The sequence below is a fragment of the Antennarius striatus genome, chromosome 11 (genome assembly GCF_040054535.1).
Source record: "Antennarius striatus isolate MH-2024 chromosome 11, ASM4005453v1, whole genome shotgun sequence".
Classification (NCBI taxonomy): Eukaryota; Metazoa; Chordata; class Actinopteri; order Lophiiformes; family Antennariidae; genus Antennarius; species Antennarius striatus.
The window spans coordinates 6,241,203-6,307,734 of NC_090786.1; the positions used below are offsets into that span (position 1 = coordinate 6,241,203).

The following is a 66,532-nucleotide window of genomic DNA, read 5'->3' on the forward strand; positions in this document are numbered from 1 at the left end:
TAGCATTGCAAGACCCCACAAATCACATTTTCCATTCATGAAAATACTGTTTGCATTGACCTTGCTTGTACTTCATATTGCATCTCAACACAAGGGAATAGATCTGACTGCACAATAATACTGCAGAAATTTTTGAGTTTTTTTAACATTATCCAAAAGCATTATTTTATTTTAATTCAGTGGTTGGGTATAATGATTTATTTGGTTGTCACTAAGGCTGTAAAATGGCATTTTTTACAAATTAATAAAGGAAGTAATAGTACTGATTATTATGGTAATAGTAGAGTATACTACGTACTCCAATATAGTAATGTGCATCAAAGGACAAAGATGGCCTAATAACCTCTATCAGAAATGAATGTAAGCAGTTTAAAAATGTAAAAATAGGTTGTAGTTTAGGTCACAATGAGATAGAGATTAAGATGAGAGTTAGCGCAAAAACTGATGAATTGCCGGCTGCAACTGTTGTTCCTTGTACCACTCAGCTGCATTATCTAAATTGATTTTGTCTCAGCAACCATTCACACCTCTGAAAGGAATCCAACCAGCCATTGATAGCAGACATCCATATGTAATGGCCGGAAAAGGGGGAAAGGAAAAAAATTGGTACTTTCCCTGTTTTTTCATTGGCAGGTAGATCGTCCTTCACGGTCTAATGAGTTCTGAAGGAGTTGAGCATAAAATGGAAGCAGACATTCACAAGCCAGCAGGTTGACTCATAAATAACAAACCTGAGAGCAGAGAAAGGGGCAAAGATAGGCTACCTTTAAAAGTTGTGTAGTACATACAGTGCATACAAAGGCAAAGGTTCAAAGAGAGGGGTAGAAAAATAAACGGAAAGAGGAAGATAGGTTTAAAATGTGGGCCACATTTCTGTAAATAGGGAAACAGGGAAATCTAAACAAAGACAGATTATTTGGGTACAGAATATTTCCCGTTGACAGCACAGATAATCAGAAATATTAACATGTTGCCATGGAGAGAAAGACTTTTTTTTTGGCCACATGGGGGCAGAACTCCATAAACAGCTGACAGATGTGACAGACTGTGACATACGTATCTCTGAAACCCAAACTAAAAGTAATTATATGGATTAAGTTGTGCAAACTTGAAACCATACAAAAAATTCTGCTGACTTAAATATGTGAAGTTTGTATCACACCTTGTTCATTTTGAGTCAATGATGATCACATTTTTGACTTTATTTTGATTTGATGATACATATTAAGCAGGGCTTGAAATTAACTTTTTTTCTTGGTAGCACTGGTGCTCCCAAATGTAGAAGTTAGTAGCACCAGCAAAGACTTTAGGAGCACCTACCCAAAAGCAAGGCAGTGACGGAGCGATAGAGACCCAATTTCGAGCCCTGTTAAGTAAGCACAACTAAAGACACAACATAAGTTAACTAATGACATATATATTCATTATTTTGAGTGAATTTGGTATAAATGTCCCTCACACACTCCAATGTCGAAGATGCATCAGACTGGATCACACCGGATGACGATTGAAGGTTTACCTAGTCACAGGTAATGAATGACCTCTTACAGCGATGTAAACACATGGAAACAGAAACTGGATCAGTAAAAGCTCTGTAAGATTAAAACATTGTTTGAAAAAAGATAAATAACTGATTTTTTTAAACTACAAAAAGCTAAATTGAATTTGGGAAGTTTTGAATTAAAATGGAATTTGCTGTATACATACAGAGCAAACGAGATTGGAATAAGAAAGCAGTAGTTCATCTACATGGCTGCACAGAAGATCATATGCATGGAGACAGACGGAGAGATGGACGAACATAGAAATAGCTTGGCATATTCTGAATAGTTTGCATACCACCAGCAGGAATGACAGTCAGTGAGGCCAAGATAGCAGCAGTCAGTAGAACAGACTGAGAAAACATGATACTGCGTACATACAGTACATTCAACCAAAAACAATATCATATAGGCATTCTTTCAACGTGCCAATCACAAACTGCAGAACTTAATATGATTTCATTGTAGAAGAAATAACCTCAGTTTTTGGACAATATCCTGCAGCACAACACAAAAAGCATTTATTTTAACTCATATTCGTGTTTCTGCCTCTGTTTCTTTGTTGCCTACCCTTCAACCATCAGCACACATCTTATCCTGCACCTTAGCTTGTTGAAGAGGAACGATGCAAACCAGTAAGAGACCGCACTGTCATCAGGAGTCTGCAGGCTAATTAAAGCAGCTGCAGCTCATTAAACAGCGAGTAAACATCCAATGAAACTGCAAATGTCACTTTAGTCTGTTAGATGCTGTTGTCTGTCCACCACTTGCAGGCTACAGCACAGGTTTGTTTGCTTAATGTCTAACACTTTAATACCAGCAGGCTGGCAGCTGCTGTCACATCCCCCCAGCCAGGAGAGAAGAGAAGATGCATTGCGGCTTGATATCAATGTTTGAGATTCTATAATGAAGATAGTGCAGATTTAGAAAGCAAACTGCGGCTTTGCTTAGACGTCAGCGTCACTCGTTATGATTTAAGCGAAAGCATATTTAAATAGATTTTGTACAGTTACAACAATGATGGGTAATGAAGAAGAAGAAGAAAAAAACATCCACTGATGAAGTTGAAAAATTGAAAAATGTGTCTTAACTTGGGCATCCTGAGAGCAGCAGTTCTGTTATCCTGCTGCGTATTTTCTTTAATTTCCATGTTTTACACATGGACTCCAGATTTTCTGCTGTTACAAACAAGAGGCAATCAGCTGTGACAGGAATTGATGTAGATGTTTTCACCTTGCAAACACTCAATTAAATGCTGAACAATGACAAGACTACATAAAGCATCGTGTACATATCTCACTATCAACAGTCCATGTCTTTATTTAACTTATCAGTGTATTGAAAGGCCAATACACGTGCAGAACAGACAGTAGAGAATGTCAGATTTCCTAATTATTCATTCATTATCTATTAAATAAACACATATGTTTCCAAGTTACAACACAACTCTAATAGCAGGGCATGACAAACGGCCAATGAATGTAAAGAAAATGCCGCTGTCCATTTGAGTCTACAATATCACCTCATATTAAAAACGAAAGAGGGTGTTGTTGTACAGCAAGTAAACATCCAGTTTGACGTCTGTGTACTTGAATTTATGAGACACCAGCCCACATAATCATCCGTCTGTAATGGATTGAAAGAAAGCAGTTAATGACCTCTCCAGCTCCTGTCAGAACAAAAAGAGAGAATCAGCATTCAAATATGTCCTTTGTCCTCTTCCCACATCAGCACAAAATGGCCTGTATGAAGTAAAATAAGAGCTGAATTCAGTTAAAAAAAAAAAAAAAAAGGTTGGATAAGAAAAAGAATATAACTCTGGCTCTGTGCTGTAGCAGGTTTTTTTTCATCAAAAGCAAGCCATGCATCATTTGTGACCTTGGATCCAGAGTGGGAATAAATGTTAATGCTGGTATTTAAGGATTGTGTGAGGCACATCAACATATTTTTGTGTTTTTTTGTCATAGAAAAGAATGAGCAGAAGAATAGAAGATAGGATAGAGTTGGTTTGGACAAAAACATCTGAATTGTTGTGTATGAGCAACATCTCAGCAACAGATCACGGACAAATAGTTTTAGTTATGTAATTTCCACAATTTCTCTCACAGCAGAATAATTTATTGGTTGGTTTATTGTTTTTTATTGGTTTTTGTTGAATTGTAAAGTGTGAGGCTGTGTATAGTAAACCACAGACAAGCATTAGCCCCAGCAGACACTGTGATAACATCCTATCTCCTAGTTTTCAAAAAAGAATATTGCTATATAATAAACATTAATTTTCATCGTGACAAGTATTTTTAATAGAGGTTTGCACCGATTAAAAATATAATCACGTTTATTACAATTTGATGCTGTATTTTGTGATTAATCATGATTAATCACAAAATATTTGTGTTACATCCCTGATGAGTCTACAAAATGAAGGGAGAAATACATTAAGTTTAATCACAGGCTTTAAAGAACAGAGGCAGAGAGATTGATATGCAAAGATAAATACTGTAGTCCATTCATACATTAATCTTAATGATTAGACGGAAGGCGAATACGCCTTGCAGGTCTGCCACACAAACAGAGAATGAAAGGTAGATGAAAATAATAAATAAAGCCAAACAAGAAACACTGATTGCACACTTTCTTTCCGCAGAGGAAGACAGTAAAAGTCAATCTGGGGATTTACCACACGGCATAAACGCTGCCAACTGGTCCGCTGGCCCTACACTACTTGAAATTAGGGCTTTGACTGCAAACTGGCTTCACCTGCATTGTGTACTCCATAGCAGGAGGGAAAAAGAAAAAGCTTAACCTGCAGAGTCAAAGGAGAACACAACCAAAACACTCACAGCACCAGAGCCAATAACAACTAGTACTACTATTTCTGTGGTGTAGGGGTTAAGAAACACTGAATGAACTGGTGAAGAAACTCAAATTTTTATTTCTATGGAACAGCATCTAAGCTTAGTTTTGATGGTTTCTTATTCTAACTTTTATATTCTGCTGAAGCCTTCATGGTTAAATTGTTACATTGAACCTGCTTCATCATTTAGGGTTTTGGTTCACATATGTGGATACATCCTCTTGTTGACCATGAGCTTTCGAAGATAAAATTTACGATTCAACACACGGTGATCATTTGCACTGGACTTATAGAAGGACATACAATTCTGGATTTGACCTTCCTGTTCTGTAATTTTTTGTTTTTGTTGTTGTTGTTGTTTTGACAATAAACTCAATAGCTTCATCAATAAATAATTCAACACTGGAAAAATGTAAACTTTCTGCAACAATGGTAGGAGGAGAAGGTACAGTGGTGGAAGCCAGGCAGACTAACAGGTGAGTCCGCGTGTGGCTAGCTGATCGTGAGTGGAGGAAAAAGAGAGAGATTGACTGTATGTGGGTCATGTAACTAGGAAGCCTGACAGGAGGCATCAGGGGTGATGGAAGGGTGAATTTTGAAAGATCGAAAGAGCGGTGAAGTGACATCCAGGTGTTTCCATGGTGGTAAGAGAAAGGTCACAGGAGGGAGTTGGGAGGTTGATAAAACCATGGTTGACTTGAGGGGTGAAAGCAGTAAGAAGGAAGGAGAGGGGAGGGATAGGTGACATGGATACATGGGGGACTGATAAGAGTGGGGGTGGGGGGGATGACAGAATGAGGATACAGGGTTTGTGGCTGCAAGAGGAAAAGAGAGGGAGTAGCAGGTGGGAGGATTGCAGGAGGTCAGAAGAAAAGGTCAAATAAAAAGGTTGGAGGATATGGGTGCTGTCAGCAAGACACATGGAGAGATGGAGGGGAAAAGAAAAGGAGCAGAAGAAGGATGCTCCAGATCCAGCTGCGACATCGTTTGCCTCCTGTGATCTCTGTTTGTCCCCCAGCTCTCAGGTGTGTATGTTGGAATGTGTGTGATGGAAAGCCTATATGTCAGAACTTGTGTGTGGTTTGAAGCAGTGAGGAGGCATCAGTCAAGGAGGAGGGCCTCACATGATGCGTACCCTATCGTAACACTTGTGGTTTTCAGGCAGAGAAGGGCTGGGAGGCCTCTCCCAGAGTGATGGGCCGCCACAGCAACCTTTTCTCCAGTCCGCTTGTCAGTCACAGTTATCTCTTCCATCTGACAGGAAGAGGAGAAACCACGGAAATAAATAGTGACCTTGTTTTTGTCTTTGTTGTTTTCTTGCTTTTTCTTACATCCGGAGCTCAGTCAAAGCAAATCTAGATGTCTGCTGTCTCAGGTGGAGAAAGTTGCAACCAGGACTGTCGTGAAGTTGTGTTTTAGTTGCGCATGAGCCAGACGCCGCAGTGATGACTCCATCAGTTCAACATCTCTACCTGTCAATGTGAATTCAGGTTTATAGATTGTCTTCATTTCCTAATAATGTATTTTGGTGCTGGTGCTTTATCAGCTATCATGATACATCAGTGTCATGATAGCTGATAAAAGTTGTGTTACTACACCCAAGGTAAGTTTTGTCACAGCAACTGCTGATATTATTTCTGGTGAAAAGATTTTTTTGTCAAATATTAAATCACATTTAGTTTCTCTTTTACTATCCTGCCAGTGTATCTCTTTTAACTTTTTTGGAGTGAATCATTGAATTCATTTTTTAATTCATTTTTCCACTCCAGTTAAATATAATTACCAAAGTTTAAAGATACTGATTCATGTGAATGCAAGGCATAGTTACTCTTGTGCTTTATCAATTGTTTACTAATGAACATACTGAGCAGTCATTATATATTAATTACATACATTCAGCATCCTGGGGTGCATTTTGCTGGCAGTTTATAATACCTTTGAGAATCCAGTGTGTCTTGTCTGGCAGTCTTGATATTTATATCTCTTTATTTTCCTCTTGTTATTTCCTTACGGACCAGATCTCCTCGACCTCTCTACCTCTTTATGGAGCATTTAGTTGTAAGTGTAAAAATGGTCAGCATGCATGGGGATTTATTTATTTATGCATGTTGTGTATTCTATGTGTCTTTTAAATATTTACTGTACATGCACATGAGAGATCATGTGTTGTGTATATTTATCAAAATACGTGTCGCTATAGTGCATGTTTGCTGCTGTTATGATCCTTTTATATTTGTGTGTGTGTGTGTGTGTGTGTGTGTGTGTGTGTGTGTGTGTGTGTGTGTGTGTGTGTGTGTGTGTGTGTAACCTGATAAATCCACAGCTGTGGCAGTGAGCTGACTGCTGCATACAAACGATGTCAAAGGGCACGACATACCCAGCAGTGTTGATTAAAGCTGACAATACAAAGATAAGCTGGATTAATTGCACCACTTACCGCAGGTTGACAGCCGAACAAATACTGCTGGTTCATTATGAAACATCGCCAAGAGAGAATTCTCCAACACTTATCCATGTTTGACTCAGTTAGGATTGAGTCACTCTCCATTTCATTAATGTGTGAAGCTGATAGAGATGCCAAGGACCACGCCATCCTTAAAAGCAGGACCTCAGTGACACCATTATGCTTGTAACACAATTTTAAGAAGATTGTTTGTGAAGTGCAACTTTCTCCCTGCCACATTAAGTACGGTCAAATGATGCCTTAACCAAAAGATGCCGCTCAGTTCTGCAACAAGCTTATTCTGCACAACCATTAACATGAGCCACAGAAGCACTTCACCCGTTTCTCTAGCCAGTTTGAAGAAATGTGCATGAATAAGACTCCATCCTCTGGTGGAACCTCTCTAAACTATCCTGGCTTTGCTGACTTGGTGAGGCCAATAAGTCAGAACAACTGACCAAATGTAAAATAAATAATGAGATGCTTGTTCACTCCTGATATCCTGAAGATGCCAAGCAAAAGTCCACTGAAGTGGTTTTAACAACCAACAGCCTACAGTAAGATCTTCACACAGTTCACTTACAGCTGAGAAATGTTTCCTGTCCTCATCTTTCATGTTATCTTGCATACATGGCAAGTTTTAATTGACACAGCGACAACTTATTTTACAAATGGTTGAAAATAAAGTCTGAAATATTTTTCTTGGTCTTTCTGACCACACTGTTTATTTCAGGTAAAACATGATCAAATGTCTTGCTCTACTGCTCACACAACAGCTCAGCAGGTGAAAACAAAACATCTAAATATGATTAACAGCCCCACCATATTTTAATAACCCCACAAAAGCAATACTCAGTAGACTGGAAGCCTCACCTGCCATGACCCTCAACTCGACTACACGCCACCTCTGATCATAAACTACTAATAACCCACTGGATTGAGCTCAGCTTTCTCGCATTGCAGTCAGATTGCAACATCAGAATCTCTTCATGCTGCCAAATTAATCCCTGCGTCTCCAAGGTTAAGCAGTGGGACTTGTATAGAACCTCCATTGTCTCCTGACAATAATCCAATTTTAATTAATTAATATTTTTCCCTCAGATGTTTCTCTCCTCTGACCAATACTGAACAATGTTCTGTGATCACGAGGAGCTGCTCCTTTGCATTGAGAACAAAACAAAGCAACAGAAAAGAGTACAGGCGCAGGTGGCGAACTGAAAGCTGTGCTGATATCCTGCAGAGCGTTGGGCCCCGGTACTCCAGATGCATTTGGATGCTGCAATCAGCTTCTGCTGTCAGCTCCAATGGCCCCTCAAAGACATGCCAACACGGTAACTAAAACCGCAAAACCTAGGAGGAGCAGAGGCTCCCACAGCATGATGACAATATGTGAAAATATGACTCATGTTGTAATAAACTGGCCGTTCCCTTTAATAACATGGAACAGAACTCATAAAAAAAGCTTTAAAGTGCAACAGGTAGAACAAGCCCTCAGGCAAACACTTAATGAAAAAGCCCTTTTCTAACAAATTGTGGTTCTTTTTCTTCTTTTATCTGCATCAGATTCAAACTCACTGCCCAAGTACGGCGTGCAGGTAACCTGAAGCAACTCTTCTCAGCATGGTGTAGATTTTTAATAAAACAGTGATATAGCGCCACAGGCACACGCCCACTCATAGGACTCAAACTAGCAGCACTAGCAGTACGCCCTAACCCCTTCAACTCCTGTGTTCTTTGTCATCATGTGTTGGAATATAGATAAACCCTCCTCACAGCGCTGCAGGTATCACAGGCCCAAAGGTGCACACCTACTCTGAGGACTTGAACCTATAGCCAGATGCAGAGGCTGAACCTTAACCTGCGGAGCCGCTGCGCTCTTCCATACCCAAATGTTGGCTTTTTTTTAATAAAGCAGCCTTATAACACCACAGGTACCAGAGGCCCACAGGTAAACAGCTAATGAAATCCCTCTGTCCCTCTTGGACTAAATCATCCAAATAGCAAGCAGCACCTCAGGCACAAAGGCAGACGGATGGCAAAGAACCAGGAGGAGACGGGGAGCAGGGGGAGAGAGGGAGAGCGCTGTGGAAAGAAAAGAGAAGCAAGAGTGATCGAGGGAAACAGTGGAGAAGGTGAATGAGGTTCGAGAAAAAAGCAAGATAGGGTTTTAAAGGTAAAGAAACCACAGTATTAGTATTCATCTGTCTATATATCTGTCTGTCTGTCTGCCCTACTCCCTGCCTTTAGTGATGTTCATCTATCTATATATCTGTTTGTCTGTTTGTCTGTCTGTATCTTACTGCCAGCCTTTAGATAACTAGCTAGCCAGCATCTCAAGTGCAATACATGACAACAAAAGTAAACTCACCTTTTCAACCTTTTAGGTGGTTTTTATTTTAAAGCATGACAATATTGTAAAGGTGAAGTAAGCAGCTGATCAATAAATATCTGGGCAGCCATAACAATCTTTACATATACTGGTACAGCTGTTCATATTTTTTTTATGACAACACAATTCTCACCGATTGTAAGTCAAGCACTGGATCACATAAAGCAGATACACAGTAGTAACAGGGTGGGATAGAAGACTAAAAACAAATGAGCTAAAAAAGTTGAAACCACAAAATTCTGTTTCAGGAGCAATTTGGTGAAACAGAAATTCAGTATCAAATATGACAACTCTTGAACTTTTTTTCTCTACTTTATTTCTATCATCATTTTATTATTTTATTTTTTTATATATTATTTATTATTTTCAACTCCTTCACATATTCCATCAAATAAGTTGTATGAGTTAGACCATTATAGAAAAATTCCTGCAAAACTGTGAACTGCTTCATTAACAATCACATCAAAAATCACAGAATTCATCCAGTTCTAAAGCTGCTTCAGGTTCAGGTCTTTACTCTCAACTGTTCCACATAACGGGCTGCCAGAAAAAAACATCATCACTTTCATATTAGTCTTACTTTAGTTACTGTGCAAAGCCAGCATCGATTAGAGAGTGTCAAACATTCAACAATATGTCACCAAAATCAATCTGTTCAAGTTTGAACTTCCTTTCATCAAGAGTAAAGAGTTGGAAGCAGAGTCGTCACCTGAAGAGCCTCCCACCTGATTCCTACTTGTGATTAATGTTGATATATCCTAGTCCAGACTGAACTGGATTTAGCTCAAACCAACTCTGGTAAAGTTACGACCATCTCTCTTTATTTCCCTACAGTTCCTTAAAGTGTCTCTGGAGCCGCCAAAATGATGTGTATGCCCATGTTTTTATCACCAATTTGACGGGACTTTAATTCTTTCTTTTGAAATGTAATCTTACCTTAAAGCGCATAGTGCTGCTGTTATATCCAGTAAATTCTGAAATCTGATTTCAGTTGAAAACAAGAAAAGATGGCAGATAAATTGTTTGGCTACCTCAACATCATTGTAGTTCAAATGTGATTACCTTGATTGACAAAACTTTTGTTCTTGATGGCTCCCTGAAAGCCTATATCCTGTTTGACACTGTCACAAGTGATGGACTGTATATGAGGCTTTTAAATGTTCCCTTGTTTTCCTTTGCCTTTGCATTGCACACACTGATATGGAGCCTGAGCCGCTCATCCGGGGCCATGTCATTGTGACTGTTGCTGAAGCTTTTCAAGGCAATTTGAGAGTTGACATGGGTGATTGATTTTTCACACTTCAGCAGAGCTCTTGGTAAACTGTTCATGTCATAGCGCCCTCTTATAACCTATGAGATGTCACTGCTTGCAGAGGGGAGAATAAACGGGGAGAAAAAGCTGGACGATCCGACTGCAAAATGTCCTTCTTTTGTCGATGCTAAGGATCAGACACATGTTTCAGGCTAGGTGCTAGCTTTTCATAAAATAATTCTGGAACAAATATTAAGTCATGAAGACCACTGCTGCCCACATAACTCCAGTCTAACTGAAAAAAAGTTTCTTTAAGCCTATATAATATCCAAGGGTGCATAATTATATCATTAAATCCTGGTAGCTGGTAGCCAAAAAGACAAGTGGGGTCAGCCCCCTCAAATCATGCACACAGAGAAGCGAGAAGCGAGTGCTGCTTCTAAGTGAGAATAAGGAGATGTCATATGATTTGACATGAGACAAGACTGCAGAGCTGAGGTGGGCCTGGCATGAGCTTCAGCGCTAACCTTTCCACTAAGTTTAAGAACCGCTTATGCAATTTAGGAATTCATAAAGAAATGCTGAGCTATGGCACAGATAGCACTTACCTTGGCATTTAATAACGTCAGCTGTGGCAAACGGAGCATGCTATACACAGTGAACTATACTTTTAAAATAACTGCTGTTAATGCATAATGATTGCATTCTCCAAAAAAAAAAAAAGGTGTCAATGAAAATAATTGCACTAAAATATATTTTTAATAATTGTCATAATTCCTTGTTTAGAAATAAGTCACTTTTCCTTCTGAGTGAAATCCATCAACGGCCTCGATCCTCCTCCTCAGACTGAACCCTGAACTTGCTTACCCTCTGGTGCATTTTCCATTTGAGTTTGCAGTCAGCCACTTCTGGGTGAGTGGATACCTTTCAGCTTGCTCTGTATGTACTGTGTAATGTCTGTACTCCTTTATTCTCCGTAACTTTCTCTCATGAGACAGTGAGGTAAGCTGTCATCAGCATGCTGGTAGAGTTTGACCACAGGATACCTCATGAACATGAGAACGTGATCACACTTGGGGAAATGTTGGTCTTGGGACAGAACACTCCTTCTGCTTGGTGTTGGCTGATCCAGTCATTGCTGGAGGAAGATTATCCAACTCTAGGTCTACAGACAAGCTGCTTCTATTAACTTCACATCTGTGTGCCTCCCCAACATGGGCCAACTTTCAACAAGACCTGGTTGAGATGTCATCCAAAACAGCCCTGGGTCAAAGCTGTCTTACAGCCCAAAAGAATGAGCTGTAAAATTGGGAAGCGGGCATTACTGAGATGGAAAAGGCAGCTAACCAGAAACACCGTCTTTCAGCACTATAATTTTTTTTTAAATAACGAAATCACCACATAGGTAATACCACAATGGTTTAAAAGGAGCTCTTCAACTTGGGAGCAACCAGAGAATAATAATTAATTTTATTACTCTGCACATTTTACTCAGCCTGAATAAAAGGTCAGCCAAATCCAAATGTAATTCTCCCATACTTTTAGAGTTGTCGCCGTATTTATGAAGATCCTCCAAATTTGTCATCTGAAGGAGCAGGTTTTAGTTAAATCTGATCAATCAGTTCCACACATGATCTCAATTTCTGTATAATTGCTATTAAAACGCTGTTAAACACCTTTGGATTAACTTTAAGCAGAAGATAATGCAAAGTTAGTTTTTGTTCTGACTGTGGCTGCAGCTTTGCTAATTTTAGCCACAGCTACTGCAGGGGATTATACATAAAGTCATTTCAGATTTTGCACAGAGTGCAGTTTTCATTGATTTAGCCACATTTGCATTCAAATGTTCTTTCTATTTGCTGCCGTTCCAAAATTTGGCGCCGGATGAATTTAGTGGTGCTCACCGGCAGAGACATTATTCAGTCATTATTCTTAAAAAAATAAGGTTTGGCTCCCGAGAATATGGACAACACAATCTCAGAATGAGATTGCTTCAGTTCAGTACATTTCACTCACACAGTACTGCTTCCTCAAACTTAACGTATGTGATTACAGTACATTGCCACAGGTCGATACTGTGTTTGCGTGATACTGTGAATTCTCCATTTTCTTGACATTTTAGGCTCAGTATCTCATATAAAAGGTAAAAACATTTCCAAACCACTTTGGTTTAGCATCACCCGATTTAAAGCTCAGGAACTAAATGAGAAGTGTAACCTTTTTTTTTAAACGACATCTTGAGCAATTTGTGAGGGGGATGGTCCCTCTGCCGTTATGTAGGTGCCATTTATTGGTCTACAAACCATTTTGTTTACTGATCCATAATAAAAGAACCCTTTTAGCAGAGAATGGAAAAATCAGACAGGGCCTTGGAGTGTGCTCACACACCAGGGTCCTTTGCTGCAAACCATGAAAGAAGGTTTCACTTGATGTCATTTTATCTCTACTATTTATTCCTGTCTGCTTTGTTCATCAGAGGTGCCATCTCCTCAGAGCTTTTCAGCTTTGGACCAGACCTGTGCAAACTTAATCCATTTGACTTTTATTAAAGTGCAAACTGATAACATCTGCAAGTATAAACCCAAAAAGTGGGAAACAAATTCAAGTGGTCATGGGAGGATGGAGACACAGAAAACTGTGTTAAAGACAACGTACAGTGAAGAACTGAGAATTGTTTTTCTTTGTTTTCTCTGAATTAATTCAATATGAAAAGTATATAAAAACAGATTGGGACATTTTTATGAATCATTCATAAGAGGGAGTTTCTTTTATCATTTCAATTGTCTGTTAATACAATATTTTGTCTGTTCTTGTTTGTCTTCTGTTTTGTGCTTAAAGAATATATTTTAATTTAATATACTTTCATATAAACTCTGACATAAAGAAACTTTGGCATGTATACTGTCATCCAAAATGGGCCTTACTGACTTTTAGAAGTTTTAAAGAGCTGCAATCACTTTCATCTAATCTCACATCTTTCTCGGGACACTGAAGCATCTTAGGAGGTCACTTTATCACAGTTTTATATCATATGATTGTGAGGATGGCCTTGAATAACGGATGATATCTGGTGTTGGTTCCTAATAGCCACCTCAAAATTCCTGGTCATCAGTTTATTGGTGTGTTGACTCACTTAGGTCTCGTTTAACAACACTTTTCTGGCTGAGGACTAGTCAGAGAGTAAATGACAATAAATACAGCCAATCCCATGAAGTGGTGATGAAGTGTTGAAGTGATGACTCCCTCCCAATGCTGGAGCTGTTGAGGCTGGTTCCTTTCAAGTTGTTCAGGTTTTAATGAATACATTAATGTTGTAATGAGTTGTGTAGAAGAATTAAGCCTGGTATTAACTTGTTGTGTGAACATGTTATATTGTGGAATTTAAACGAGGATAAAAAAAAATAAGAAGTGAAGCTCCAGGTGATTTGTCAGACTAATGCAACAAGTTCTCTCACACATTATGAAATAGGGAATGTCACAAAACAGTTAAAGGGTAAACCTTTTCTTTGTGTCACCACATTCACCACACTACACAGTAATAACATTTTAATTGGATTTTAATTATATTTAGATTAGATTTTAATTAAGAGAAATGTGCCAACAGTTTGCAATGCCTATAAATTAGAAGCTGTAGATGTTCAACAGGAGATATCCTTGCAACTGGTTTCATCATCCAAACTTTTTTTTTGTGTCTGATGGAGGATCCAGGTAAGCCGGAGGGTGAGAGTTTGGTTTCAAAAGTCTCTTGTCTGCAGTTTAAAATAATTTAATTACGGTACATACAGCACTCATTCTTCACCTGCAACTAAGCCTGTGATTATGAAAGTTTGTTGTTTAAGCTCGAGCTGTGTGAAGGATAGAATGCAGGCAAAATATGCTTAAAAGCATATTTTTCTTAATCTTTTCTCAAAACCTAGATGTGCTTTTTTATTTAAATGTTTATTTTGGGATTATATGCAAGTGAAAAGCATGGATCCTTAGTCGGCTGCAACACAGAGCCAACTCATAATCAGGTAATTGCCATGATGTATGGTATAACAGCTGTAATTTTCTTTCATTTGATAGATTCCTGTGGACAATATGACAAGCTTAATTCCTCTGTTTTTAGGTAGGGCAATGATTAGCATGTGTGAGGAGAAAGAAAATGAAATGTTAAACTGACCAGAAGAAAATGAAGCACAGGGTTCAACTTTCAGGGCAGGATTTTGACAGGAAACCAGTAACTAAACATGTCATCACTCTAAAGAATCAGTCCATTCCAATTTCTGGAATAGGCTCGCTTGTTTTATTTACATTCTGTGTCCAATTCCATAACACATGCAGCTTGTGACCTTACTTTGTTAAATTTGATGAACAGATTGAAAACAAATGTTTAAACCAACGGGGGGGGGGGGACGACGACGAAACCTTTGCATCCATAGAGACAAGAAAATGCTTTGCTGATTGTTTCAATTGGGTGACTATTATGTACATTGGAGGGCAAAAACTAACATCTCTGGCTAAAGTGAAATGTTTATTTAACAGGTGCAAAAGCTGCGCATACAGATTTAGACAAAGATTGCTCCTTGATTTCTCAGAGGAAACAAGCCATGGTCTTTCTAGTGAAAGTGGTTTGGGTTATCGGCCACTGAACTCCGACCTCTGGCCTATGTGATGACATGATGAAGGGACTTGGAACAGAGAAACTACATGAACAGGTGGGACAGAAAGACATTATATCACCAAAACGTAGAAAGATTAAACATTAAGAAACCTTCAACAGAGCGGGATGATTTTCTCAACGAACAGTGGAGAGTAAAAGGAGAATAAACGTCCAGCTTAAATCAAACTGTTGGACAGAAAGAGGACTCCAAGTGAATAATGATGTTATTTGTCTTCGGAATGTGGAAAGGAGCAACTGTTTGCCGACACATTAACCAGAACAACTGATGCAAAGGAAAACTTCTCAGGCTGTGGGTTTGTTGGAGTTTGTCTGCTGCACAGTGGCCAAATAAATCAATCAATACAATTAGAGAAAGAAGGCTAAACTCTGGAATACCAACTAACACCCACAGTGCAGTTTTAGATTTGTTCTTTTAACTAAAATGATCAATGTGAGGTTCTACATTCTTAAAATGTGTTTTGTCCTACTTTGGGTTTCTCTTTTTTACCTGTTTGAGGACTGAACTGAAACCTCACAGAAGAAATGACACATTAAGCACTCAGACATGTTGTCTATACATATTTAAACCAAAGTTACATGACAGCACAACAGAAAACTCACTTGAGCATTTACAGGAAGATGTTACATACAGGTATTGCAATGAAGACAAATAAAACATATTTCTAATTTTACAGCAAAAGTTCAATCAAACTTGTATATAACGCAGTTTTGTTTCATGATGTTTTATTTATTGTGAATAAATTAAATAACTCATGTGAAATTAATGATGGATTTAAATGTCACCCTTAATGGAGGGGTTCTACTATCGCGTTTGATTGAACATTTGATTGAACTGGTAAACGTAATGATTAAATCTGATTCAAATTTAAGAGCAACCAAAAACTACAACAGATGATACTATACTATGGTTCACTTCTTTTTGTGGTTGCAGCTGTACTTTTCTATATCGCTTGGAATTGAAAACTTGTGGAACCTTGGAACTGCATGACACACGCCAGAGAATGAGTGATGCATTCAACACGACTGCATCCAAAAGCACCAGACGAGCTGCAAAACCTTTTTTTTTTCTGCTGATGAAAGAAACGTAGAGGTTGTTTTGTCTGAAGCATGGCTCCTGCTTTCTGCTCAGAACAGTGCGGCATGATTTATCTCATAACACTAAAAGTATGGATAGGGATGGGTTTGTTCTCTTCTCGCAATAAAACACACCAGAGCTTTGCAAAGAGGTGAAACCTTGATTTCCAGGAAAAATCCCATGGCCATCCCAGGAAAGTACGCCTGGAGCGCCAGAATGCAGAAGCCTGAGAAAGCTGCCCTGCAGCACTGCTCTCCAAATGGCAGCTAGTAATGGTGCCACCTGCTTCAAGCTGCATATTCCACACCCGCGTACAAAGCCTTCTGCTTCATTGCTTCAGCTGAAGCCCCCATCCGCATGAAGGCACCAGCTTATAATGGAAAAAACTGACCACCAACGATGAGCTATCAGGCCTCACACACTGCAGATACAGATTACACTACTCTTCCTCAACTTCTGCATATTCAATTGCTGCTGGGTTGCTTAAGATCTGCTTTTTGATCACATGCCAAGGTGGAGTTTAAGGAATTACCCATGTGACCCGGCCAGGTGGAGTCCGGCTTCCTGAAAGCAGGTAAACATCTTCATCTGCTTTTTTCTTTTTAAGTCTCACTGTCATTTTTATTCAGTCGTCTTTGTCATCATTTCAGTGCTGTAACACTTGTTTTAACACTCCTTTGCACACAATCTAGAGAATGAAGTTTTCAGATCCTATTCTTCTGTCCTTTTTCTGCTTTTTGTGTCCTCTCTTTCAAATAAATGCATTTACATCATCGCTGAAGCAAATAAACGCTAAACTAGCATAGCAAAATAAAAAATATACTATCACAGCAGCACCATCTCCAGTCTCCTTTTCAAAATTTCATCTTTCATCACTATAGTCCATACATATTTCATCCTCTCCTCCTCCTCCCCCTCAAACCATTCATTGTCTTTGTCTCAGCAGGATGAATATTGGCAAATCGAGTGAGGCGGGATTAATTGCAATTTGATGTTTATTACTGCCAGAGCTGCTTAACTCAAGCCAGCACTGTAGGTGATCAGATGAGAGGGGAGAGGAAAGGGAGGTGAAGGTAAAAATGTGTGTGAGAAGACAGGAGGAGGGAAGTATGGATGTATGAAGGGAAACGCTGTACAGGATGAATAAAAAAAAAAAAAAAGACTGCACCCTGCTGTCAGCCAGGCCATCCAGACTGCACATGGTCCTGACATTTACCCCCTTGTCTCAGCACAATTTCAGCCCCCCTGCTGAACAACCCCCCACCTTCACATCACACAAATCCACAGATTCCCTCAACAGCAGGAGGAGAATTACACACCAAGGGCGAAACCTCCAAACCTTAAACAGTCAGATCCAGATGATCCATTTCAGGGCACACGCTACTTTTATTTGGTTGTTTATTGACACAGTAAGCAAAATGAATTTAAAATATCCAAAGAACACATTTTTATAGTATATGGTAATAATATTATCAGAATCTCTACATATGAAGATTCCTGGAGTTGATCATTTTCAGTAACCTTGCTGTACGTCACATATAGACCTGTGATTGGGGGAAAAACCTGCAGGTTGTAATGCCATTTAGCGTTATCAGGAGCAAACTGTTCACACCACAGAGCACTGCTGAGTAATGACTGCTACACAGAGAGTGACCTCCACCATTGAATTCCCCTTAAGATTAATGTGGATGTAAAGTGCAGTCGGAGCAATAAGGAAAACAGAGGAACTGTCAGAAATAGAAAATAAAATCGGCTTATTGAATTGTTTTGCAGCTGACCCACCCAGATGCAAATAAGATGTTGAATTTTTTTTAAAAAGTAAGTAGAGTCAAATATGTACAGGAGAGAAATAATCACTTCTGACAGCTTTCCCCATTTAGTCTGTGTTTAGTTTGATTTAAATGAATGTATAAATATGATTAATTAAACACTCCCACCAAATTGCATAAAAATAGTCATATAAGCGGTTTCTGTGCAATCCTGCTAACAGACAAAAAAACCAATCCTCCTGAAGAGGGTTGAAATTCAAAGATAAGATCTGTGGGACTTCTATTTCAGGAAACAACATACATATTATTATGTATTATTTCATTACATGACCTCATATTTCTGGGCATCACAGTGGCACTTTTGCCTCACAGCAAAACAGGTCCAGGATTGATTCCTTTCTGTGCAGAGTTTTTATGTTCTCCTCATGTCTGTGCATGTTCTCCCCTGGTTCTCCGGCTCCATCCCACCTCCAAAACCATTCAACATTGGTGAATTAATCAGTTCAAATTGTCCGTAGGTGTGAGCATGAGTATTTGTCTGTCTTTCATGTGACCCCGCAATGAGCTGGCATTCCGTCCGGTATGTATCCTGTCTTTTAGTCGTAACCAGCTGGGATAGGTTTCAGCAGACCCCTGACCCAAAATTTTGGATAAGCGGCTTAAGACAAGATAATTGCAAATGTCTCATAAACAAAAAATGGATGGATGGATGGGTCCATTCTTCTGCTTATTGTCATGTAGCAGCCTCTGCTGCTGTAGAAGTGACGATGGGGAGCGAAGAAGAAGATAAGATTAAACAATAGTTGCGTCATTTTAAGAGTCAAACCGCCTCAGTCGTGGTGATAAGTCGGGTTGCATGGAAGTAATATCAATGTCTCTAAAATCCCAAAGTACTCCATTAACAGTTTCCTCTACTATTAAGTTAATGGTGTCTTCAAATATTAATGACAAGATGGCTCATTTCAAGAGTCTTAACATTGAATTTAGAAATAATCCTTAACAAGTGGGCCTAATGTATTTTGCTTTGTAACACAAGTTTCTCTGTCTGTCACAGAGGGAAATACTGGGACTGGATGAGCATGGTTATTAACCCTGACAGGCCATCCCTTCTTTCATCTGCTTTTACACAGCTGCAAAGCTTGTTGGGCATCCATAAACTATAATGTTTCCAAACTGTTGGTAAATATGATGTTGCTATTCTTTAAGCATTATGAGGCATAAAAAGATATTTTGTGATGAGTTCACGTATCTAAAGTGTTATTGAAGTTTTTTTATGAAAAACTAATGAGCTCTGTGTTGAGCCTGTTTTGATGTATGTCTCCATTTATCATTAACAGAAGAGAAAGAAATCAAATATCAGAGAAGAGAGATGAAATTAGATCTACTCATGGAATTCGATGGGGGAGGTGGTAGACATAGAAAAACAAAGATGGAAGCTAGGTAAGATGGTAAAGACGATGGAGAGAGAGAAAGACAAAAAATAAAGGTATAGTAGAAGCAGTGAGGCACGACATGCCCAGGTCTGTGGTTTGTTAAATAGCTTTTTGATGGAATTGGTAAAGCAGTGAAGCCTGTGGTGCTGTTAGCTGGCACACCATCTGAAGGGAGAGAGGGAGAGATTTTGATTTGATTTTGATTTTTAACATCACGTTTATTCATAAAAGTGAAATTACAAAATAATCACGTTGACACAAAATCCGAAAGAGATTCACGTAAAGACGATTTTCAATAATAATGTGCGTGAAAGTGAGAAAAGGTCAAATTAAGAAATCAAAAGGAATAAGAGTGAAGGGAAAAATTAAAATGGTGATTTATTTATTTTACTGTGGAGTCATTCTGCCCTCCAGAGGTGATGAATGTTATAACAAGTGGATGCGTGTGTGTGTGTGTGTGCGTGCGTGCGTGCGTGCGTGCGTGTGTGTGTGTGTGTGTGTGTGTGTGTGTGTGTGTGTGTGTGTGTGTGTTGACTTCCATCAGAACCAGGATGCCTTCTGACATAACAGGGAACAGAAATGCCTGTTTCCATTAAGGGGATTGGTGAGACCCTTCATTTAATGGGTGAAGGGTCTGAGCACCCTGTAGACAGAACACACAACAATCTTTCAGTGTGAATGGTATCGAGAGAATTGGTGACTCACCTAGATGGCCCAAGATTGAACCTGGGGGTCGTACTGTATTACGTTTTACTGTTATTGTCGATTAGGGTTCAGAACCCCAGACCCACACCTGAGGGAAGAGGCAAGTCAACTGAATACCTCAGATTGCTTTTTTGTTAAGTTTCTGCTGATTTGGTGATAAGTTATGTTAAAATAATTTTCAACTCCATAACACTGGAAGTTACGTAATTACAACTGAATATTCCTTTTAAATACACGAATCACATCACAAGGATGTGCAGAGTAAGAGTACCAATGATAACCATAAATAGGATATTTATTTGTGAAGGTTTTACATCTGTTTCATGTCAGCCCCTCCGCTGTTGATGGTGTTTAAGACTCAAATTCAACAGACATGATAGAAAAACACACTTTCCAAAAAAAGACACAGACATGGATTTATTTATTTTTTTTAACTGGTTCCGATCTTTCTTTAGAAATCGATCCATCATTGAAAGAAGCTTGTTGAACACTAAGTGTTCTAATACCAAGTGTTTTGTGAGAAAGGATCAGGGGGAAAAAAACAATCATTGTTGGAGAAAAATGGAATAAAAGTTGATGGACGTCTTTTTTATTTTTGCTGATGAGTGAATGCAGCACCTGACAGCATTTATCAAGGCAGATTTTAAAAATTACTAAAAGATCCTGAATGCACCACTGCTCTTGTAATTATCAAAATAGCCCCCCTACTGCTGTTTACCCACCACAGCGCACATTCGCCTGAAACGACTCACGTATACACGCATTTAAAAGTTCATACATACTTCAGCCTTCGCTCTTTTCTGCTGTGAAGTGTAAACTTTTTTTTCATCCTCAAAACACTCCCGACAAAATAACCTATCACGGCATCAAAGCACTTTAAAGAAAGTCTATTTTTGTGATTTTTTTTTCCACCCATTCCCCCTACTTCTCTCTTCCAGATCGATTTGTTTCTTTGAAGACGAATTGTAAGAAGAAAAGAGAGCAGCTCAATCCATCATTCTGCCTTGCCTGAGGCCCTGTGCCATAAACAATACATTACTGGTGGTATATGAATGCGCCTGTAGGAGCGTAGCACAGTTCAAAGCCGTAACCACAAACAAACAGGATGGAACCACACAACTTATTTCAGATCATTTGTGCTGCTATTCGCATCTGTGCACGCTTCTTCTGCTTCGCAGCACTTAGGATCACACTCCAGAAGCATTACGAGCATGCATTTATCTGACACTCCTAACGCGGAACAAGAGGAGACTAAGTCAGCATTCATCATTTACTGTGCAGCTGAAACATGCTGCTGTGCCTCCTCTTCATCGCCATAGCAATGAGGGAAGCCTGCAGAACAAAACCATAGCTGGTGACTGCTGGAGGATTGCAGCTTCGCAGATTAAGACGGGATGTAAAAAAAAATAGCATATTTAATGTTTTTAAGATACAGATGCTTCGTTGAGTTGACGTTTAACAGTCTTTTTTTGTGGTTAAATGTCACTTCAGACAAAATTTAGGGGAGTAAATAAGTCCTTTTCTGCTGACATGATGTGAAACGTAAAGCATTATTCTGGGAGAAGATATACTCAACAGCTGCTATGAATATTCATACTCACTGTCTCTTGTTATTGTGGTTGTAGTACCTCCACAAATAATGCATGTTTGAATATATTACATTAAACTGTGCACTGTTTATGTAGATGAAGTGCAGATCTTTGTACACTTTGTTCTCAGCAGTCCCCTGCCACTCCTGTAATGTCATTCATATGTATAGAATATATTTTTGACTTTCTATCAAGACTGAAGAGGTAATATTCCCCAGAGCAAACAGTTTCACAAGATTTGTCAATCCAGAAAAACACAAACGCGGGCAGGAAGATAGCAAAAGGAAAAAAACATTTCTAAATATTTCTCTTCCACAACAGAGGTCAGCAAACAATTTTTGTGAGATATTTCTGATCTTGGCCTTGAGCAATGTTTTGTTTGGTTTTGGGGGTTTTTTTAATGCAAAGGTTGTGTCCTGAAACAAATACTTCACTGACTCCCGGAAAACAACCTGAAACCTAGTTTGTGCCACTGGAACATATGCTTGCTTCTCATTCAGATGCCAGGTTGATAAAATTGTAATGGATTTCCTTCCTTCTTTTTTGCATTATTATTGGATGCAGAACTTCTGGTTGTGACAGCAACACTCATCTCGGGTGCACGTCTTTCTCGTGGGAATGTCAGACGGTGTTTTTGAAGCTGAATCAGATGTGTCCTCATTTTTGCAGAATGTCACCATCTTAAACTAAGTGTATTTGAACTGTATTAATATTCTAGGGGGGTTATGCATACTTTGCTTATTTATCCTTTACTAAATAATCATGCACCATGAAACTACCACAGCATTGCTATTAAAGTCTTATGTCACCACAGCATGCCACCAAAGTAGTGGTTCATTGCCTTATGAGAAGTCCTTTTTGGAAAAGACAGCCATGCTGTCACTTTCCTTAACAGTTAGTATCAATGAAAACAAAGGGGTGTCTGGGTAAAGGCTGGGAATCTGCACCGGTACACAGGCTCATTAACCAGCGTCTATCTCGCTCTATTAACTTTAATGGAAAAGGTCCCTGAAGGTGGCGGTCGTCTCCCTCTCTCATCCCGTAGACAAAAAAGTAACTATTTTCACACTTATACACAAACCGGTCCCCAGAGCGCTCACTGGCCTTGTTCACTGCACACATGGAAAGATATAAGCTGCTTGTGTTTCTAATGAAACGAAGGTTAGTTGCATCAGCAGCACAAAGAGTGGGACGGAGCTGGTGCTTCTCATTCCCCTGGAAATACACACACACAAAAAAAAATATGTCACCAAGACAAGAAAAAAAATCTCTGCTTCTTACGAGGCCCTGAGCAGAGGATTCTGATATTTGTTCCTGCTACAAAACACCCACGCTGTGTTTACCTTCAACTAACAGGCAGGATGACTTCCAGAGGCAGAAATAGTTTGCAGTTACTGTTTGTTTGAACAAAAGCTTTCATTGCTAAAGTGCACGAGGTGACAGGTATAGACCGTCAAGACGGGAACAAGAGAGGGCGTCTGGATATCACACCAGAAGTACACACATAGTTTATTCAGTCGCTTGTATAAACGCACAAATGGCTCCAGAGGAAAGTCTTACTCCTGTCTCACTGTGACATAACACACAAACACAACACAGTCAGGACATGATGTCACATCCTGCGTGGAGTTCTATCCAACAACAGATATAGTAAATGCCTTTCAGAGTCACCAAAGCCCGTCTCGGTGTATAAACCTTTGTGCTGCGCTTTAGCCTTTAAACAGATGGATCCTTTAACTGTAACATAATTTATCGTTTCACCGACACACAAACATGTCCCCTGACAAAGCTTCTTTGTTTTTCAGTCTGAACTCTCACACTTGAGACCCCCCTCACTGCCATTTAATTACCAAGTGTCAGCACTGGTTTCTATCCCACCTGGCTACAGACAACTGAGTCACTACCTCACCTTCACCTGTCTTTGGTGGTGGGAGGAAGCTGGAGAACCTGGAGGAACCCACACAGACACAGGGAGGACATGGAAACTCCACAGAGAAAAGCCCCGAGTAGAACCCGTGTCTACAAACCAAACAAACAGCCCATCACCCTGCAGCACCGTGCCGCTCGAATGGATCAGTGTTTAAAAATCCTGTTCATAGGTGCACTGGCATACAAAGATGGCTTGATGAATTATGAATGTTGTCATGTGTTCAGTCAGGGGATGTGACCGAACGGGTCACTGGGGGAAGGTTGACAATTTTAGCTGATGGGTTCTTTCTGGTTCACAGCTTTGTTTAGGATGCTAAGATGCTACTTTTTCTTTACTCCAGTGAGCAGGTATTGAGGTTTAAGAGCGACTCAATTTTGCTTTCAATATACAGTATGGCCATTAGTTCAGATGAATTGAAATGAGATTTTGGTTCTTTGTCTAATCACTTTTTCCACATTTCCACAACGCTAAATCGATCTTGTTCCTCTTCATCGAGGTGAAAAGAGACCCGATTCAACCCCGAAACTCAAAATCAAACTTTATTAGAAATTGGACATAAGTCCACGCTTTACGAAGATCAACACACTCATTTGTGGCATTGGGCACACACCCTCACTCATTCCATGAAATCTATTTTATGACTAACAGCACTTTTCTGATTAAACTGGTGTTTTAACTAATGATATCACAGCTTAGCATTAATTCTAGAATCTGATTACAATTTTTAATCAAAGTTCATGCAATTTTTCTTATAATTTATTCTTTTAAGAATATTTTATGACCTGATGCTTGTTATATCTACTTTATTTTTTAAAAACTATGTTTATAAGCTACTCAGGTCACTTTGTTTTGACAAGTGATTTAAAGTTTATTTATTTGCGTTCTTCCTGCTTCTTACTCTGTCAGGACTGATAGGGAAATGAAAATAACTTATTCTTTAGAATGTGAAAAACAGATTCCGCTGATTAAAATTGTGTGAGCCCAGTAATCAATCACATCAAACATAACACGTTCATTCATTTTTGTCAAAGTTTCTGTTTCACTGTTTTTCATCATTTGCATTTTCTCATCAGTGTATGAATGAAGTAACATTCATGTCACTCACCTGACATCCTAACAGACACACACACACCTAGACCAATGAACTCAGTGTGACCTTTCCTCATGACTCCCATCATAGTTTTCTCCTTTAAGTTCCTTTGATGGGTTCTCAAATCAGGTTCATATTAAGATCCTGGTATTTTACTCTGATCAGATTTTTTCATCAACTTCACTTTGTGCACTTATTAATTATGCAAACTCTAATACAGATAAAGGCAGGTGTAATAAAACTTAAATTACAATATTTATATGCTTTGAAACAACAACCCTCAACATTTAGCTCTGTATTTTGATTATTTTTGATAGCTTGTTTGCTTTCTTTCCTTTACACACATTTCCTATGACAGTTACAATACAATTTATCTGGAGTATAATACTTAATACATTCCAAAGTTTGTCAGGAAAAAAATGTGAATGCACCAAATAACATAAGATAAACAAATGAAGGTGGTGGGTATATAAATAAGACACGAAGATGCCAACTGAATGTGTTTCCCCCCCAAGTCGTTTAAGAGAATAGTTCAGTATTTAGGGAACTTTGCTTTCTTTCCACAAAGTTCTATCAGTCAGATCAATACTCCATTACAATCAGTGGGAGCTGGACCCATCTTCTTAAAGCTGAATCCATAGAAAGAGAGAAATCTGGCTTTCTGTAAAGGTCACAGAATGTCTGCCTGCTTTGAGCATCAGCCCAAGGCTCTGCGCTGACCTTCTCCTAAAACCACATGGATGACAGGTGTAGATTTTTAGACATGAGAGTGTTGCAGGTGAAACTCCTGCTTTAATCAAATGAGCAATAAACTGTTCCCAAACTTTAGAACTATAACATCATCCCCGCTTCTCTCCTCACTAACTTCCTCTATTGGGGTTTTCGTTCAAGACGGACCATTCAATTAGCAGCGTGATCATTAACGAATATCAAACTCATTAACGCACGACGACCACCATGAATTACTGTGTTTACATTCACCTCCGGAATCTGTACAATGTAATGCTAATGGAACATTTCATTCCGGCTCAGCAATTGAAATCCGGGTCTTGTAAAGTGGTGCTTGTTGTGAGCTAATTGTCGCCTCTTGGGAAATATAAAAATCTAATTAAACGAGTTTCGCAGGGGCTCATTTTACATATTCGGTTGAACCAATCTATCCTCATGGCTTGAAACTGATGATTTGAGAGAAACTCTTTCGCTCAGTTGACGTACAAATTCCCCCACCTGTCCACCCACCCAGCAGACGTGCGCGCAATGACCGCTGCGTCGTGACGCGTGCGTCCACGTCTCCAAATAGTCCATTGGAGTGCAGTAAAAAACAAACCGTAGAATATGAGATGAAGAAAGGGACCCACCAGGTTTCAGAGCTAATATGTGGTCATAAAACACGCGCTGTCTCCCCTGCAGTCTGTCAATAAAGATATTTAACTGAAATATTACTCTTTGTACAGCATGTACAATATTAAATATTCTATTGCGACGATTTGCGTGTGTTAAAAAACATGGAAGAAAGACTGTCCTATCTGCCTTTGTTTTTATGTAATTGTGTGCACATCTGGTTGGGGAAAGGAAGGATCCAAAAAGAAGAAATGAGGAATAAATTGATAAGATATTCTTTTGCATCAGGTGGAGGTGAGGCACTAAGAAGTCGTTAATTACTCCAATTTTTCAGTCCTTTGACTGAAAAGACAGAATATTATGTGTCTGTCTTTCAAACACAGGTAGTGAGAGAAAGTCTGAGAGCAAAGTGTTATAAGACTAATTTTGTTTTGACATCTTTGAGGGTTGGAAAGAAAGAAAAAAACTTGTTTGTGCAATCCTTGAAATTCCAGTCAGAGTTAAGCTGAGAAAAGAGCTGCTGCTCGCAGCAGGCATCTTCTCCTGTCTATGTGTCACTGTCTTTTTGTGCATATGTTACCCTCAGACAGCAGCTGAAATGTCTCAATCTGTAATCATAGTCTGGTGGCCTACAGAGAGGACAGGAATGCCAGTATGGCTGCATGGCAAATTGCCAGAGCAGCTTTTTTCCAGACTGAGAGTGTGGAGTGGGTGGTTTCATGGTCTATGCTTGATGTTGGGGTTTGTTGGGGTTTGTTTCACATCTGGTGTGTGTATTTGTTGTGTGAGATAACAGGAAGAAGAAAACTCTTCAGTGGGGATAAAATGACTGAATTTGTTTTTATATTGAAGATATGTCCAGTAATAACATCAGATGGGGTTGTAGTGAAAATTTCAGGGAATATTCTTCTGTGACAGTTCAGAGTGACCAGCATAGAATTTCACAAAGACTGTAAAGAGGAGGCAACTGCTTGCTAGCTTTACTTATCTAAATGTCAAATGCACAATGCAGCTGCAAAATGTTTGCAACAGACAACAGTGTTTTCGTATTTTAAACCGACAGTTTTTCACCCTCATTCCTCACTTGTGTGACAGGAGTAAGGATTTTACTGCATGGTACAGTCTGAATTTACCTTGCACATGTTAATAAATTTTATACCTCTTGGCACTCAAACTTTGCATTTAAAGCCATGAAAACGTGTGGCTTTGGCGCCCTTGTGTGGTCAGATTAAAAAAGACACTCAGTCTACTTGGACTGGAGACCAGGAGCTCAATATCCACTCTCCTGTTAGCTCCCGGATTACTAATCTGTACTATGCTATTTTGAAACAGGTAACTTTATTCACCTGCTATCAAGATATAAGCAGGTAATGCACATTTTGCTTACTGTTCAATACGGATGTCGACAAACGGTTTGCTGGATACAAATATTTGGAAAAGGGAATACTGTTCTGCAGAGCTTAATCTCAATGATCAGATTTGTCCAACTAGGTATCAAATCACATAATTCCTGGTGTTAAATGTTGTGTTTTCTAGTTCCAAGATAGATGCTAAGAACAATAAAGATAAATGTTCCATGGATCATTTTCTCTTTGCAGCAAATGGATGACCGCCACTTGCCTGCAGATATCGACTTCTGCTGTTTTCCTGGGTTCACAAGCAAGTGAGGCTGCTCCTATCTTTAATTCGTTTAATGAATTACGTCAGTCACCCTGTCACCCAGACTAATTTTAAACCTGTCAATACTCCTGTCATGTCACATACATGTTATTGCCCACCTCCTACTCCAATGGATCCTGATCCCTGCCTGCAAAACAAACCCTAATGAAATATTTCTTCCCTCCTCTGTTAAATCACCTTGTATCGTATCAGTTTTGTGGGACATTTGCTGCTGATTGATCAGGTTGAGCGTCAACGCCTTGCTGAGAAGCACAACTCATCTCTGTCTCTCATACCATCTCTCCATGACTCTCCTTTAGTTGTTCAGTAACTCTGTCTCCCCCCACAAAACACCAGTTATCATCACAAAGATCACATTATTGAGACAACTGTGTGTGAAGAGAAAAGGGCAGGACACAGAAACACACACACACGGATGCACACAATCTCACACAAAGAACAGAAGTGGCCTTCTATCATTTCTCAGCATTATGAAGGTAATGATAGGGGAGAATAAAGAGACGTATCTCTTGCTCTGTCTTTATTTTGGTGCCTACTTCCCTCGGAAGAGCTGATGTTGACCTTAACAAAATATTTGTGTGTGTGTGTGTGTGTGTGTGTGTGTGTGTGTGTGTGTGTGTGTGTGTGTGTGTGTGTGTGTGTGTGTGTGTGTGTGTGCGTGCGTGCGTGCCTGTGTGTGTGTGTGTGTGTGTGTGTGTGTGTGTGTGTGTGTGCACGTCCATCCCTCTCAGCCCTATGTTATTACCCCTAACTACTCCAGGCCACAGTAGTTCAGATATTGATTTTTCTCCTCGTTCGTTCTGCCTCTATGTCCCCTCCAAACCACTCCCTTGAGAGACTATGTGAAAGCGTGTACTTTCACACATTTATCTTTGTGTGGACCAATTTCAGTTGTTGAGTGTTCACACTTTCTGGATAGATGATAAACTGCATTTGTTTCCCCAGTCACCTATTTTGGGCAATCACAATAAAGTTACTCCCGAGTCCATTTATGTCAGTGAAACGCCTCACAAGTATAGATTATATATAATGTTCTTCAGAGTGTGTCTTTGTGTGTGCTTTTCTGCAACTGAATGTTGTTTAGTGTAGATAGCAAAACAGCAAATCCCCTGAATTCTAATCTTGCTTTGCATGTCAGATAGGCATGCATGCATCCAGTCTGAGGTCAAAGTGTCCTTGTATGCCCCCATGTGTTCATGAAAGAGACCAAGATAAAGAGGACAGAGAAAGAAGGTGAGGAAACATATACAGTACATGGAGTGTAACCAAATGATAAAGTGGAGGACAATGTGTTGAGTAATTTATGTCTTCAACAGGAAATATTAAAATGAATGACTGTAATGATACAGATTTTACAGAAGGTGGCAGCAGAAAATGAAAAGTGAAAGTCATAGGAGATGTGTGCAACAATGCCAATTTACATTCAGTATCTCCTGTTTCCAGATACTTATTGACAGCTTTTTGTTTGTCAAGAAGTCTCTGGAAGCACGAGTTTAGTTGACTCGTCATGTAAAACACACGAAGGGTCAAAATTACCAGGAATTGTTTGATTAATAGATAAAGATGTTATCAAAGGACGAAACGTGATACAATTTGCCTTAAATGTGAGTCTACACGCGCACACACACACACACACACACACACACTCACACACACACACACACACACACACACACACACACACACACACACAATCCGTGCTCTTTAATTATATGTAATCCATTCAATGTCCTCTAGGGGGCAGTAAAAATCGTCACTCTGCTTCTCGTAACACCAGAAGAAGTCGTTTTCCTCAGTAGAGGGAACTTTGATGTGTCGTCCGATGTAAACATCCAGCTTTGCATTGTTTTCAGTTGGTTAAATATAAAGTTGGCTAATTTCTTGAACAGACAGAGCGACAGGTTTGTGTCTTCTTGTGTTAAACCGTATTTTTTCAACTAAACGGTTAAACTCCAGCTAAAGACGAGGATAAAACAAAACTAGCGAGTGTTTGCTAAGGTGCAAGCTTATTGTTAGTAGTAGTAGTAGTAACAGTAATATTAACACTAGCAGTAATAGTACTTTATTTGTACCATGGAAATTTGATGGTACAAAATATACTTCTACTTGTTTGAATTGTTTTACTGTATTATCAGAGGGCTTGCTATCAATTTGTTTTTGGTTCACGTTTCTATTTAAACGGGTTTCATTGATAAATTGACAGAACACGGTCTGTCTGCCTGCTCAGTCATATCAAATGCTGTGACTAATCATTATGACCATAAGTGGGATGTGTGTGAAAAAAAGGATCATTATAGCTGGTGAATGTAACATTAAAATGACTCTTAAGAGAAGAAATCACCTTGCTTTGTACTTTGCTGTCAGTAATTTTTTCTCTCTGCTTCTTCTTACTTTGTCTGAGCAAAGTAATGAGTGGAGGGGAAACAAGGAGAGGCTTATGGAGAGGAGGAGGAGGAGGTGGCAGCAGCAATGGTGGTGGATGGAGAGGAGGGGGTGGAGGATGGAGAGGTGGTCGAGGAGGATGGAGAGGTGGAGGAGGATGGAGAGGTGGAGGTTGTAGAGGTGGAGGATGGAAAGGTGGTGGAGGGTGGAGGGGTGCTGCATGGAGAGGAGGATCAACAAGCGGAAGCAGAGGAGGAAGTTCAAGAAGTGGTGGTGTTGAGGGCGGAGGGTCAGGAAACCGTCAGAGATGTGAGTTCCTTTCTGTTTCCCAGTTGATAGATCCAGTTTTTATCTTTGGAGCCATTAGTCAATAATAGACAATAATAATTTTTAAAAAATTCTCCCTGTTAATTGACAGCTCTTGTTTGCTGAATAATAAGAAAATGTGGGAGAAAACAAATGCATTATTCATGTCTTTGTCACAAATCTAATGACTTTTTTTTTAATCACAATTGGAAAAGTGTGGCAGCATGTGTCATGATTTAGTCATAACTGTCTGTTTTTCTCCAGCACTCTGTCAGACTACTCTAGATGTAATGTGTCCCTACAAAGGATGGACACTCTACTTCAGTGAAGGTGTGTTTTCAATGCCACTTCACATGACGATATACTGTATGTTGTAGATATACTGTAGGTAATGGTCCTGATAGTGTGGCTTTTGTTTGTGTGATATTTTTGTCTAAATATGACCTTTTACTTACAGGTTTCATTGAGAGCTCACCGAGTGTGGAGAAAATCAAAGTGTTTGAGAAATATTTCACTTCCAAAATTCACCTTTATGACAAGGTGAGCCTTCTGTGTGCTGGTTGTCTTTTTGTCGATTGATCTCATTGTTCAGGACAGGAGAAAGTTATTTTAAGTGTTATTCTCTTATTTATTAAGGTTTTAGATGCTACCTAAAAGGACAACGCTTGTGCATTTGTGTGCAGGATGAGATTGAGCGTCAGGGCAGTGTTCTTGTAGATTATGCAGACTTAACCAGAGACCAAAATGTGCGTGGAGCTCTTCCTGATCTGCCCACAGAGCTGAAGGAACAGCCAGAGGTGATGCTCAACTGTTTGGGGGCTGCTGTTCACCAGGTAGACACACACACACACATATCCGAGATGATACACATATTTTATTTTGTGATCTGCACCATTCATTAGCTACTTAATTTTCTTTTAATATTATGTCATTTCTAGTAATTCTCTTTAAATTCAACGACTAGCGAGTTGTGTGTGTTTCAGGTGTTGACTATTGATTTGGAGAAACAGGCTGCGGAGCTGCAAGAAGAAGAGCTTCCTGTTTCTGCACCAATCATAAACATCCCCCACATTAGTGCAAGGTAATGTGCATTGTGTAGTGCAATTGGCTGTTCTTTTGACACTTATCCATTAAGTGATCATTAGAAGATTGACACTATTTATTTAAATCATCCACAGGTTGTATAACTATGAACCGCTGACTCCCTTGCGGTCGTTGCGTGCTAGTGTGTTTGGACGACTGGTGTGTGTGAGGGGAACCGTGATAAGAGTGAGCAATATCAGGCCTCTTTGCACCAGGATGGCCTTCCAGTGTCTGGGCTGCTCTCAAACACAGTGTCTTCCTCTGCAGCATGGGAAATACGCTACACCTACCAAGGTAAGCATGCACGGTATAAAACCACGAATGTCCTGCACCAATTTTCTGCACACTTAATCCGCAATTTATTATACACAGTGTTTTTCAGCATACCTTTTCAGCACAACCATCTCTGACATTATTATTGTATTTTATCACTTAGTGTATCCAGCCTGACTGTCGCAGTCGTTCTTTCACCCCCTGTCGAAGTTCTCCTCTTACTCAAACCGTAGACTGGCAGATCATCAAGTTAGTATCAGATAAGTTCGAACTTTATTAATCCTGAGGGAAATTTTTTAGGTGTATCAGTATACAAGTATACTGAGATACATACAGAGTATATCAGTCACTATTTAGTACATGACTTACTTGAACTTTGTTGTTTCAGGGTGCAGGAGTTGATGGGTGGGGAGCAGAGGGAGACTGGCCGAATCCCACGGACCGTGGAGTGTCACCTGACCTCCGACCTCTGTGACAGCTGTGTCCCTGGAGATGCAGTGACTGTGACGGGGATAGTAAGAGTCACCAGCGACGGTACAAAAACACTGAAACAGATACATACAGACTATTTAAGATGTTAATGATAAATGTTATGAAAATCCACACTTTGCTTGCAGGTACTTCCCGGGGAAATAAGGATCAGTGTATGTTTCTCCTCTACCTTGAAGCTACGTCAGTCAGCAATAATAAAGGTACTGAAGAAGGTTAAATTTCAAATGTCTTGAATTATGTGCTGCAATTGTGTGATGGAGCAATGAAGTGCTTTATTTAACATGCAGGTCAGCAGTCCAAATCAGGTCAGGGTTCAATGGGGTCGCACGAAGATCGTCATGGAGGGGAAGAGTTCAGTCTAAAAGAGCTGTACGCCATCCAGGAGATCCAATCACAGCCTAACCTGCTGAGACTCATAGTACAGTAAGACACTGTTGCTTTTGATGTGGCTTTTTAGTCCCCATTAGCCACATTTTAACACAGTGCTGTTAACTCATACAGAAATGTATAACACTTATCTCCTCTACTGTTCCAGCTCTCTGTGTCCTGTCATCTATGGCCACCTGGTGAGTTACATAAGATGAAGATCACACCAGTATTTTCATTAATAGAACCAACTGGCTCAAATGTACCCATGACATTCACACCTAGTAAACAGGGCAAGGCCTCGATCGGTCAGAAGTCAGGGAGGTTCAGTCACACAGCCTGTTTGCTTGTGTCACTAGTTGGTGAAAGCCGCTCTGGCCTTGGCGTTGTTTGGAGGCAGACAGAAACACACTGGCAAGAACAGTGTTCCAGTTAGAGGAGACCCACACATCCTGATAGTGGGAGACCCTGGACTGGGAAAGAGTCAGATGTTACAGGTATCAAACAAAACACATTCAGCACTTTGATTGGCTGAGGCTGTGATGCATATTGACTTTGTTGTGATAGATTTCATTTTAAGAACTTGTCTATATTCCTTCCTATAGGCTGTGTGTAACGTGGCTCCCAGAGGAATCTATGTGTGTGGCAACAGCACAAGCACCACGGGTAGAGTGTTCATCACTTCCTCAATTATTATATATCTTTAGATGTGTTACCACACAATAAACACAGCATTCAATCATTTATTTATTTGTAGGACTGACGGTGAGTTTATCACGAGATGCAGGAACAGGGGATTATGCTCTAGAGGCAGGAGCGTTGGTTTTGGCTGACCAAGGTAGGAGCAGTGAAAAAACTTAAAATGTATGTGTCTTGCACAATTTAAAGTGATTTGGGAAGGTGGCCATCCTCACTCCCCTGATATATTTTTTTCCCATGCAAATACTGTAGCCAATCTCTTAAAGAAACTACACCTGATATTTTTTTACGGCAGATTTAAAATATCTTTTCATAATACCTTACTTACATATGTACTTTCACCAAGTGTGGCGCTAACTCTTGCTTTTCTGAGCTTAGGAAAGGTCAAAGGTGTCAGTCAACAACTCACAAATGCATTTTAGAAAAGAACAAAACTGGTGATATTTGCTGTCCAGAATGTTACTGTAGCTTGTAAAACTGCACATTAAAAAAAAGCTTTTTTCTTCTTCCCCATCTTTCCCTTCTGCTAGTTAACCTTTTCATCTTCACTTTCTCATCGCCGTCTTGTCATCACTGTGTGTTGGCCTTTTTATTTTTTTTTAGGTCTGTGCTGCATTGATGAGTTTGATAAGCTGGGTAACCAACAGCAGGCTCTGCTGGAAGCCATGGAGCAGCAGTCTGTGAGTTTGGCTAAAGCTGGGATAGTTTCCTCTCTGCCTGCCAGAACGTCAGTTGTAGCTGCTGCAAACCCTATCGGGGGACATTACAATAGAGGCAGAACTGTGTCTGAAAATCTGAAGTAAGTTAAGATCATCAACTTCAGCGCCTGCTGGAGGATATTTCTGTGTCTTTGTGAAAATATACAAGCTATTTATTTACAATCACATTCTTGGTCTCAGATTGGGCTCAGCTCTCCTCTCTCGGTTTGACGTGGTTTTTCTTCTCCTGGACATCCCGGATGAGTCACATGACCGCCGCCTGTCAGAACACGTCATGGCAAACAGGGCAGGAAGAGGTAGAATCAGCAGCGCCACGGTCAGCAGGCCTAACAGCGAGTTAGAGACCTCCATCCTTCTAGATCACTCGGACATGCCACTGTCTGAACGCTTACAGGTAAAGATGGACCATACTCCTTACAATTACATTATCAAAAATCATTAGCAATAATGTGGTGTTTATCTGTGTCAAGGTCCCAGAAGGTGAAACTATGGATCCCATTCCAGCATGTTTGTTAAGGAAGTATATCAGCTATGCTCGCCAGTATGTCCAACCCTCCCTGTCTCCTGAAGCAGCAAAGATAATTCAAGACTTCTATCTGTCACTGAGATCTCAGGCACACTCCGCTGATTCTACACCCATCACTACACGGCAACTCGAGTCTTTAATTAGACTAACTGAGGTTGGTTTCTTCATATTTGTTGTATTCACCTGTCAGCAGCATGTGATGGAATCACTCTAGATAACATCTTTATCTGCTGTGGTTTCAGGCAACATCCAGTTTCAAAAGACTGAATGTCTATCAAAAAGGAATAGCTTTACCATCAGTACAGTAAATAAGAGTTTGTGTTTTTGTTCAGGCAAGAGCCAGGTTGGAGCTCAGAGAGAAAGCCACCAAGAGTGATGCTGAGGATGTGGTGGATATCATGAAACATAGGTGACAAAACAAGTACAGTAGACATTCTCATATTAGAGGCTGTTTTTTGTCAGTTGTCCAGTCTGTCATTGTTTTAGTTCTGGTGTGAATTTATCTCCTCACACATTTTTACAGGAAAGAAACTCATATCTGCGGAGCTGGCAGGTGCCTAATTATTCGTTCTTGATTGTGGTAGCCAAATCTGTCTATACAGATTAGTGCAGCCCTTCAGAAATCAGTATTATATCATGGTATGCAGTCCTGGCACTGAATGTCCTGTCCTGGTACATAACTGTCTCTCTATGTTGTGTACTGTATGTGTGTTATTTGGCTTTACAGTCTGGCTGATACATATTCGGATGGTTTGGGCAATCTGGACTTTGAACGCTCTCAGCTTGGATCAGGCATGAGTCAGCGTAGCGTTGCAAAACGACTGGTCAACGCACTGCACTTGCATTCCCAGAAGACCAATCAGACGACGTTTGATCTACAAACACTTCGATCCATGGCTGACGCACTGAACATCAAGGTAAAGAACATTCTGATATGCTAAAATAGACATGTGCTTGAAAAAAAAAAAAACACACAGTGAAGCGGTAGGGTAAACAGTAGAGAATATTTAATTACTTAAGTAAAAACACATTTTTTATGATTAATTACTGAGTACAGATGCTCCTCTAGTTACGTTCGTTCATTGTATGTTTTTTTGATTTTACGTTTGAACTATAAAATAATTTTGTATAAAATAAATTTTGTGAGTGAATTTTTGAGTTTAGCGCACTCTCCGTAGTACGAGACGTGCAAATGATTCTGTTTGACACTGCGTCCATTGTTTACATGGCGCAAACTACAGACTGAATGTGCCTTGCCTCTTCCAAATTCATCGCGTGTTACCCTTGTGTTAAGACGTCGTATCTGTGAACTCTGATCATCACAAGCATAAACATATGGGCACAGACCCAAAACCAACCACCATTCGGTCCCCAGCACAAGACTCAATGAACTGAGCTACTAGGAATTCTCTTTAAAAGTACACATCAAAAATTGAGTTTCAACACAATAAGAATGAAACTATAATATGATAATGCTCAAATATGAAATGGTGAGGATGTTCAGAGACCACATTACTCAAGATTGTAAGCTCAGCCTTATAAAAAAGTGTGTGGTCACCACTGAAAAGATACATAATAGAAATGTTCTGTAGTTTAAAATGTTTGTTGCTAACACAAAAGATCCCATTAATGCAAGCCATGAGTGTTAAATGCAAGCAGTAAATCCTCACCCTGCACTAAAAGCACCGCCATTGTATGCATGCTGGGTAATTTATTCAGTCATTTGTTGATTCATTCCAGGTGATGGATTTTGAAGGTCTGGTGGGTTCTCTGAATGAACAAGGCTTCCTACTGAAGAAAGGACCCAAACTTTACCAGCTACAGACTGTCTGACAGCTCCAGACTCTGACAACACTCCATCCTTCCATCATTCATTCTGTAAAGGCTCTTTACAGAAAAAGAAAAAAGTTTCTGTGAATCCATTATCCAGAGAACTCTCATCTGCTGGGTTTGAAGAGACTAACAACCACAAGGCAATACAATGACAGACTATTAAAGCATCTGTTTGGAACCTCATGGCAACAACAAATTCATGAATGAGCATAAATTTCTTGCTAGAAGAACTTAGCTCATTTGAGGAATGCACACATCTCTACTGAAATCTTTAGAGAATTTACACACAAATACCTTGTTTTTTTGTCTTTCTCTTTGAAAGGTATCTGAGGAAAGAGGTGATAAATACTTTTATAAGATTATTATACTATCTTTGTGTTGAAAGTAGTTTTATACTTTTTTACGCCCAAGAGATGTTCTACAAAAATATATGAATACGGTACTAATAAAGCTTGCCATATACTAGAAGTCATTAGCATTAATATATGTGATACTGTCTGTTTGTATTGTTTGGCCGGTTTCTGCTGTAATGATAGTTAGGGTTGACAAATATTTATCCACTCAATCTTCTGTTCAACCAACTCATTTAACTTTACATAAATATCAAGTATTGGTTGGGATGTATTATGTTCATCTAAAAACTACAAGTGCGTCATATTTATTTATTCTTAATGCTCAAATTCTCTGTGTTACTGTACATTGTTTTGTCTAATGTGCACTTTACTGTTTGATATTCTCTCAATAAATATCTTGTACTTGTATCTTCATCGTTTTGAAGTTTTCCTCCGATTACAAAACTAAATGTCTAATTAGAATACCACAAAAGAAGAAAATAAATATTACATATTTAATAATTAAGTTAAAACTGTTGATAAAGGTGCCAATTTAAAGATTATTCAAATTATTCAACAGCAATGTAAACATTTTCCTCTCTTTTCCCGTTTCGCAGTGTTTGACTTGCCTCGATCGCAACAGGATTTATTCTCACGGTACAGTAAAAACTTTTACGACGGGTTGCGTCACTTTACGGCAACATGGCAGCCTGCTGGCTAGAGTTGCTATGCTGTCAGCGCTGACCGTCTGGATGTTAAACTTCATAATGGAAACGAGAATACACAGTTTAGGTCCATCAGGTCGGTGACGGAGGGCTCGAAACGAAGATCACGATGATGTGTTTTCAGAGAATGTCCGCGCATTGGAGCAAAAATGCCGCAAATGTTCGCTGTTTGTTGTCCGCGCGGGCGACAGGAGGGTGCCTCCTCGAGCCTGCGTCATGGCGGTACAGGCACGCGCCTGTCAACGACTGCACGAGGCTTCATCATTATTTGATTAGCGGTTTAAGGCATTCCGGAGTTAAGGGAACGGATCGCCGAGTGGCGTGCTGGGGTGGGGTCCTCCAGCAGGCCAAACCGTCACAGGGACTACATGATACGTCAGTGTCCGGGTTCTGGTCTCTGCTGACCCCCACGTCTCGTAGACTTTGTAGCGGAAAGACCAAGGAGACTATGGACAGCTCCCCCGAAGCAGACCGGAAAGAAACCACTACCGTCCCGGGATACGGGCTCTTCACGTTCAAAGAACTGGTGAGTTTGGACTTGTTGGTGTGTCCTTAAACGTTACAGAAAACGATGAGAATAGCAGTGACGTAGAGACTGGTGATTGGTTACAAGTCTACATATTGAACCACTATTATAATCCACTGATGGCTGAAGTTCATATGGAAAAGATATGCATTATTATGTCATATAAAATAAAAGCAACTTAGTATTAGCTTAAAATTAAATAATGTGGAGTAAGAAATTACTGTTTTTATCTCTGTTTAACCCTCTGCTGATCTGTGTCCTCCTGCAGTATGAGAACCCATGGACGGTCCCAAACTTTTTGTGTGTGTGTCGGATTGTGTTGGCTCCATTCCTGGGTCACCTGATCATCCAGCAACAATTCCACCTCAGTCTCGCCCTGTTCATGTTAGCCGGAGCGACAGACCTGGTCAGAGCAGATGATGACACTTTCATGAAAACACTTACAGATTTACCAGTGTGAAGCAGACATACAGTAGTGCAGACTTCAGGCTATTTCATACATTTATTAGACAGTCTATCACTGTTCTTTAAAGATTTTTTCCTGATCTATCTCGACTCTTTTAAAACAAAATTATGAAATGTCATTCAGTTTGGCCACTTCTGACTCTTACGTAACACAGTTAAGTGTAATTTGACCATTACGCTAAGCTGATATTACTGTGAGATCATTTATTATCAAAACTATTAAGCGGACTTTGTCCCAATCTGTTTTATGCTCCATCTCAGTTAGATGGTTACATCGCCAGGACCTGGCCCACTCAGAAGTCGGCACTGGGCAGTGCTCTCGACCCACTGGCTGATAAGATTCTCATCAGCATTTTATATGTCAGTCTCACGTATGCAGGGCTAATACCAGGTACTACACTCTAAATTTCATATGACAATTTTAAGAATCAGAATACTTTATTAATCCTGGAAAGCGTCACAACGTTTTTGACCATGTTGATTTTGTTTAGCTCCACTGACTGCTTTAGTGATTTCCAGAGACATTGGTTTGATAGCTGCTGTCTTCTGGGTCAGGTACAAGACTGTTCCTCCACCGGTGAGACACATTTCACTTTCAAATGAATTTACTCTGGGTTGCAACAATAGTGATGGTAGTTGTGGGTATGTAATAACAATCTCTTCCTCTTTTTACTCCAGGTGACCCTTAGCAAGTTTTTTAACCCCTGCTACACTACAGCACAGCTCAAGCCAACACTCTTCAGCAAGGTGACACACACAGACACGTATGCTTGTCATACACAAGACATTTAAAATTTTGCGTGGTGTTGTTGTAAAGTGAAAATTTAACAACAGTCAAGTCAATTCATGCAGAATACAGACATCCTGGACATGACTGTTTTGTTCCCTCTACCAAAAACATTTCTGTGACACATCATTCAGATTTATGGACAACTGTTATATCATAGTAGACATTGCACCTTCTCCAGGAGGAGAGACTTACAGGTGGTCAGAGTTTGCTCTCACCACACACACACACACACACACACACACACACACACACACACACACACACACACACACACACACACACACACACACACACAGACACACATCGGAGCAAAGCTCCAAGCCACACCCACTGCTGTAAAGAGGCAATGTGCATAATTTTAGCTAAGTTGAAAACATTACAGTCACTTATTTTTTTATATATATTTTGTATTGAGACCAAACATATATTTGAGCTGTAAATTAATTAAATTGTTTTCAGTAAAGTCCTCGAAAATATACAACCATGCTGCATGAAAAAAATGCTTGAATTTCATTTTTTTTGTCTCAGTATGAACCCTGTGGCACTGGTTTTAGCTGTTTTCGAAAAATTTTCATGTGATACATGTAGAACTTGTCCTTTATAAAAGCCTTTAAATAGAATCTGGAGTAGGGTATGGGAATATTTTTCACAAAGTAAAACAAAATTCATCACCGAAACACTTTCTGACATAATGTGATATTCATTATAACAGACTTCATGATGATGTACAAAGCATTACTGGTAGAAATTGATGCCAGCCTGTGTTGTTAGCTGCCAAAAAGAAATTCTTTTCATCACAAAATCAGCCACATCTCACATGCTCAACATATTTTATCCAAAATAATGAGCCAACCTAAGTAGATGAAAGTCTTTTTGTTTGTTTGTTTGTTTGTTTGTTTGTTTTGCTAGGTGAACACAGCCATCCAGCTCTTTCTGGTTGCAGCTTCTCTGGCATCCCCCGTCTTCCAGTACACAGACAGCATACTGCTGCAGTGCCTTTGGTAATCCACACACACAATGTATTATGTATGCATACTTGCAGTTGTCCTGTACTCCACTATATCCTTACCAGTGTAGTGGTTTCAACAGCCGTGGCTATTGTGTAAATTGTTTTTGAATGCAAATGGTTCCATCTGTCAAGCACATGAATGCAGTTTATTCCAGCAGAGTGTTCAGGTCAAGTGCTCTGAATCGTTTCAATTTACGACTCTCACAGAGTTGGAGTGGAGATCCAATTTGACACAAACATTTTATTCTGTCACAGTAACCTGCATTTTTATACAATTTCAGCAGGATATTGAAGTTAACACAACAAGCCTCCGTAACATGTTTTTGTTTGATTTTTGTATTTCTACATGAGTGTTATTGAGCTTTAATTGTTCCATTAGCATGTATCAGTTAATACCCTATGACTAGTCTGCTAGAGATTTGTTAGCAGTCCATCACATAAATGAGGAAAATCAAATATTAGCATTTAACATGCACTAATTTAGCAAGTCTATAGAATTAAACTCTCATCTGCCATGTGATCTGTTATATTGCAGGTATGTTACAGCAATAACTACAGCAGCATCAGGTTATAGCTACTGGCACTACGGCCGCAAGACTGTCCAGGTGCTGAACAACAAAACACCATGACAGTGATGACAGGAAACAAGCAGGAAGCAGAACAAATGCAGGGAACAGCCACAGCAGAGACAATGATCAGCAACGGTAGAAGCCGGACAGACAGATGGATGATCGCTAGGGGCTCTGAAACCCAGTAGTTGTGGCAACCATGTATGAGACACCATGGCAATGGCGCACATAAATCAACTGAGGCCACAGATGGTTTGCAGTAACACTACAGAAACACCAAGGAAGCTCTGCCTCTTGGCTGGCTTTGGACTACAGACATGTGCACACAGATTGAAAAGGCTAACGCAAATATAGAGCTATCAACATCCTCCACTGACACACACATACAGGTATACACTCATACATACAAATACAGTATGTCAGTGTTTCGTGATCTGATGAGAGCTTCTATTTTTTCTTACTTTTTCAATCAAGAGACGGTCATGTCAACTTAATCGTTGTTGATTTTGTAAGCCAATGATTTTAAGGTTATGAAATAAAATCAGATTTGTTTTGTCGCGTGTGTACGTCTTTATTTCTTGGGGTGGAGTGGAGTGGGGTGGGAGGGAGAAAGACATGTTTAATCATATGAGACACAAATCTGGCAGCTAATCCATTCAAGTCAGTATTAAGGATTAAAAAATATGAAAATGTGATGACGTGCTACCAGTGTTGCACAAGACCGACCATCTGTTAAGATCCTGAACCATTAGTCCTCAAAAAAAAAGATCTTAACATTATAATAGCACATCCTGGAACAGACAAATTTACCAGTATTGAGCAGTTTGTTCTGGCTACATCTGTTTGAAGAGGTATGACGTTTTTGTTTTATAATAGACACACTGCTGAATATCTGATAGTAAGCCAGAGGTTATCTTAAAATAGGCTGAACTCCAAACATCATTGGCCCTTTTCTTTATCTTCCTCTGGTAGTTGTATCCGACTGCAGTTTCTTTTCCTGAGGCTGTGTAACTTTCAACTAGTCAACTTATTTCACCAGAAATTTTCTGCACAACTTGGGGGAAATGCAGTTTAATTATCGACAGCGTGCCGATGACTGCCAGACTTGTGCAAGTTGTTTTCATGGCCTTGTGTGGGATGCCTGTGCATCATATCTTCACTAAATAACAAGATTCGTTCTAAAAAAAGATACCAGTCATGGAAACCACTGGATAGCAACACTCATTAAATGACTGAAGAGCTTCTGGTGCTTTTTTTCTTCTTCACGATGGAAAGAAAACACAGATTGGAAGCGTATAATTTGAGAGTACTGTACGATGCCTGTAGGCTGCTCATGCCTGTTTTGGAGAAGATCTTTAATTAGTAATGTCTTGGAGATAAAAGATAAAATAAATGTCTCTTCTTGCAAAAACTCCAGTAATAATGTACTGAGTCTATATGTGATCATCATTAACAAATGTTAGCTGTTCTTCATTCATTGTGAATTAATTCACGCTGACTTTATTTCTCATTTTTGAACGGGACTGAAAAATGTATTCATTATTGTGGTAAATCAGAAGGAAACTTTTCAATTTGAATAAATTATTTTGCATACAGAGTTGACATGTGTCTCCACTAAATTATTTTTTTCTGCATCTTTCTACAATCTTTGCTTTTTCTGAAGTTATGTATGTTTTATCACTAAGACTGGCTGTGGTGTAGCATGTAGAGCATTATCCACCCAACAGAAGATTAGTGGTCCAGTCTTCTGCAGGATACGCAATGCCCAGACTACTGTATGAATGTGGGTGGATGATGCTTCTACTGTAAACCACATTGACCTTTCGATCACAGATGGATCTTGTGGTTCAGGATGCTGTACATAGGAATCTTGATTGAACTTTTTATTATTGATAATTATTTTCTCAGTCCAGAACTACAGAATTCAAGAGGAGACAGTTCAATGCAATATTACAGATCAACCTACTGAATGTCACTGCATGTCAATTACTATACAAAAGAACAAGCATGCAATAAAGTACAAGGCGGCTTAATCGATTTGATTTTGTGCAGTAGAGGACAACACACAGACCGGCAGAAATAACCTGCTGAAATAGTTGGGATATTTGTATTGGATCATTTCATTTTGCTCATATCTGCTGATTTCAGGAGAAGCAGATAAAATCAGATTACATACAGGCCAAACTTAATTCTGCAAATTAAAATGTTTTTAAAAAATCAGCACCTAACTTTAAATAATTTAATGTCTTTCCTTTTTTTGCCTCGTCTTAAAGTATTCATATTTAAAGGCAGTGAGTGTTCCTATTAGAAGGCAAAGCATTTGCTACAGGCAGTTTAACATAAAGAGCGCTGTAGGCCAGTGTTACATAAGAGGCCCTCACTGACTTACTGAGATGCTTCAAAAACAGTTTAGTGAAAGAGGCTGCTGGAAAATGTGCTCATTTGCCATAAACAGCATGTGGAATTACATTTGTATATCAAGAGGACTCAAATATGGAAATGATGTTGAACTGATCCAAATTGTCTCCATTTAAAGTATTTTGCAAAAGCATGTGACGGTTATTTGCTTTTGAATGCCTTCTATTTTTTGTCATACGTCGCTGGGATTGACTTTTTTCATTCTTTCCTTTCAAGTAGCATTGGAAAAGAAATTGTGCTACAGTTTCCAATAAGGCAAAAAAACATGTTGATCTCCAGAGACCGTTTTCTTTTTGATGAGGAGATGCTGGGTTTTGAAAAAGGCTGGGGATAAGATTATAGTGGTGATACAGATGCTTCGCACTAACAAGGACAAACTTTGAATCTGTATGCCCCACTGGTGCCGCAGTCAGTCCTGCATCACATCAGTGATATAATCCTCTCTCCTCTGCAGCTGAGGGATGATTAGCTCAGCTCAGGACAGACTTTTTGTTATCCCATCCATTCTACTGAACAGTAATACAAATGATGCCAAAACCTGTGATGGAACTTTATTTTGCTGATTTTGTTAAAACTAAGCTTAATCAGAGATTAAACCGGTAGAATGCTTCACACTACTTTGTCAGTTTACCTATCAAAAAAGCTGACTCTCTTTTACAGCACCTGAGTTTGCATGCATGGATTTAAAAGGGTGGATCCTGGGCCAGGTAAGATTTGCTGGCATTTTAAGGTGGATACAGGTTGTCACCTGGATCCACATCTTCATGTGTTCATGTTAGCAGACGTTCTTATAAGTATGTAAATACTTAAGTTTGCTTCTGAACTCACAGTTTTAACCAGCTGTGTTTTACAAAAATCTGCAGCAGCAACATGTCTCATTGATAACCACCTCCCCGCCTTCTCTGCAAAACGTACGTCTCTGTGAAGTCAGATGTGAAAACAGCAATTAAAAGAACCAGATTTGGATGCACTTGACTCATCTGTGACTACATGAAGGTATTTTCCTGTTGTTGTGCAGCTCCATGTGTTTAAATGTGTGCAGGCAGCTCCAGGGTGGGACTGAACACTCTCTAAGCTGCCAGAGGTTCAAACTTCACTTTAAACTTGACTGGTTATGAAACCCACTGAATCAGAGTCCTTATGGTATTTACAGCAGGCCTACACACTCCCACACACACACACACACACACACACACACACACACACACACACACACACACACACACACACACACACACACACACACACACACACACACACACAGCAGCGCCCATCACAAATCCATATGGACACTACAGTTGTGCACACACATTCACACACTCACACACATGCACACTTATGTCTTTTTAGGTCCTGAAATAGCTCTCAGCCACCCACTCTCCCTTATATAAGCTCACAGCAAGGAGATCTGCTGGTGAAGACTTGGGTGTGTTCAAGTGTGTGTGTGTGTGTGTGTGTGTATTTGTTTTTGTGCCCACTAACTAGTGCATGTGTGCGCCTCTGTCTGTACGAGTGCCAGTATGTGGGCAGTAGGAGTGTCTTGAGTCTCTTGAGTGTGTGTGTGTGTGTGTGTGTGTGTGTGTGTGTGTGTGTGTGTGTGTGTGTGTGTGTGTGTGTGTGTGTGTGTGTGTGTGGGAATGCAATGCGCTGCAAATTCTAAAACAAATTGATGCAACAATTCCAGTTATTATCTCAATTTGCCAGTCTTGGCTGTCATCTTTTGTGATACAAGCAGGTTTTGTGACCTAACCAGGATGAAATCCACATGATCAGTCATGAAGGAGAGCAGGAAAGACACACACACACACATACCCATATGATGTTACTTATCTAAAGTAAACTTTTAAAAGAGATACACTCACAGTTTCAGTGCAATTTAGCACAAAAACATTCACTTTATACAATAAAAGATGTTTGAATTGTGATTGGCAGCTTGTGTATTGGAATTATTTTTTTTAGTCCTTAAAATATGAAAAATCCAGGTAACAAAAACATTCTGTATGTGTATATAAAATCAAAAATGTATGCAAATCCTGCATTCACTAACTCCTTGTTTATCAGCTCTGCTTTAGAACATCCAGAAAGAAGTAGTACTTGAACTGCTGATACATGAACTTTATGAATTCAGCTAGAAGATTTTGAACCGAATCGATCGCAAATGAAACCTCCCACCTCTGCTGTGGGAGCCCAGAAGTCCCAGCACAGCATGCACAGAGTAGCTCCTCTGTTGTGCTCATGGCTATAAAGATGTGCAGTGTTTAGAGAAATCTAACTTTGTTTACTGCACAAACCAGACTGTGCTTTTGCTTGGTCTAAGCAACATTTGCTCAGTTTTTATTTTGCATATTTGGCTGTTTTTTATGACGTGATGATGGAATAAGTTATAAATTATAAGTAAACGCTTGAGTCATTTCTATGCAATCATTTTATTTATTTTTAAATTTAATTTGAATTTTATATACTGGTTTGATCCCCGTATGGAAATTAAGAACGTTTGATTCAATCGCATGCATACATTTATATATTTGTGAGTACAGGCTGACAGTGGGAGCTGACACCTCCCACTGTCAGCTCACCTCCGGGTATTTCCTTTTTGGGTGGGAGCGGGAATCGAACCACCGATCTTGAATCATGGGACGACCTGCTCTACCGCCCGCTCTACCACTGAACCACTGCTGCCCTTTATTGTATCACTGGTTTCTGTTCTGCCTTTTTGTGCATTAATGAGTGTGTCAGAAGCCGTAGGCTGCAAAGTGAACCTTAGGGTGTATATCATATATGTGATGTATGATATGTCTGCATGGTACGAGGTGATGCTTCAACACAGGGCAGAGGGCTGTATGTTCTTGTTTCTCATTACATGTACAGTACATGTTGAATCAATAGTTTTCTGCATGAATTGCTCGTGCAGATGGATGATGGTAGATTGTTATTTTGCTTGTTAATAGCATTGCATGTCTTCATGTAAATTACTTTTTTTATTTTTTACTTTTTCTGGCAATAATGGACATGAATCACTGGCATATCTACAATTTTAGCTACAAACATATAAATAGAAGGAGTTCCATTGAAAATTGCCGGCCTGAAGACAGATGTTGTTGCCATTGTTGCTTGTGATTGGATGGATTTTTATGAGCATGCTATGGCATGTATGCATCTATATTACAAATGCTGAACATGTTTTTTTTCTGATTGGCTTACAGAATATGGATTTGTAACTACTGCTCATTCAGAAGCGATGCAGATATCACAGATATCCATGGATGTGAATGAAAGAACGACCCACTGTATCATTATTCTCACAGTGAAGCGTCTCTTTGTATTTATTGGAATTTTTTGTGAGCCAATGTCGCATCATGTACTTGGAAACATTCACACATTGTTTATGTTTTCTTGTTAAATGCTATTCCAATATTTAATCGCTGTCTCACCCACTTTCCTCCTACCTGTGTTGCAATGTATTATATTTGTAAACACAAAGAATCTAAGCCGAACCTGTTTATTATTGAGCATACTTTAATGCCAAAGCGTTTGCTTACCGCCACCCATACTCATAATTCCAAGAAAGGATGAATGTAATTTTCATTCATTCATTTTCCCTGACTGCTTTTTCCCACACAGGGTTGAATCGGGGCTGGAGCCTACCCCAGATGACAGTTGGTGGGAGGTAGGGTTTCATCCTGGACCACATAGAAAGACAAACAACTGTCCACACCTACGATCAAACACATATGTTGCATGTTTTTTTCTGGCAGTGGGAAGAAGCCATAGATCCTATCAACAGGTTAGAGGAAGCCCTTTTTGTTCCAGTGTAAAACTCCAATAAGGTGGACGGTATCACAAAATCTGGTTTTGATCCAACACCGTGTCATGCCAGGAGCAGAATAAAAAACAACAACCCAAAATTCTAATATGTGTGAATAAAAATGTGTAATGTTTTATTATGTCAGGGAGACCCATCTATCATTAATGGTGTTTCACACCTGAATCATTTGCTAAAGAAATATTCCATTTTCCTGTTTTCTTTCCCTCTCTCTTTCTCTTTTATTATACAGATCTTGTTAATGCTGTCAATATCTATCCAAAAGTATCTCAAACATCAACATAAGCCTAAGGCAAAGAAACCCTTCACTCACTTTGACGTGAAGGCTTTTCATTGGCTTACACAAGCCCAAGGGTGACAGCAAATCCCTGCAGCCAGGATCCAAAATCTGATGGAGCTAGCAGAGTGGAGTCTGTGTTTGCAGCAGATTAATGCTGATGGTTCAGGAGAGAGACTCACATATGTTTGTCATGTTTGGTGTTCACACACTTTTGGCAACATAGCATATTTTCAAAAAGGGTGTTATGAGGCAAATATTGCTTGGTTTGATTTACCCTGCAATAAATCACTCGCTCTCTTTCCCTCGCTATGTCTTTTTCTTTATCTCGTCCTTCGTTCCTTTTCTATTTTCCCTTTTCTCCATCTCTCCCACTCTCCTCTGTCTTCCTCTCTACCTCTCCCTGTCACTCCTGCTCTCCCTCTCTTATCCCTCCCCCATCTGTGGGAGGCTGCCATTGTGCGCATGTCGCAGATGAGTCAATTTGTGGAGGCAGTGCATGCACACATACATACATGTGCGCACGACACACACACATATCCTGTCTCCCACGAAGGCATCTGTTTCAGTCTGTCTCTCTTTGAGATGCAGCACCAAGAGAGGAGAGAGGGGGAGACAAACAGAGGGAGGGAGGCAGAAAAGAGGAGGGAGGGATAAGAAAAAAATAGGAGTGAGGGAGGAGACAAAGAGCAAAGAGAAAGTGAAGTGAGAACAGTGAAATTGAAAAGAGTGAGGAGAGAGGAAGGGACAGCAAATGCAGCCAAGTGCGAATCTCACAAGGAGAGGATGCCATTGCAGCCGGGCATCTCTTCCTGACTTCTGAGGAGTTTGGACCCGGACGTGACAGAGATGCATCTCCCATGTGTCTGAGTCTGAGCACCTCCAGTTTGTGGGTCTGAGTGTATTCGTTTGTGTAAAGCCATGGCTAGTGCTCAGCCTGGGGTTCATGCACTGAAACTCCAGCCTCCCTCTGTGTCTCACACACTGAGGACTGGAAGCAACTTCATTAAATGGGACGAGGTAAGGTGACTAAAACATGTCCAACTTCTGTGGTTTCACATCATGTTTATATATTTATACGTGTATATGTAATGTCAATGTGTGTATGTGTATGTGTGTGTGTCTGCATCTGCATGTGTGAGAAATGTAATCAATGGTGGTGAATTTCTCTGTTTCCACCTGTTGGTTTGGAATCTATGGGTCTTCATTTACTATGCGTTGCACGCATGTATGATGGGATGTTTGTAACGCACACGTGTAGAACTCATCATTCATGTCATGTGAACAGTCAAATGCACAACTGTAGATCCAGTTTTTGTTGAGTTTAGTGTTTGAATATGCTACCTGTGTGTGTGTGTGTGTGTGTGTGTGTGTGTGTGTGTGTGTGTGTGTGTGTGTGTGTGTGTGTGTGTGTGTGTGTGTGTGTGTGTGTGTGTGTGTGTGTGTGTGTGTGTTGGTTAGTATGCTATGGTACAAGTCCTAACTATGGGAAACGTGCTGTGCGGTTACCATGGTAACTAGCATGGTTACCACCACCTAAACGGAACTGATGTGTGTGAAAAAGAATGGATGTTTGTTAGACCATATGTGCGTGTGTGCGCACGCGTATGGGTGTGTGTGTGTGTGTGTGTGTGTGTGTGTGTGTGTGTGTGTGTGTGTGTGTGTGTGTGTGTGTTGATCTATATGATGTCATGATTAATAGTTAATCCAAAACTGTGTGTGTTTGCGTGTTTTGATATTAGAATTTCTCCAAAATGTAGAACTAAGCTTTAGGAAAAATAGGAATGGTTGCTATGCCAACAAGCAACAACCAGGGATCCAGTTAACCATCTTCTGAGCTTTTGCTGGTTTTTATGCATTTATTCAGCTGCAATGTTTTGAAGGAAGCAGCTCAGACAGCAAAATCCATGACCTTTACAAAAATGACGTGCAAAGACAAATGAATTTTATAAATGTTGACTTACAGATATAGAAATATATGAATCAGCAAATTGATTTTCACAACCTCAAATTCAAAAGTAAATAAAAAGATCCTTCAATCAAATCAGCATGTAATCATTCACTTTTTCTTGAGCTTTTATACATTTTTCTGATTTCTACATCATCCATAAACAGAAACAGCAGCTTACATCGACTAAGATTGATCCTCTTGACTCCCTGCAGGACTATGATCATTAAAGAAAAAGTCAGTTTATTCTGAGATTTGAATTTTCATCTTTAATGTGCCGCACTGACCCCCCAGAATCCATCGAAATGCTAATCCTGCTAGTCGTCCTGTATAAAACACGCTGAAGCGGCATTTTGTTTTGTTGCAAACCAAACCTTGAATAAGGCACAAGATTTTTGAATAGAATCTAAAAATGTTCCAGTGTTGTTGACGACTAATCTTCTTACCGTAGCTAAACTGCCTTAATTATATTAATCCCGCCTTCAGCGTATAATGTGGGAGATACAGCCATCGCTCTGTCTTTCTATCTGTCCTTCCAAAATGTATTTTTTTAAACAGCACTAATCAGACCGTTTTGGTTCACTTTATTCTATTTCGGCAGATCTTAGCTCCTTTCTCAGGTCAGTTTTATATAGTTTGCTATTTATTTTTAGTGCAGTATTGATCTCACACAGCTGAAGTTTAAGTTGCTCAATTTGATATACATTTGACCTGTAGCCTGAATTTGATTTAAAGCATTAAATTTTGATCCAAATCAGTTTGGAAGGCTCTGGATTATAAATAACAATTTTAATACTTATTTCCAAGACTTTCCAGTTTAATTTTACAAAGAAGGTACAACCTTGGAGACAAAGACCATTGTTGCTCATTTCAGTCATTTCATTTCATTCCTTCTAACATTTCCATGCAAATTTTTGTTTGACAATATGGGAATTTTTGAAGCACTGATGCATAATAGTTTTTTGAAGGGCAAGAATCGCATTAATCCATTCTATTATGACATGGAATTCTGTCTATGGGCCTGAATGTTGTCCGTTATTATTGGAATCCTTCATTTGATGATTTGCTCAGCGTTTGGCTTGTTGTTGGCATTGTTTTCTTCCCCTTTAGGATCTGTCTACTGTGAATCCTGTGACTCTACATGTTGATCCTAATGGATTTTACCTCTACTGGACCGACCAGAACAAGGTAGAACAAAATAGATTGTCTAGGTGTTGGTGTATTTATATTATGATCAATAATCAAGACAATAATGAACGGATTTGGCTAACAGCCAAAGGAAGAAAGAAGTGAAGTGTAATATTCTGATCATGGTAGTAACATTATGAGATGTGGGACCTGGGTCAGAACAGTTCTGAGTCCAATTAAAATATTAAAACCATTCTGGTTTAAATATAACTCTTGTGTTGAAAGTCTAGTTAAATAAAAAGTAACTAAAGAATTAAAAGGCAATGAGCTCCACTGAAAACACACCTACTGTATATGCATGTACACACACACACACACACACACAGACACACACACACACACACACACACACACACTGATGAATTGGTACTCTGTATAGTTGTAAATGCCATAGTGTGGTTAAAATGCTACGGATATAGAACAATGAACAGCTGTAGGAATAATATAAATCTGTGATATGAAGAATAAGCACATGGTCAGCATGTGATCATTGATTCACACACACACACACACACACACACACACGCGCGCGCACACACACACACACACACACACACACACACACGCACACACACACTTTCTCTCCAGGTGGGCTTAAATCCTTAGCAGGACACAGGATGAACCATTTACCTCTAGTTAACAGCTGACGGCGTGTTCCTGTGTTTCCTGTAGGAGACAGAGTTGTTGGACCTGACCCTGGTTAAAGATGTCAGAACAGGAAGAAGCACCAAAACACCCAAGGTACTGTTTGCCGCATCTTTTATGCGTCGGGTCTATGCGATCTCATGCTCACATTACCTTCTAATCATAGCTGTCCTTACTGCTGCATCTCTGTAACCCCTGAATGCTTTTGATTCCTCGACTGAGAAATTTCTTTATTTTCTTTCATGGCATGCTGTATTTGAATGCTTTTATGTCCTCATTTATCCTCTGAGGTCTGGAAATATCTCAGTGTACGTTGCTTGAAAAGCATTCCATAAATAGCGGAGATATTGTTCTACGATTGTGATGTTATCAGTAATCTCCAATAATCTTCCCTCCGTATTTTTGCACTACCCCCAGACTCTAAAAACTGGTAGCATCTTCAACACTAAATCAAATCAAATGTACTATTTGTGTTAAAAAAATGTTTTTTGAATGTTTGATTTTTTTTTAAACAGGTAAACCAACGGTTGGCACCTTCGCTCTCCTCACCTTCTCGGAGGCTCCACTTCCACTGAAAGCTTTTTATTCTATGTCACCTGATAGGAGGCCAAGCTGCGAGAGCTGCTCGACTTTGGAAACCTGGTTGGCCGGCTGGAGAACCGCATGGTTACCGTGGTTACAGCTTCAGACCTGGTAAACGTCAACCAGCTCAACTTCATTGCTTCACAGGAGGACGAAGCAAAGGTACCGGTGATGTCTGGTGGAGGTGATGATGATGATGATGATGATGATGATGATGAACGATGATGATGATGATGATGATGATGATGATGATGATGATGATGATGATGATGATGATGATGATGATGATGATGATGATGATGATGATTACAATGGAGTGCATGATTTTTACAGATGTGGTGTGAGGAACTATTTTCTCTGTCTTCCAACCTGCTGGGCTACAATCTGAACAGAGAACACAGTCTGCTGAAAGCGTGAGTACGAACACACACACGCATGCATGCACACACACACACATAGGTTCACTCTACAGTCTGATGTACTTTATTGCATTTTTGTGTCTCGGAGCGGCATTGTTGTCCAAACTGTATTAAAATCACATCAGTGAGTCACATTATTACGCTGGTGACATCTTCTATCGCCAGGGAACAGCTGTACTTTAGTGTGAGTCAGTCCCACCTACACCATCCTGGTCATTATTATTATTCTCTCAAAAATTAAGCTTAATGTTTGTAAAATGTTTTAAAAACACTTCCATTTGCAGTGGGAACAAAGAATCTTGGCCTGATGCATTTGTGCTTTTGATGTAGCTCAGTGTGAGGCGCTTCCTTTGAGGGAGAAGACGTCTGTTTTTAAAAGTCCACCGTCACTTCAGTGTTTAAATGAAATAATGGATAAGACTACTATGACATCTTATCAGTGTTCATCAGGGCTCCTAAATACTGTTCAAGTCTGGTGGTCAAACTTGATAATGTGTTAAAATAACCATGAAATCATACAAATTTCCCATTTTTGTCAATGAAACTGTGTGAAATGTGAATCAGAATGGACACATTCTCTCTGAGGGGTTTTACAGTTTTAACACTGATGGTGTTCTCATCCGTGTGTGGCTCCAATCATAAAACTATCAAATATCTGACATTTTTCACCAAATGGATGCAAACCAGATATTTTTTTCCCCCAAGCCTCCAACAAACACCTGTTTCTCTGTAGATAATTCCTCTTGTGTATTCATGGCTACTCCCCTCTACTTGGAAGTCACCTGTTGTATTTGGGAGCCTTTAATAAAGCTTTTGAGGAACTTGAAATGAACTTCTAGCTCTTTGTTTCAGATACGTCAGATTGACTCTGCAGCCGAACGCAGAAGGACGGATTCCTGTCAAGAAGTGAGCCCCCGTCCCCATATTTAATCAATGATCCTGCACGCATAACAATGTGTGATAGTAGGTGAATGGTCCAGGATGTGAGAAAATGGCCCAATGAAATCCGTAGAGACATGGACAAACTGAAACTTTGCTCTTTCCTGTCCCTTGCTTCCAAAAATAAACCTCATTCCATGTGCACTTGGGAAAGCAAAAACAGGGACAGGATTCATGGAGGTGCTTAATTCAGCACTGACCTGGTAATCAACCATTATAAGAGCATGAGATGGATTATACTGTAATGAAGGAAGGTTGTGTTACACAAGTGAGCTAGGAACGGAATTAAAATCACTCAGTGCATCTTGGGGGTGAAGACAGAAGAGGGGAAGTTTTCAGGAAGGGTTGGAGGGATTTGGAGAGATTAGGAAATTCAGGACATTTCAGGTTATTTCAGGGTGTGGGGATGTATTTTAAGGTTTAGATTTGGTGACATATGATGGTTAAGCAGTGCTAATAGTGGTGTGATGTCATCATGTATTGCAGCATTGTTCGACTGTTTTCATCGGACAGGAAGAGAGTAGAAAACGCATTGGAGAACTGCAAGCTGCCCTACAGCCGGGTAAACACTTTAGATAGTTTTGTGTTGTCATCAGCATTAGTAAACAGTAAATACAAACAAGACTTTGTGACTTAGCCAGCTTAAATATGCCTGAGATGCATGCTTTGAAAATCTGTTGCTGCCTCCGTGAATGACTATATTTATATAAGACAAGCAAGAACAACTAATCTATCATTTTTCTCCTCTTGCTATTCGCTCTTTTGGCTTTTATCTGATGCTTTTTATCCAAAATGACTCACGCTGTGAAATGAGCCCAAATATATGGGTTGTCAAGTTTTGAAGCAACCAGTGAAAAGAAGATATGAGAGCATATGATTTTCCTGCTCACGCTGGATTTCACTTTGAATATCACTGTGAGCAGAAAGATTGTTTAAATTGAGGAGAGTTTGGGAATTAAAGCAGATATGAGGGGAAATGTTAGCGTCAGCTGGCATTTATGGATTTAAAAGACTTTTTTCATGTAGGAAGAGGATGCTGAATGCAATATTAAACTGAAATATCCAAACATGATTTGACAGGGTGACAGTATCAAGTTGGAGGACTTCACACTTGAAATTTATAGGAGCTTTTTGGATTTCCTGTGTCCACGTCCGGAGCTCAACAACATCTTTAAGATGCAGTAAGTATTTAGAAAATCCTTCACCTTACTTACAGCTATAGATGTAGTCCTGTGTCACGATTTATTAAAACATCTTATTTGTCGCTTCAGGCCAACGAACAATGAATGACTCATCTTGTGTCCCACTTTCACAGAGACGTGTTGTCAGTACAGTAATGATTATGTCATCATTGATTTATTAACTGATTGCCTTCCTGTTACGAATTCCCAAATTCAACCCAGTTATTTCGTCAAGGTAATAAAGGTGTTTAAGACGAGATGTGTCATGATTTTCCCCGTAGAGGAGGGGATGATGGGACGCTGTGTGTTGATCGGATGACAGAGTTCATCAACAACAAGCAAAGAGACCCGAGGCTCAATGAAATCCTCTACCCGCCTCTTCGTCCCGCGCAGACCAACGCCCTGATGGAGAGGTACCAACTCGACAAGATGCTGCTGAAGCAAGGTAGACACACACACATACATGCACACGCACACATACACACACACACACACACACACACACACGGAGCATGTGAAACAGAGGATGAAAAGAAAGCTCTCTCTCTATCTCTCTCTCTCTCTCTCTGTGTGTGTGTGTGTGTGTGTGTGTGTGTGTGTGTGTGTGTGTGTGTGTGTGTGTGTGTGTGTGTGTGTGTGTGTGTGTGTGTGTGTGTGTGTGTGTGTGTGTGAGTGTAGGAGTCATCTCTCTACAGGCTTTCTCCAGCTATCTGTCCAGCAATGAGAACGGTGTCATCCCACCAGAGAAATTGGACCAGTCTGAAGACATGAGCTTCCCTCTATCTCACTATTTCATCAACTCATCACACAACACCTACCTGACAGGTGCACACACAGACACACACACACACACACACACACACACACACACACACACACACACACACACACACACACACACACACACTCCCACACACAGGAAAACAGCCCTTGTTCAAGGGTAACATTGTTGTTGCATCTGTTGATTTGAATTAAAAGAGAGAAACGTTTGATGCCAGGATGAGAATGTAAGATCTCGTAATCAAGGGGAGTTGTAGTTGTTGTCATCTGTGGATGAAGGGAAAAGGCCTGATTGAGTCTGATTGAATGCAAATGGAATCTGATTGATGCAGCGAGGGTGAATCACAGTTATGCTCTTTGACATATCCAGCATCGCTGAGTGAGTTTAAATTAACAAAACATAACGTCAGGACAACACAGAGGACTTCACTGGACATTTGAGAGAGGCTTGTTTGTAGTCTAATCTTATAAAGCCGTGTTATTTGCAGCGGGCCAGCTGGCAGGGAGCTCCTCAGTGGAGATGTACAGGCAGGTTCTCCTGGCCGGATGCCGATGCGTGGAACTAGACGTCTGGAAAGGACGAACCGCTGAGGAGGAACCCGTCATCACGCACGGGTTTACGATGACATCAGAAATCTGTTTTAAGGTGCGTCTCCATGGTGGATGTATTGCAGCTGGACAGACTGTAATTGCTATTAGGTAGGGCCGGCATGTGACAATGAAATTGGATTAAACTTTAGAACATTTGACATAAATGCTTTCTCCTTCTAAACACTTTTTTAGTACTGATGTCTGGTCCTTTTTATTTCTTACTCTAGGAGGTGATCGAAGCCATCGCAGAGTGCGCCTTCAAGACCTCTCCGTTTCCCGTCATACTGTCGTTTGAAAACCACGTGGACTCGTAAGAATCTCTGCCATAGTCTATTTGTGGTTAATGTGTCAGTTCATCCATGTGCGTCAGTCCCAACATGAGATGTTTATGTGTCTGTCAATCAGTTTGAAGCAGCAGGCCAAAATGGCAGAATATTGCCGCTCTATTTTTGGAGAAGCGCTGCTGATTGACCCTCTGGACAAATACCCAGTGAGTAGCGTACACACACACACACACACACACACACACACACACACACTGAACAGGACAAATATTGTATTAAACTAACTACAACTACAAACTGCATCCACACTTTGTGTGTTTTAGCTGGAGTCTGGCGTCCCCCTACCCAGTCCACAGGAGCTGATGGGACGAATCCTCATCAAGAACAAAAAGTCCCACAAACCATCCAACAACATAGACACCAAAAGACTGACAGACCAACCCACCAATCAGAGCAATGAGCCAGTGTCTCCTAGCAACAACACGAGCGGTAAGACACAAAGACACAAGGACCCTCCTCAGCCTAGAAACCCATGTGAAACGTGTTCTAGTGTAACATACTAACAGTCTTTGTATAAAAACACAAAACAGATAATAACTGAGCTGCATGTGACTCAGGAATATTACAACCAGAGGACATTCAGGTGTCCCTTTATCACTAAGATGTCCTTGCAAAACAATGTAGTCACCAAATTGGGACAGTTTTTTTTGTAGAGGTGCAATGAGTTACAGGAATGATTTGAAGAAAAACAGAGGAATATGTCAAATATCACAGTGTGAGTGTTACATGTTGATTTGAAAGAATTATGTGTGGCAGATACACTTTACAGAAGCTGACAAAAACATGTTTTTAACTTGAAACATTAAAGTCACCAAATGATGAATCATTTGTTTTCTGCATAAAACAATTTATTGTATTCAGAGCTTAGACGTGTTTCTCTCTGAGAACACCTTTCATTATTCAACCATCATCATTTTTGGGTGACAAATCTGCTCCATCTGCTCACATTGATGTCTTCTTTTCTTGCACTCCTCTGCATGTCTTCGACAATCATATCTCAGTAATGAGCAGAACATCCAAGAGGAGGTGCGAAGCTCAAAAGAGCGATTAAGCAGCAGTGCAGGGGGAAATTAGGGAGCCTTATTGGCACCTCTGATGTCCAGATCCTGAAAACCAGTCTGGGACTGAGAGCGTGACCAACACACAGCGAACAGACGAGTGGCTGTGATGGAGGACATACTCATACACTGGCCGTGAGCCTTTTGTCAGTGAGTTCTTGAGTGGCTTGAATAATCAGCTGCACAGAAGCAGCCTGGTGTTCACGAAACCACAGGCAGCTGTGTGGTTATATTCCATCAGACATGGTCCATTTATAAAGCCACGCGTCACTCCTGCATGTAAACGTCCAGAGTAATAAAGACACAATAAAGATTTGGACAAGGAAAGTGATGAGGATGAAGAATTGTTCAACTTTGATTTTAACAGAAATGGAGGCTGAGAGTGAGGAAGATGATGATGATGAAGATGATGATGGTAAAAAGGTCAGTGGTGACATCGCTCAAAACGAGGTGTGGTTGCCCTCATTGCTGTCACCTTATGTTGATGTTTACAAGTGTTGTTTGATTTTTTATTTTTTTTTAACATATTCTTTAAGTCAATCTTTTGTGTCGTTGTTGGTGATTGTCAGCAGTTGCTGCTTTTTTATCCTGTTGTTGTGGGTGCGTTTATCATTCTGTTCTCTCAGCAGTGTATTGCTGTTTTGTCATTTTTGCTGTCATTGTGTTTTTGTTGTCCTTCGTGGTTGGTTTTCTTATCATAAAGGTTCACAGCACGCCAAACCAGCAATGATTTAGAAACAGGCAGGGAATATGTTGGACAGAGGAGAGGGAAAGAATCAAAATTAAAACCTCAGCGTCAGTAACAGGGTAAATAACAAAAAAAAGACAAGGAGAAATAAAATAAAACAGGAAGAGGAAACCAAAGGGACATGAAGAAATATCTTTCCAAAAGAAATCAGGATACAAAAAAAATAAAAGCCAAAACTATGAAAATGATAACGGTTGTGAGGGTTGATTGACGTTTGATCAGGATGATTTAGTGGACTAGACGTGTGTGTGTGTGCGTGTGTGCGTGCGTGTGTGTGTGCCAGTGAATCACAGTACAATAAACGAGGCAGATACTCAGTGAGTGTTCTCTGCTCTTAAAACATGTCAGTCAGATCATGCTAACCAGATGATGACGCTGAAAAGTTCAGACTACAATTCCAGGCGAGGACATCAGACCATAAATCCCAGCACTCTTGTCTGAATATGTTGAACTTAACTCAACCTGCTGTCATTTATTTCAGGGCTCAGCCGAGCGTGAGGCCGTGGCCACAGAAGAAATGTCCACGCTGGTAAATTATGTCCAGCCAACCAAGTTCAACTCCTTCGAGGCCTCTAAGAGTAAGAAAAGCAGAACTTTTTTTATGCTTTTTAAATGAAATTTCCTTCCTCATTTAACCACAGACACAGGAAAATTACGAAGATTTTAAGAAGAAAGAAGAAAGTTATCCACAATCATGTGTTTTGTGTGTGTGCGTGTGTGTGTGTGTGTGTGTGTGTGTGTGTGTGTGTGTGTGTGTGTGTGTGTGTGTGTGTGTGTGTGTGTGTGTGTGTGTGTGTGTGTGTGTGTGTGTGTGTGTGTGTGTGTGTGCGTGCATGCGTGTGTGTGTGTGTGCGTAGAGGCAGCCCGCTGTTACCACATGTCATCATTTGTGGAGACTAAGGCCCTGGAGCATCTCACTAAGTCGCCAGTAGAGTTTGTAGAGTATCCTTGACAACAGTTACATCATTGCCTCACGTTCTGTTCCTCTAAAGCTGTTTGTTGGTCATAAATTTTTCTCGTGATGATATTTGAATTTTGCAAATCCCTATTATAGCTTATGCTGGTATAACGTTTAACTTGGAATACAATGATTTCATTTCATGTTTATGAGGCGAGCTTTATAGAGACAAGGGTGTTGATTTTAAATGTAACTTAAATGTATTGTTTCATTTTTTTATCATTTTATTTGTCATCATCATTGTTATTTAGCTTATGAGATGTTTTTATCTATATTGCACCATTTAATATTTCATTATCTTTTAATGTTTTACTATAATCAACTTATTTTGTGAAATATATCATAATTTTGGATTACAAAGTACTTTTACTTCTTGTATTATGTACAGTAGCTATTCTATCATTCTCAGAATTCCGTCAAATTTTACTTTATTTTATAGCTGTTGTTTCTTTGCACATTATTTTTGCTTGAAAGGTACCAAATAAGGAATAAAGCTGATTTATGTCTCTTAACCTTACATTAACCAGATATAATAAATCCCAGTTGAGTCGCATTTATCCTAAAGGAACCAGAGTCGACTCGTCCAACTTCATGCCTCAACTATTTTGGAATGCCGGCTGTCAGCTGGTGGCTCTCAACTACCAGACTATAGGTGAGAGTCTTTGTCCTCGGAAACCCCCCGGATCTTCTGTCCTTGATGCTTTTATTCAAAAATCCAAAATCATAATAGCAAGTGGATCTTCGTACAATCAGAACACATTTTCTGGGTTGCTAGTCTTTATCTGAGCAACAACTCACCTGAAGACCGTGGCCTGTTCTTAATATTAGCTCTTTGTTGCAGATTTGTCGATGCAGCTGAATCTATTCATGTTTGAGTACAACGGGCGGAGTGGCTACAGACTGAAACCTGAGTTCATGAGGCGGCCGGACAAACACTTTGACCCCTTTACGGAGAATACGGTGGATGGAATCGTAGCCAACACCCTCTCTGTGAAGGTAATTCATTCAAGCCTTTCCATAATGGGATCCTGAATTTCCCTTGGGATCATTAAAGTATATATCTATCTATCTATCTATTCTACCCTGGCTGTGAGGGTAGAATCCCATTAAGTGACATCCGTTTGCTTTTGTCTGTAAACTGTGTGTCGCAGGTGATTTCAGGCCAGTTTCTGACTGAGAAGCGGGTGGGTGTGTACGTGGAGGTGGAGATGTTTGGCCTTCCTGTGGACACCAGGAGGAAAGCGTTGAAGACTAAAACCTCCCAGAACAACAACGCCATCAACCCAGTGTGGGATGAAGAGCCTATTGTCTTCAAAAAGGTGAGAACCAGCAGGAAGACAGGAGGGAATCTGATCTGAGTTTTAGCGATCTAACTTCGACTCTGACAGGTGATTCTTCCCACGCTGGCTTCTCTGAGAATCGCTGCTTTTGAGGAAGGAGGGAAATTTATAGGTCATCGCATTATTCCAGTGTCTGCAATAAGACCAGGTAGGTATTTCATCACAACTTTTATATCCATAGCTTATAAAATAAAGTCCATCAAATTTGTTTCATATGCTGTTTTAAATGATCAAACGTTTCCTTACATTCCTCACTTCATAGTCTTCCACATTTAAATGCCGACCTCTGTTTTGTTAATTGATTTCTTGAGGTTATCGTTACATTGGCTTGAGGAATGAGAAAAATCAGTCTCTGATATTACCAGCGGTGTTTGTCTACATAGAGGTCAAGGATTACGTCCCAGACAACTTTGCGGGTACGAGTTTTCAGGATTTTATTCATTTTTGCTCATGTATTCATATAAAAGAAAGATTTCATCACTTCTGTTATTCTCAATCAATTATCAGTCAATTGATTTTTTTTTTTTCATTAGATGTAATAGAGGCTTTATCCAACCCGATCCGATATGTGAATCTCCTGGAGCAGAGGTCCAAACAGCTAGCGGCTCTGACACTGGAGGATGTAGAGGAGGATGCTCAGACTGAGGTCGGTCCGGTTCCTTCAATTTTTTTTCTTTGTCTTCAACGTAGAACTGTTTTTTTAACTCATATTTGTTGTTCAGGATGAGGCGGACACTTACGCAGAGCGTAAAACCGATCAAAAATCAACTCCCCTGGAGAATGGACTCAGCCCCGCCTCTGGGCCTGCAGGCCACACCCCTGTTACCACGACACCCAAAGCCTCTGCATCCAATCAGCAAACAGCGACAACAGGTAGCTCCACCCAACAGAGAACAGTCATTAATAGAGTCTTTAATGATGAAGAGCTTTACTTGGACTTTTTATTGATGTTGACTGTCTGTCCTGTATTTTAGATGCAGCCAAGCCAGCAGCAAAGACTGAAGATCTGGTGCAGAGTGTTCTGATAGGTCGGTGTTGACGTCCTGCTTTCCAATCAAATTTAAGCATCAATCTTGAGGGTGACTGATTGGTGCTGATAACACAGTATTTTTCCTGTAGCGAAACATGATGACATGTAAAAATTGTTTATGTAATGTTTTAAAAATGAGATCATGAAACCTTCAACAGAGAACAATACTTGTGAAAGAGCTTTATTTATTCTCGTAGACGTCTAATAAAATATGCTGCCTGATCACTTGTGGTACCAGAAGTCCCAGCGTGCGTCATGGAGAGCCTGCAACAGTCGAAGGTTTATCAGAAGGAGCAGAAACGTCAGTTTAAGGAGCTGAAGGAGCTGGTGAGGAGGCACCAGAAGAAGACGTCGGAGCTCCTCCGAGAGTTCAACAACAAGTATAAGAAGATGGCCAGACAGTGCAGCAAGACCAGGTACACACAATTCAAAAAATAAGACCCAGGCAGAGAATATAAGGAGGCGACAGAGAACAGCAGCTCAGACATTTCGTAAGAAATATGCTGTTATGCAAGAAAAACAAAATCCAATGAAGAGGGACACACAAATGACATGAACACAGGAAAGATCCCGTAATGTACTTTACTATAAAAGTCCACAGCTTCTCCCCGGTCTAGATTTTCTTTTCTATTTTTTTTTTATTTTTATATATATATAAAATGCACATCTCTCTGTTTTTACACTCTGCAGGGGTTCGTGTTCGGATATCGAGAAGGACGAGCGCCTCCAGCAGCTGAGAGATGAGCAGCAGCAGCAGCTCCTGGCTCTGAGGCAGGAGCAGTACTACAGTCAGAAGTACCTCCAGAGAGAACATATTAAAATGGTACAAGCCTTGATCAGTTTGCTCTATTGCAGACGTTCTTATTTCAAATCAGATCTTGAAGTAACCCTAAGTATTAACAGAAGATTAAAAAATGAAACTCTTCTCGTGAAAAATAAAGTCAAATCAGGCTACAACCAGACATGTTCTGCTGTAGTTCTATGTTCCCCGGCGCTGTGTGTTTTTTAACATGTCAGATGTGATTGGAGGTTGTGTTTCCTGCAGCTGACGGATCGCCTGAGCAGCCTGGCTGACGAGACCCACAATGCCCAGATGAAGAGGCTAAAAGACATCTGTGACAAGTGAGTTACAAATCTGAGATCAGAGCGAGGTGGTACATCGAAGTTTGCTTACATATGTAGAAGTCAAAGGGTACTAAAAAAAAATTTTGGAAAATTAAAGCTTTCAGACAAAAACCAAAGAAATTCTTGTGTTTGTTTAAACATTAAAAGATTGTTTTTAATAGCCCAAGATTGGAAGTTGCAGAAGACTTTGACTTTCACATCTTCTCAGCTTAGAGTTTACTTTTTCATAAAAATGTCTTTGTGTTCTCTGTTTGTATGCATAATTAATGAGGGTGTAAAAGTCAGAATCAGCCTTGGTTTAATGTGTTCAGCATGATGTATTATGACATTTTGTTGTGGTGGAAACAAGTCTGGTGAGATAATGAGCAGATTTTGCCACTTTTTAATGGATCTTCATGCTGGGTGATAGTTGTTACCCGAGGCAATGTGGTTCCATGTCTGTCTGATCTCATTTGCACAAAATTCACAAAAGTTTGAACGGGTTTTAGTGGTCAAGGGTCAGAGGTCAAGGCCTTTGTGACAGAAAAAATTATATTTTAGTTAGTAAATCAAGAAGTAATGCACAATACTGATCAAATTCACAATGATGTCCAGGAAGATAAAGTTAAAGATTTTATTTTAAATCTAGAAGTTCAAAGGTCAGCTTCACTGTGACATCATTATATTATGATAAAACACTTTTTTGTTCATTATATCAACACCATAATATCTGGAACAGAAAGACTGCGACCATTTTATATATTTGGTTGGAAGTATGGTGCAGATGTGGCTCACAACAACCCCCACTGTAATCATTTTCAGACACTATTTCCAACTGTTTCTTCTTGTGGCTGTAGGGAGAAAAAAGAGCTGAAGAGGCAGATGGATCGAAGGAGAACAGAGAAGATCAACCAAGCAAAGACCAAAGAGAAGCATCTGGCAGAAGAGTACAAATTGCAGCCACACACTGACAATAATCCACTACACCTCACCCTGCTGTAGCTCTTTCATTAACTACATGCACTGATGCATCCAACTACTCCTGTCAGAAAGCAGCTTCAAACTCAAGCCGTCTGACTGTGTGTTCACAGGGAGAAGATCGAAATCAATAAGTCCTACGTCAATGAAGTGGTTCAGAACATAAAACGGGTGAGCGGAGGATGGAGAATATTAAGTTAAAGCAGCATTTACAAAAAATAAAATAAAAAATACCAGTTGAACACAGCCGAGATGATGATGAAAAGATGTTTTCCTTTTATTCCTACTCTGTCTAGCTGCATCTCTCTGAAGTTATAAAATGCTACACAAGACCATTTCTTTTCATTTTTCTGTCTGCAGCTTGAGGAGACTCAGGCAAAGCGCCATGATCAGCTGGTGGAACAGTATAATGAGCTCCTGCAGGAGATACAAGATCAGAAACCAAAGGTGACACATAAGGAAATTGTCTTATTTCTTCCATATTGTGCCTCAGTGCAAGAAATCTTGTCAGTTTGCATGTGTGACGCTGTGCAGCAAGAAATTCCTCATCCAAGAGTCTATGCGCTGCTGCTTTTGTTTGTAGCTGCACACCCACACAGTTTAATATCAGTGCTGACATCAAAGCTGTGTGTTTCAGTGATGTCAAGCCTCTAGCAGTGATGTTGGAGTTGTGTAGCCGTTGGCACTCAGTAACTGGGTGGATTTTTAAAAACATCACCAATTTATCTCATTTGTTTTTGACAGAAAACTGATGCATAATTAATAACCGATTTCACTGAGATTGTGTTCTTATAATGTCATACTTGTTTGGAGCGCAGCGTTTAAAAAAGAGCCATTAAATGGCAATTAATCCGAAAATCTACAATCAATGTGAATTCCAATCCCTTCTCGCTTTAGCTGCAGGCAGCCATCGAGGCAGACTTTCAGGAAAAGTTCCAGTGTTTGCCTGGGGAGATTCAAGACTTCCTGCAGGACAGGAAAGCAGAGGTCAGAGGTCACAGCAGGTCCCGACCATCAACGCCACATGAGACTCTGTCAGAGGAGGACTGAAGAGAAAAACGCCTACAGGAACAAAGGAAGAACTCGCAGTGTGAATCCAGTAGACTTGACAGGTTAAAAAGGAGAAAGACATCAAATGTACAGAAAAGCTTTAATGAGAGCAGAGGAGAAAAATGATTGACTGTTAATTAATTTGTAATGGAAGAATGCTTCAATGATTTTTTTTTAAAAATTCATTCAAGCATGCACGTTCAGCGTTAAATCAAACACATAGTCTTGTTAACCACCAAATAAAATCCAATTGTTTGTAATGCATGATCAGTCAATCTATCTATCTATCTATCTATCTATCTATCTATCTATCTATCTATCTATCTATCTATCTATCTATCTATCTATCTATCTATCTATCTATCTATCTATCTATCTATCTATCTATCTATCTATCTATCTATCTATCTATCTATCTATCTATCTATCTATCTATCTATCTATCTATCTATCATTCTGATAAATCCACCTTATAATAAAGAGCCAAACTGCTGCAGGAAACCAGAATGGTTTTATGATCAATGTCCAAGAAGAAACAGGTTCAGGAAAGAACTGTTAATATTTTGTGTGCGTGGTTTTTTTTTTTTACAAGATTTATAATATAAACTACCACTGGATCACAGCATCCGTAATATTTTAATTATGCTCTTGTTTGTTTATTTATGTATTTATTCTTAAGAGTTTTTGTAATAAATTTAATCTCTATGGCAATTTCTGTTGTGATTCAAATCATATATCATAGCATGACTGTTAGCTACCAATGGACTTTTACTTACAATGTTAAGAGGATTTACTGATGTTTCTGGGATCAGAATAAATATCCCACATATTATGTTTTTGCTTTTTTTATTATCAGCATTCTGACCAGTAGCAGCAACATCCCATCAGTTCCTTCCAATTACTGCAGTAAATAGAGTAACGTCTCTGACGGTGAAGCGCGTCCCGCTGCCACATGGTTTAATTGCTTAGATGTGAAAGGTGCTTTATTCAGATAAACTTTTTATTTTCTCTGTCCATTATAATTAAGAAACAAGAACATGAATAACTTATTTGAGTGTTCACAATTGTTCCAGACTGCAAATTCACACATTTTTTAGAACTGTAAAATGAATAATTGTTGTCACTCTGTACAGAGAATATTTGTTGGAACATTTTCATGTTTTGCTTTCATTCTGGAGTTATACCAATTTAGGCTTAAGTTGTGTTCAACAACATTTTTGGAGGGAAGCATTTGCTTCTGATTTAAGCTATCAGTGTCTGACTCTGAATGATCTTATAAAGGTAGCCTGCACTGCAGTTTCAAGGGCAATATCTCACACTCTGGTATTGACATTAAAGTGCATCAGTGTGCTGAGACCACTAAAATTAATTGGTAAAAAAATATCTGTAAAGTAAATGAGGTTCTCTAACAAAAAAGCGTTGTGGAATGCACCTGCTTTGTGATTAAACTGAGCATGTTTTATTGTCTGGGATTTCTCCACTATTTGAATTGTTTTTACTGAATGATATTTCAGTTGAAATATTATTAAAGTAAATTGCTTTTAAAATAATGTGTTATCGTTTCATGTTGCTGCTTTGTTTTAAGATGCACTGATGAGAAGGAAAGGAGGTGATCAATGTTGCAACAAGACAAATCTACTGCCTTCATGTCTGTGCACAAGACTTTCCGTAACATTTTTGTGTGAGCACAGTAATGTTGTTTTTCATAGAGATGCTGTGAAATGTTGATGTCAAGGTGGAGGGTGGTGGAAAGAGATATTTGAAGGGAGAGATGGACTGTCATTTAATATGGTTATTTAATGATTCTCATATGCTCAATACATTTTGTACATTTTTGTGGGTGGCTTATTATTTGTCTAATTATCTCTCTAGTAAAGTTTTTACCTCACTGCCCTTGTTTGTTACTATTTTTCAATTTTCATTGTAGGTATACCATGTGGTAATATTGAACATTTTTAACTTTCAATGAATTTCCATGGGTTTTATGCTGTATGTTGAAGTTGAAAAAGACTTCATACCAAATACCAAATACGATACAAAATATGTTGAGGTCTTTTCCATAAAGATGTATGTAGAATTATAGGTCCCTAAATCTAACAACAAAGCCATAAAATACTGGAATAGGAAATGGCGTCTCAGATTAAAGGTCATTTTTTATATAAATTTGTAAACAATTTTTATTTAATCACAAAGCATACCTGAATTGAAATTGACAGATAAATATCTGTTTTCAATAAATGTTAAGTTGTTGAGCTGTTAGGTAACATCTCTGAAATGCAAAT

At 39.7% G+C, this 66,532-nt stretch overlaps 3 protein-coding genes across 5 annotated transcripts; all 3 read left to right on the forward strand.

Moving 5' to 3' along the window:
* The first annotated feature begins 29,530 nt into the window (after positions 1-29,530).
* mcm8 (minichromosome maintenance 8 homologous recombination repair factor) lies at positions 29,531-37,194 on the forward strand. Of its 3 annotated transcripts, none has more exons than XM_068327165.1 (21): positions 29,531-29,655; positions 30,161-30,445; positions 30,707-30,772; positions 30,900-30,982; positions 31,126-31,275; positions 31,426-31,523; positions 31,621-31,819; positions 31,962-32,047; positions 32,187-32,332; positions 32,416-32,490; positions 32,578-32,713; positions 32,826-32,856; positions 33,016-33,153; positions 33,262-33,322; positions 33,414-33,494; positions 33,959-34,154; positions 34,255-34,468; positions 34,545-34,754; positions 34,933-35,009; positions 35,328-35,517; positions 36,341-37,194. In XM_068327165.1, exons 2-21 carry the CDS (start codon positions 30,163-30,165, stop codon positions 36,431-36,433), a joined length of 2,613 nt encoding a protein of 870 aa, XP_068183266.1. In that variant the 5' UTR covers positions 29,531-29,655; positions 30,161-30,162; the 3' UTR covers positions 36,434-37,194. The 3 variants fall into 3 exon arrangements, with proteins under 3 accessions (XP_068183266.1, XP_068183267.1, XP_068183268.1); XM_068327166.1 differs by having other exon boundaries at positions 29,566-29,655; positions 30,156-30,445; XM_068327167.1 differs by lacking the exon at positions 36,341-37,194 and having other exon boundaries at positions 29,573-30,445; positions 34,933-35,021; positions 35,328-35,424.
* Positions 37,195-37,468: 274 nt separating this feature from the next.
* On the forward strand, positions 37,469-41,405 carry crls1 (cardiolipin synthase 1). Its single transcript, XM_068327323.1, has 7 exons — positions 37,469-38,016; positions 38,285-38,422; positions 38,743-38,872; positions 38,973-39,058; positions 39,160-39,228; positions 40,181-40,272; positions 40,816-41,405. Exons 1-7 carry the CDS (start codon positions 37,600-37,602, stop codon positions 40,907-40,909), a joined length of 1,026 nt encoding a protein of 341 aa, XP_068183424.1. The 5' UTR covers positions 37,469-37,599; the 3' UTR covers positions 40,910-41,405.
* Positions 41,406-48,288: 6,883 nt separating this feature from the next.
* On the forward strand, positions 48,289-64,541 carry plcb1 (phospholipase C beta 1). Its single transcript, XM_068327051.1, has 32 exons — positions 48,289-48,387; positions 50,426-50,503; positions 51,176-51,244; positions 51,752-51,892; positions 52,064-52,143; positions 53,002-53,055; positions 53,575-53,650; positions 54,169-54,269; positions 54,551-54,714; positions 54,948-55,094; positions 55,538-55,695; positions 55,868-55,950; positions 56,046-56,130; positions 56,248-56,413; positions 57,410-57,465; positions 58,272-58,368; positions 58,648-58,732; positions 59,276-59,400; positions 59,590-59,744; positions 59,900-60,067; positions 60,137-60,236; positions 60,400-60,504; positions 60,622-60,734; positions 60,811-60,961; positions 61,063-61,116; positions 61,357-61,534; positions 61,809-61,941; positions 62,164-62,240; positions 63,080-63,169; positions 63,314-63,371; positions 63,561-63,647; positions 64,098-64,541. The coding sequence occupies exons 1-32, from the start codon at positions 48,289-48,291 to the stop codon at positions 64,248-64,250; spliced, it is 3,486 nt and encodes a 1,161-aa protein (XP_068183152.1). The 3' UTR covers positions 64,251-64,541.
* The last annotated feature ends 1,991 nt before the right edge of the window (positions 64,542-66,532 follow it).

Coding starts and splice junctions, on each gene's coding strand:
- mcm8 (XM_068327165.1), top strand. CDS start 30,163: ATGAGTGGAGGGGAAACAAGGAGAGGCTTATGGAGAGGAGGAGGAGGA. Junction 32,333..32,415: donor AGTAAGAGTCACCAGCGACG/GTACAAAAACAC, acceptor CTTTGCTTGCAG/GTACTTCCCGGGGAAATAAG. Junction 32,491..32,577: donor GTCAGTCAGCAATAATAAAG/GTACTGAAGAAG, acceptor TTTAACATGCAG/GTCAGCAGTCCAAATCAGGT.
- crls1 (XM_068327323.1), top strand. CDS start 37,600: ATGATGTGTTTTCAGAGAATGTCCGCGCATTGGAGCAAAAATGCCGCA. Junction 39,059..39,159: donor ACAAGACTGTTCCTCCACCG/GTGAGACACATT, acceptor TTTTTACTCCAG/GTGACCCTTAGCAAGTTTTT. Junction 40,273..40,815: donor ATACTGCTGCAGTGCCTTTG/GTAATCCACACA, acceptor GTTATATTGCAG/GTATGTTACAGCAATAACTA.
- plcb1 (XM_068327051.1), top strand. CDS start 48,289: ATGGCTAGTGCTCAGCCTGGGGTTCATGCACTGAAACTCCAGCCTCCC. Junction 55,095..55,537: donor ACACAACACCTACCTGACAG/GTGCACACACAG, acceptor TGTTATTTGCAG/CGGGCCAGCTGGCAGGGAGC. Junction 61,535..61,808: donor AGACAGTGCAGCAAGACCAG/GTACACACAATT, acceptor TACACTCTGCAG/GGGTTCGTGTTCGGATATCG.